This window comes from Henckelia pumila, chromosome 3 (genome assembly GCF_033568475.1).
Source record: "Henckelia pumila isolate YLH828 chromosome 3, ASM3356847v2, whole genome shotgun sequence".
Taxonomy (NCBI): Eukaryota; Viridiplantae; Streptophyta; class Magnoliopsida; order Lamiales; family Gesneriaceae; genus Henckelia; species Henckelia pumila.
In genome coordinates this window covers 137,727,347-137,799,435 of record NC_133122.1, presented here as the reverse complement: position 1 = coordinate 137,799,435, position 72,089 = coordinate 137,727,347, and the positions used below count along the sequence as shown (strand labels likewise).

At 38.9% G+C, this 72,089-nt stretch overlaps 1 protein-coding gene and 1 long non-coding RNA gene across 2 annotated transcripts; both read left to right on the top strand.

Moving 5' to 3' along the window:
• The first annotated feature begins 18,563 nt into the window (after positions 1 to 18,563).
• On the top strand, positions 18,564 to 32,647 carry LOC140889592 (uncharacterized). Its single transcript, XM_073297307.1, has 4 exons — positions 18,564 to 18,792; positions 19,234 to 19,294; positions 19,487 to 20,818; positions 31,975 to 32,647. The coding sequence occupies exons 1-4, from the start codon at positions 18,564 to 18,566 to the stop codon at positions 32,645 to 32,647; spliced, it is 2,295 nt and encodes a 764-aa protein (XP_073153408.1).
• Positions 32,648 to 41,902: 9,255 nt separating this feature from the next.
• On the top strand, positions 41,903 to 43,030 carry LOC140893317 (uncharacterized). Its single transcript, XR_012153100.1, has 3 exons — positions 41,903 to 42,539; positions 42,651 to 42,702; positions 42,845 to 43,030. It is a non-coding gene; the product is annotated as an uncharacterized lncRNA (long non-coding RNA).
• Positions 43,031 to 72,089: the final 29,059 nt, after the last annotated feature.

Here is a 72,089-nt window from a genome sequence, read left to right as displayed (position 1 = left end):
CTACATGCTCTTACTGCTGTAAAATAGGTCATGCTAGACATAAATATAGATCTTTAAAATATCAATATGATAAAAAGAGCTATATGAAATGGAGGCCTAAGAGTACTTAACAACTCATAAGTCGGCATTATGAGATCATGATCTAAGGGAGTTCATCATAGACCGATTTAAACTGCCTTGACTTGCGACTTGTCTTCCTGATGAACACTGCTCTGTCCAAGGAAATAGGTTTTTAAAGAGGCCATAGCCCTACCTACTACTGGGAGCACTCTTGGAAAATGGCGATGATGTTGCTATGAGAGACTGAACTCTTAAAAGTCCATTTTGTATCTTTTTTTCTAACACTGTGGACCCAAAAGAACTAAAGGGTACCAAAATCAATTCTTGCAGGGAAATAGGAAAACTGTTCTCCCTAGCATATGGTATCTAGACAGTGGATGTTCTAAATATATTACGGGAAACAAAGAGCTACTCCAATCGGTCAAATCAAAGGAGAAAGGAATTGTCACCTTTGGAGACAATATCAAAGGAGTAATCGAAGGAATCGGCTCAATAGGTATATCTAAATCCTGCTTGATTGATGATGTACTCCTTGTGAAAGGACTTAAGCATAATCTACTAAGCATAATTCAATTGGGCGATAGAGGTTATGAAGTCAAATTCACTCCCCAACACTGCACTATATCACTCACGACTAACAAATCCATAAATTTCAAAGGATATAGAAGTGAAAATGTTTACAAGGTTTCTTTAAATAATTTATCTTTGACAAATATTAAAAGCCTTGTATCCTTGAATGTTGATGACATCATTCTTTGGCATAGACGACTAGGTCATGTTGGTCCTAGTACCATAGAAAAACTTTTTAAACTTGATTTAGTTGTTGGTATGCCAAAACTCAATTTAAAATTAGATTATGTTTGTGATGCGTGTCAGCTTGGTAAACACACAAAAGAATCTTTTAAAAGCAAAAATTTTGTATCAACTTCTATGCCCCTTGAACTTCTCCACCTAGATCTATGTGTTCCCTCAAGAAACGCTAGCCTAGGAGGGAAGCTTTATGCATTTGTCATTGTGGATGATTTTTCACGTTTCACGTGGACACTATTTTTAGCCCACAAAAATGATGTCTTTTATTATTTTAAAACTTTTGTCAAACGTGTTGAGAATGAGAAAAATCTTTCAATAAAACAGATCTGTAGTGACCACGGAACTGAATTTCAAAATGAGAGTTTTACAAATTTTTGTGAAGAGAAAGGCATCAGTCACAATTTTTCTTGTCCTAGGACTCCTCAACAAAATGGGGTCGTTGAGAGGAAAAATAGAACACTTATGGAGATTGCGAGGACCATGATATGTGAGCATTCTCTACCAAAATATTTTTGGGCTGAAGCAATGAACACTGCCTGTTACATCATCAATCGTGTATCAATAAGGTCAATTCTCAAGAAAACTCCATATGAATTATGGAGAGGGAGAAAGCCTAACATTTCATACTTTCGAGCTTTCGGTTCAAAATGCTTCATTCATAATAATGGTAAGGATAATCTCGGTAAGTTTGATGTCAAGTCCGACAAGGGCATCTTCCTCGGATATTCTACCTCAAGTAAGGCTTTTAGAGTATTTAATAAACGTACTTTACTTGTTGAAAAATCTATGCATGTTATATTTGATGAATCTATGTCTGTAGTTTCTCGTACTACTAACGATGATATAGAATTACTCGAATAAGAGATGGCTTCCTCAACCCTAAATGATATAGATGTTTCAGTTGAGGAAACACCACTTCCGAAGGATTGGACGCTTCACAAAGATCATCCTATGGATCTCATCATCGGTAGTCCCTCGAGGGAGTAACCACTCGCTCTTCTCTTAATAATATTTGCACTCATCTTGCTTTTGTTTCTCATGTTGAACCTAAATGTATTGATGATGCTTTATTAGATTATTCTTGGATAATTGCTATGCAAGATGATTTAAATGAATTCAAGCGCAATGATGTTTGGTGTCTTGTTCCTAGGCCGCATGATAGATCTATTATTGGTACTAAATGGGTGTTTAGGAATAAACTTGATGAGCATGGTACTATCACTAGAAATAAAGCTAGTCTTGTAGCGAAAGGATATAGTCAAGAAGAAGGCATTGATTATGATGAGACATATGCTCCTGTTGCCCGACTTGAATCTATTCGCATATTGCTTGTTTTTTCCTGATCTAGAAATTTTAAGTTATTTCAAATGGATGTTAAGAGTGCTTTTCTGAATGGTGAATTAAAAGAGGAAGTTTACATTGAACAACCTGATGGCTTTGTTGATTCTTTATTGTCTGATCATGTGTATAGATTAAACAAAGCCTTGTACGGTTTGAAACAAGCTCCTAGAGCTTGGTATGAAAAATTATCTATTTTTCTTCTCTCAAATGGTTTTTTGAGAGGAAAGATTGACATTACTTTATTTTCCAAAAATGTCAAAAATGATTTATTGATTGTGCAAATTTATGTTGATGACATAATTTTTGGTTCTACTAACGAAACTCTCTGTCAAGATTTCTCCAAGCTTATGCTGGAACACTTTGAGATGAGCATGATGGGGGAACTTAACTATTTCCTAGGATTGCAAATCAAACAGTGCAAAGATGGGTTCTTTGTGAACCAAAGCAAGTATATCAAGGAGATTCTAAAGAAGTTTGGGATGGAGAACACAAAATCATCATCCACACCGATGAGCACATCAATCAGACTCGACAAGGATGAAAATGGTAAATCTGTAGATCAATCTTCCTTTCGCAGTATGATTGGCTCCTTACTTTATGCTACTGCTAGTAGACCGGACATTATGTTTAGTGTTTTTTTGTGTGCACGATTTCAATCATGTCCAAAGGAATCACATTTGTTCGCCTTAAAACGCATTTTCAAATACTCCAATCTCGGCTTGTGGTATTCCAAAAATTCTTTCTTTGATTTAAAAGCATATTGTGATGCCGACTTTGGTGGATATAAGGTGGACATGAAAAGCACTAGTGGAACCTGTTTCTTTTTAGGAAACTGTTTAGTTTCTTGGTTTTCCAAAAATCAAAATTGCGTTGCGTTGTCAACGACCGAAGCCGAATATGTGGCTGCTGGTAGTTGTTGTGCGCAAATTCTTTGGATGAAGCATCAATTGCTCGACTATGGTGTATTTTTTTCAAAAAATCCCTATTTTATGTGATAACACTAGCGTCATATGTCTTACAAAGAATCCGATTTAACATTCGCACACCAAACATATTGACATTCGTCATCATTTTATTTGTGACCGCATCGAACAAAATGAAGTTGAACTTCAATATGTTGACACGACAAATCAAATTGCCCATATTTTTACAAAACCACTAGATGAAAATACTTTTATTCGTTTGTGTGGTGAACTTGGCATGATTGAGATGTAATCGCTTGTAGACATAAAATAAATTTAATGTCACATTAAGGGGGAGCTTAATATTAAATTCGAGCAATTTAATTTTGGATAATATAAATCAATTGTGTTTATTCAAAATTAAAAAGCTCACATTTTATGTGAATTATTTGATTTAATACTTAAATTGCAAAATTTATTTTTAAGGTCATTCTCGAAGTTTCTGACTTCGACCAGTTCAGACCACCCGAACTGCCTCGCGCCTTTTCAGTATAAGACTTTCAAAATTCCCTCCGAAATGGCCGGTTCGGACCCTCCGAACATATCTTCGGGTCGTCTGAACCCTTAGTGGTAAAACTTCAAATTTTGACCGTCTTACCTTCGGGTCGTTCGAAATTATTCGGATGACACGAACTCAAATTGAACTGTTTGGATGCTCCGAACGCACTTTAGGCCGTCCGAACCCAATTACAGCCTGTCAAATAAGATAAAACTTATCACCTCGGTAATCATCTTCGGGCCGTCCGAACCCTCTGCTATAAATACCCCCTCGGGCCATCCGATTTCTTCACACCAAAATCACTTCTTTTTTCTTCCTTAGTCCAAAATCTAGCCTACAAAATTCCTTACAAATGCCGTCGTGATCAAGCCAGCTCTAGTCGTCCAATCCTTATCTATGATCCTAACCTACCTGCTGTTTCACGTCCTATCCCGGACGATTACCCCTCTCGACCGATTTTATCCGGTCGTATTTTCGATGTCACCTACCTTGCGACATATCATCTGCTGATGTTGCCTCTCATTGCTGCCCAGCATTGGGAATATTTTTTTCAGCCTTCCATTCCAGATTCTATTGTCCACGGTCGGCATGTTCGCTTTTCTGTCTCCAACTTTGCTGAGTGGTTTGATCTTCCTACAGAGGGACCCAGCAACTATTTCGGTCAGGGATGGCCCATTGACGATCCCACTTTTGATCGAGATGAGGTCCTTTCTATTATTCTTGGTCGTCTAGCTACTCTTGCCGACGATCGTTTGCTTTTGAATCAACTCCGTGCCGACTACCAAATCATTCAGAAATTGATCACCAATTCTATCATTCCGCGCAGTGGAGATTCCTCCACCTACAAATATCTTGACCTCTATGTTCTCTATCACATCGTTTACTCCCGTCCTTTCAACCTTCCTCGCTTCATCATGCAGGCTATGCATAATGCGGCTAAAGCCACGAGGAAGGTTACTCTACCTTTTTCTTGTCTCATCAACCGCATTTTAACTCACTTTTACATCTCTTTTGTTGTCTTAACTCCTTTTTACATCTCTGATTTTCATACTTTCAACCATTCTACGATTGCCAAGATGGAACTATCTTGGAATCCTGTCATTTCTCGTTGGGTTGATGACCCAACTCGTGCCTTTAAAAAATATCTTCCGGATAAAACATTTTTCACTTTCTTATTCGAGTCTTTCACCCACCTCTCAGGCTAAGGGCTTTCCCAATGGGCCGCATGTAGAAGAAGGACCTTCTTCTTTTGGCTTTCAGCCTTTTCCAGCCAATCTTGGCGAGCTTCCATTTGAGATTCCCGAGATTCCTGCTACCCCCGCTCACCAGTCTGATCATCTTTTCGAGAATCTTCAGCGCATTGAAGGGAATCTAGCCAGCCACTTTGCATCTTCTATTGCCTCTATGGATGCGCTGACTATGAGAGTTTCCTCATTGGAGACTCTCTTTGATGATTTTTTCTCCCGCTATCCTCCGCCGCAACACAATGATGACTCTTAGATTTTATTTTGCATTTTAAGTTGTATTTGTTTATGCTTTCTATGTAAAATTCAAGATTAGTTTAAATGAAATTATTGTGTATTTTAATTTTCTCGTCTTTTATTAATTGCTTTTTGATTATCGCAAAAAGGGAAAGAATTAATTTAGTTAAATAAATAAATATTAAATTGAGGGGGAGTTTTAATAATTAATGCTTAAAAAATATTTGATTAAATTGTTTAAATATATTATTATTGCTCTATTGTTTATATTTTATTTCTCTTATTTAACCAAGTTTTGTGATCATCAAAAAGGGGGAGATTGTTACGCCTTAAACGCATACAAATCTCGTGTAATAAGATTAATATTTTTAATGCATTAACAAATCTCAAATTAATATGTTTTGATGATTACAAAACTCGGTTAATTGTTACTAACATTTTAAAGTGAGAAATTTGCAGATAATAATACTTTTGAGTATGAACAATATTGGAAGCAAGAACCGATAATCAAATATTGGAGATAAAAAATTTAAAGGTTCGAATTTGCCCAGGTTCGGACAGTCCGAAGGGGGTTCGGACGACCCGAAGATTTATTCTGAATTTAAATAAAGATCGGAGGACAAGCTTGGAGGTAACGAAGACCACTTAGGACGATCCGAAGTCAGTTCGAACGGCCCGAAGAATTTCCTAGAATATAAAATGTTCGGAGGCACTCTCGGAGGCCACGAAATGCTCACTTCGGACGCCCCGAAGTCATGTTCGGAGGACCCGAACTACTTTACGGCCACTGAAGATTTTTTCAGAAGAAATTTTCCGGAATGAATTTAATGCAGCCGTTCGAACGACCCGAAGATGAGTTCGGACCCCCCGAACAGTTCACCAGCCACAAAAATTTGAAATTCAATCAGACAATGTTCGGACAATCCGAAGTACAGTTCGGAGGCTCCGAACCATCCCAGATTGGCAACTATAAATACATGCCATTTGAAGCCATTTCGATATCCAATTCACTCTCATCTCTTGCAAACATCTTCTCTCATTCAAAGTGTTCTATAAAAGAGTTATTCGATATATTCACTCAAAATCGAGAGTTGTTTGTAAAAATCATTTGTGAGTTGGTTGTGCGATCTTTGTAAACACTTGAGTGTGAAGCCAAGTATGTTGTTGTGTTGAGTCAATACTTGGAGCCCTTAAGGCCAAGTGTTCGAGTTGTATCGGCGCGGTGATTGTGTTGAGTTGTAAGGCTATCATTGGAGCCATCAAGGCCAAGACGTTGAAGTGCTAGTGGATCCTTGGTTAATCGATCTTAACCAAGAAGGGGAGACGCAGACGATTTATCGTCGAACTTCCATAAACATCTCTTATCTCTTTTACTGCTTTATTTACATTACGCATTTATTTACCGCATTTATTTATTATTGCTTTAAGTCTTCTGCTTGCGTATTTGCATAATCTCTTTAAATTGCTAAAGTTGTCAATAGAACCTAAATCCTCCACATTAGGTTCTAACAAAGCTTCTACATGTAGCCGGATGCAGGGGATAGGAAACTCTGAAGTGCAGATCGGATCTTTTGATCGTAGATGATGGACACGTTGCATGCATGCAACGATCGGAGCTTCCGATCAGGCGATCGGAGCTTCCGATCGTCGTCTACAAATAGGGTTCTTAATTCTTCATTTTGAAATGCCAAAAATCCTCCCCTCTCCCGTAATGGATTTATTTTAAGGGCTTCGGGACTCTTTCTTTAAGAGTTGGAGTAGGAAGTGGTATATTTTTATAGTACGGACAGTGTCCGTAGTAGCGGCCAAGTGGCGGATCTTTGGCGAGGTGTCAACAGTTTGTAGCTAGGCTATGCCCAGGCTCTTGGACATGCGACATCAGCAAGCTGACGACGGACAAAGGTATGGCTTTGGTTCCCTATAGTAAATAGAGAGTAGTCTATAGTTTAATTAAGGCTTTTAGAGCATGGTAGGTGATGTTTGGCATGCTAGATAATACATGGTATTTATGTATTGTAGTGCTGCATGGTAGGCTTGGACCTAGAGGGGAGCTTCTAGGATCTGCCTTAGTAAGGTACGGAAGTATTATTCGAGATATCCAGACTGAGTATGCATGTATTATGTGTTTGCATGTATTATGTGATTGCATAATTTATATGATACATCATGTAATGACTGTATGTTGCATACACGAGAATATTGAGCCTTTATCCTAGAGGTATCTTGTAGTAGGACGCACACCCTACGAGTTTTTGGATGGTTGGATACGTAAGTCTTGTGTCAGGTCACCATTATGGTTGGACACTTGTACTAGTATCATGTCACCATTATCCACTGGGTATATGAGTCACCTCCTGATGCGACGGCGCAGCGTGCTATATACCATGGGCCCGGTCTATGAGCTAATTTCTTGACATGAGTGTCTTGGTACCCAGTTCATTTGCATACATGCACATATAAAAGTGTATACTCACACTCTCGTACTGAGAATGTTAGGCTCACTTCCGGTTATTTTGTGTTGTCTGGATACCCCATTCAATGGGGCAGATGCAGGTAGTTCTCCTGAGGTCAGGGAGGTTAGGTAGTGACCAATTCTGGATAGCAAGGTTGAAAACTAGGATTTAATTTCTGGTATTTAACTTATTTTAAGTTCCGAATTTACTATGATTAAGATTCTTTAATGTTTAAACTTTAAATTGCATGCTTAAGCTTCTGATTAGTAGGTGATCACGGTGCGGATCACTACAACAATAACCCTGTTTATGTCCTTAGTAGAGAGGTTATCCAACTGCTGCTGAAGAAGGAGTTGAAGATGGTGACACTCCTTGCAGCCCTCGAAGATTTAGAGGATGGCGAGCTTACTGAGCGGGTGAATTTCTGGAAATTAGCAGTGGAGTGTGAAATCGACATTGTACTTAATCATTATTAAATAAAGTTTTGTATCCTATTGATAGATGTGTTCTTATCATCGTCCTTCTTTATATAATTTCTTGGCAAATTGTACAACAAAATAAAAAATTAAGTAAGTTCCCCCTTAAAATGTGCTCATACTGAAATTTTGATTTTGCTAAAAATGCATAAAAAAATAATAATAAACAAGTGTAGAATACTTTTGAGTTTAAGTTTATCACCCGAAAGTGGGTAAACTGATACACAAATGATCAGTCTAGGGATTAAACATTAGTTCGATTTACCCTATGCTACACTATCTAAAATTAAGTATGTGACAGTTTTTCTTTTTAACTCATGTCAACTCAATAAGGCCTAGAATATTTCTAATGTAAGAAAACTAATTCTCCGGAAGTGGTTTGGTAAAAATATCTGCCGCTTGTTGTTCTGTGGAGATTTGATCCAGTCTGATGTTATTTTTGAGTGCATGATCTCGGATGAAATTATGTCTGACGTCGATATGTTTAGTCCTAGAATGAAGAATGGGATTGTAGGAAATCGCAATTGTGCTGGTGTTGTCACAGAATATGGGCGATTCCTTTACTTCAATCTCATAATCTCTCAAATGTTGTTGCATCTAGAGCAGTTGAGCACAACAAATTCCTACAGCTAGATACTCTGCTTCTGTTGTAGAGGTTGCTATATTTTTGCTGCACCAAGAGGTCAGTCTATCTCCCAAAAATTGACATGATCCGCTTGTGATTTTTCTGTCTTGTTTGCACCCTACATAATCTGCATCTAAATATCCAACCAAATTGAAAGAATTATCCTTAGTGTACCACAACCCAACATTCTGAGTTCCTTTAAGATACTTCAGTATCCACTTGGCAGCTATGTAGTGCGATTTCTTTGAATTTTATTGAAACCTAGCACAAAGACAAACTACAAATACATATCAGGTCTATTGGAAGTTAGGTAAAGAAGTGACCCTATTAGACCTCGATACATTGTTGCCTCAGCTGACATTCCCTCTTCATCTTTATCAATTTTAATTGATGAGCTCATGGGATTAGTGGCAGCTGTGCAGTTTTCCATTCCGAACTTTTTGATAAGTTCTTTGGTGTATTTGTTTTGACTTATAAATATTTCATTCTCCAATTGTTGAACTTGTAAGCCGAGAAATAAGTTCAGTTCACTCATCATGCTCATTTCAAACTTTTCCTGCATTAACTTTGAAAATATCTTGCATAATTTGGGGTTAGTTGACTAAAAAATGATATCATCAACGTAAATTTGAACAAGGAGTGTGTGATCATCTTTTGTGAATTTGAATAAGGTTTTATCAACTGTGTCTATAGTAAATTCATGTTCAATGAGGAATTTGGTTAAGGTATCATACCAAGCTCTAGGAGCCTGTTTTAGTCCATATAGAGCTTTATTAAGATGATAGACATGGTCTGTAAATTGATGATTTACAAATCCAGGCGGTTGTTCAACAAAGACTTCTTCTTGAAGTTTTCTATTTAGGAAGGCACACTTGAAATCCATTTGATATACCTCGAAATCTTTGAAAGATGCATAGGCAAGAAACATTCTTATAGCTTCCAGTCTAGCTACTGAAACATATGTTTCATCGTAATCAATTCCTTCCTCTTTCATATATCCTTGAGCAACCAATCTTGCTTTGTTCCTGATAACGGTTCCATCTTCGTTTAGCTTGTTTCTGAATACCCATCGAGTCTCTATAACTGATTGATGAGATGGTCTTGGAACAAGATCCCAGACTGAATTTCTGGTAAACTGATTTAGTTCTTCTTGCATTGCCTCTATCCAAAAACTTTCAGTTAATGCATCATCAATTATATTTGGCTCTATTTGTGATATAAAAGCTACATGAAGAAACTCTTTAATCATTTTCCCTCTTGTTCTTAATGGTGCGATTGGATTTCCTATCACCAGATTTGGTGGATGTTTCTTTGACCATTTCCAATGTTTCTCTTTGAATTTGTTCATTTATGAGGCTTTGAAAGCTCATTATGAAGGTCTGCTCGGAGTTGGTTCTCTTCTGGACAAAAAGGGGAGTAGATGTTGAAGATGATACTGCAGGAACTGATGATGCTGCTGATGATGAAGGAGATTCCTCAAGCAATCAGTTCTAGTTTATGAACTTCGTTTTTGAATTATTCTTTTAAGTTTGCCCCATTTTGGTCTTAAACAAAGTTTCAAAGTTTTTTTTTCTCTCTGATGTGGGTTTCAAATCATTGTTTTATTTTTTGAGTTTGTTGATTTTCAGTGTTGTGAAAAGATGTTGTCAACATTTTTAACAACACCTCTGCTTAGACTTTGGGGGATAATAGATTCTTTTATTTAGGAGAAGTTTTGATTAAGGGGGAGTTTTTTTTAGTGAACTTAATGTGTTGTCCAGAAAGGCAAAAAAGAGGAGAAAAGAAATATTTATTTCCTTGTAAAGATCATCTCTAATTTAAAAATATTAATAAATATATTTTGCCTTCTTGGACTTCAAGTACCTATAGAATTATTTCATTCGTTGATAAGATATGTTATATTGTATTATCTTTATCATATCTTAATCAATTGTTACCTTATCTTTGCAGATACAATCTTTGATCAAATAAAATATAGATCAGTCTCTCTTTTCATAAGATTTACACGCCTACAAGGAAACAAGGACAAAGATGAATCTTTGGATTATTTATGAAGGAGGCATGTACATAAGAGATATAAACGACCAAGAGAGATTTCTGATAACTTTCTGTACATGCAACTTGAGAGAATTATGGAGATTTTTTGAAGCACATGTTGGTCGTGTTTACTTGATTTCCTTGAAGATTTAGAGAACACTTGAAGATCAAAGATCATAGAGTGTTCTGCTCTCGTGTGCTTTTTGGCGTCAAGGATTCATCTTCTTTGTTTGATTTTCTTATTCTATTTCGTATAGAATTTTTAGGAGATGTTTAATTTATATTTTCTCGCATATTTTGAAAAAATTAATTTTGACAGTAATTCACTAGTTTTAGGGTTTGTAAAACTCTTTGAATTATTTTCTAGTGAAAGTTTTGCCCTGAGGCGTTGCAAGAGTATTTTATACTCTTACTTAAATATTTGAGTGTGTTTATTTGGTTGATAGTTTATTTTATTCACGTTTTTTATAAATTCCGTTGCATGTTATTGAAGATGTTGTCAACACCTAGTGACAACATCTAAATCTGATTTTATGTGCAACCAATTATTCCTTTTACAGGTTTTTAGTGTCAGTTGTATTCCGCCGACTGTTGCGTATTTTAGTATCACATAAGCATTTCGAAGAAAAATTACTAAATTTAAAAAATTCGAAACATACAGGATTAAATTGAAATATGAAAATATAGAGAACCGAAATCGCAAAATGATAATTAAAAAGAATAAAAATTTCAATTTTCCTTGTTTTTAAATTATAAAAAAAAATTAATTCATTTTTAAAAGAGTCGTTTGTGACTGTTTTAATTTACAAAAAAATGAGTTTTTTAAAAAAGCTAATTAATTAATGCATGTTTTAATTTTTTTTAATAAAATTTAAAATATTTAGAAAGAACCATTTGGATATTTTAATTTAATAAAAATTTAAAAATTTATAATCTCTAAAAGTTAATTTAATAGAATAATAAAAACTCACTGTAAACGTTATTATTTTTTGTTGATTCATTCATTCATCTATCGCAACACATTTTTACTCATTAAAAAATAATATTATTATTTATTCGAGAAATCAGGATTAAATCCTCAAACCTCTTTTCAATTAAGGGTCAGTCCAGACATTTGCGTGAGTCAGTCCCCAATAAATTTATATTCTTAGTTTTAACTTCCTTTTGATTTAATAATATCATATTACCTTAAGTATTATTTAAATCCACAGCAATGCCCTAATGTATATATAATAGCACCATGTGCATGTTTCCTCCATTTCAACGGATATAGTAGTCAGTAGAAGCATCTTTCTTAGCTCCATATTTTTTAGCTGCATTTTAACGGAGAAGAAGAGAATTTAGGCCCGAGAAATATGGATCAATTTTTTTTTAGAAATTTTTGTGAAGTCGTTTCACAGGTCAATTTTATGAAACGGATTACCGACTTAATCCATGTTTAAAAATATTAATTTTTTTTTACCGTAAATATGGATTGAATCGACCGTGTCACAAGAGACTTTCGTATTATATATGTTAAAATATTATTCAACATCGGTAGGATAGAGTTCCTTGAAGCCCTTGATATAGACAAGGGCAACTCTCACTTCTTGAGCTAACTTTTGAGGTGAGTTAGGTCCAAGTTAATTTTTAACATGGTATCAGAGCCAGACCCTGTGTTTGTTGGACCGCCCATACATCGATAGGATAAAGTTCATGAGAACACTTAATATAAACAAGGACAATCATTACCTCTTGAGCTAGTTTTTGAGGTAAGTTAAGTCCAAATTAATTTCTAACAATATCTATTTTTTAAATGATCGTTTCATCCAAGGGAATGTTATCCTTCTGAATTTGTGGTCCTCGTGCAACTCTCCTATAACCAAATATTGTTGCTCAACACTAATTTATATTTTTTAGAAAAGGGAAAAGCATAAAGGGTTCATTAATATTTAATACACACATCACACAAACCAGTAACTCAAAAGGCTTAACAATGGGAGACATAAATTACAAAAGTTCTCGCTTCTAATAAATGAAAAAAAATCAGCGAGGGCTGTTTATTGCGTGGATCAAAGGGGAAGTCTCCGTATGCTGCATTGTGTAAGGCCCAGTGGTAGCTGGAGGACTTATAGTCACAGTGTACAAGTCTATTGTTTCTTCCGCGTTCATCAATCCCACAATTTCTTCCTCAACCTCTGGCTGCAGAATCCATGGATGATTGGAAAACTTTCGTAAACTTTTGAGTTCCATAACCACTTCTTTCATCGTCGGCCTCTCCTCGCTGTGTAGCTTAGGGATGATGTTGTGATTCACGGCACACAATCACTCTTTGTTTACAAGAATCACACTCGATATTCGATCACACATGCAAGAATAATAAACACCATGAGAAGAACACAATCAACACCAAGAGTTTATAGTGGTTCGGATAAATCCTACATCCACTTCTTGACCTTCATAGAGATCTTTCATTATAACCAAGAACAAGTTTACAGAGTTACAGAGAATGTATTTTACAACTCAATTCCAAAGTGTAGAGAGCAACAATACAGCCGAGTCTATATATCTATCTCAAAATAGTCTATCACCCTATATATCTTGAGCCAACCGAAGTTGCTACATTATTCCAGCTGGTACACTGCTTATCCGTCGGTTATAAGCAGTTACCAACAAACCAATGAGTCTTGATCACCTGCAGCAACTCCCTAGACATTCTGGTGTATCCTCTTGGTTAATGCATATCCATACATTGGTGAGCCAACATCTACAAATCTCCACCTTGGTTCACCGATGATCTCTTAGGTCCATCAAAGCCCTTTACTTTGTGAAAGCATCCAAATTCCCAATGTTAACCAAGTCTAAACAGTACTTAAACTTGACACCAGGAAGTGCTTTTGTCAGCATGTCTGCGGGGTTGTCCAAAGTTGAGATCTTTTCCATCCTCACTTTCCCCTGCTCCACCACATTTCTAATAAAATGCATCCTTATATCAATGTGTTTAGTCCTCTCGTGGTGCATCGGGTTTTTGGTTAGATGCAAAGCACTTTGGCTGTCACTAAATACAGTAGCTTCCATACTTTTATTTAGCAGTTCACTTAGGATCCTTGCAGCCAAATGGCTTCTTTTACTGCCTCAGTTGCAGCAACATACTCCGATTTTGTGGTTGATAGAGCAACAATAGGTTGTAGTGTTGCTTTCCAACTGATTGTCTTTCCACCATAAGTGATGATGTATCCAGTGGTTGATCTCCTTTTATCAAGATCACCAGCAAAGTTTACATCCACGAACCCCACCAGTGTATCACCAATTTCTCTATCAGTTCCAAACACCAATCCTAATGATGCTACTCCTTTCATATACCTTAGAATCCACTTCACAGCATTCCAATGTTCAGCTCCTGGCTTTGCCATAAATCTACTAACCAAGCTGGTAGCATGAGCTAAATCAGGACGTGTACACACCATGGCATACATAAGGCTGCCAGTTGCACTAGAGTATGGGACCTTGTTCATGTATCCCTGCTCTTCATCATTCTTTGGGCATTGTTCAGTAGACAATCTAAAATGAGGAGCCAGTGGAGTCCTTACTGGTTTGGAATCCTCCATTCTAAACTTCTTAATAACTTTTCTAATGTAAACTTGCTGTGAGATATACATTATTCCTTTGTGTCTGTCCCTGAGTATGTTCATTCCCAGAACTCTTTTAGCAGGGCCAAGATCCTTCATGTCAAATTCTCTTTGCAACAGACCCTTAAGCTCCATGATTTTATTCTTTTCTTTACAAGCAATAAGCATGTCATCTACATATAATAACAAGTAGATCATGCAGTTTTCTGATATTCTTTTGAAGTAAACACATGTGTCAAAGCTGCTCCTGTTGAATTCCTTCTCTAACATGAAGCTGCCAAATCTTTTATACCACTGCCTCGGAGATTGCTTGAGACCATAAAGAGATTTCTTAAGTTGACACACCATGTGTTCTTTCCCAGCAATGACAAATCCTTCCGGTTGGGTCATGAATATTGTTTCCTCAAGATGGCCATGTAAAAAAGCTGTTTTTACATCCATTTGCTCAAGTTCTAAGTCTTGATTAGTTGCTATGGACAACAATATTCTTATAAAGGTATGTTTCACAACTGGGGAGAATATTTCATTAAAATCCACTCCTTCCTTTTGTGTAAACCCCTTTGCTACCAACCTTGCCTTGTACCTTGCTTTTTCTACTCCTGGAATACCTTCCTTTTTCTTGTAAATCCACTTGCACCCCACTGTCCTTTTACCTTTAGGAAGCTCCACCAGATCCCATGTTTCATTCTTATACAATGAATCCAACTCATCATGCATAGCAGATTGCCAATAATCCCTTTCCTTACATGATATTGCTTCTTTATAGGACTGTGGTTCTTCATCATTTAACATTTCTGCTGCACTTAAAGCATAGGAAATTAAATCTGCATAACCAAACCTGTTTGGTGGTTTTATTTCCCTTCTAGCCCTGTCTCGAGCCAATTTATAACTTTCCAAGTTATCTGATGTGTCAGTGGTTTGCTCACTAGGCTCCACCTCAACTTGAACTTCATCACTCTGTTCAGCTTTAGTTTCATTTACATCTGAAGTCTCCACAGTTTGTAAGATATTGTCCTCATTGAATGTAACATCCCTGCTGATGATGCATTTTCCAGCACCATTCTCTTGGATCCAAATCCTGTAACCTCTGGTTCCTTCAGGATAACCTAAGAAGATTCCCTTCTTAGCTCTTGGTTCCAACTTTCCACTCGAAACATGCATGTATGCAGTGCATCCAAATATCCTTAGGTGTTCATATGTAGCCAATTCTCCTGACCATGCTTCCATAGGAGTTCTAAAGTTGAGTGCTGTTGAGGGGGATCTATTAACTAGATAGCATGCAGTGTTTACAGCTTCTCCCCAGAAAGATGCAGGAAGTTTAGCACATGATAGCATGCATCTTACTCTCTCCAGTAAGGTTCGATTCATTCGCTCTACAAGACCATTCTGTTGAGGAGTATTGATAAGTGCATTTTATGCGCTTATATTGTTAGTATTGTGCTTGACTCTTGTGTTTTATTGGTCGATTTTATGCGCTTTTTTGTTGTTTTTGTTATATGAAGGAAACAAGGCGTGGGAATCGAGTTGATGGATATATGTGCAAAAGAGGGAAGAAAATATCAAGAATTGAAGGCTTAAAGATTTGAAGAAAAGGAGATATTCGAGAGCAAGGAGCGCCCGCCCTGCTGAGTGGCGCACCCGCGCCATTGCTGAGAAGAAAAGAGGAGAAAGTGCGTAGATAGTGAGCGCCCGCGCAGGAACAATGAGCGCGCACGCCATTCTGAGGAATGAAAGAGCGTAGAGGTTGAGAGCGCGCGCCACTATATGGAGCGCCCGCCCCATCGGTCGCACAGACTTATTTTTGGAAGAATTTTATGTTTTGGAAACTCTTGTTTTAATTCCTAGGCTTATCTTTGGACGATTTGTTACCAAGATAGAGTTTTATTATTGAGAATTGGGGGAAGAACGCAGGGAGAGGGGGAGAGACGGATTTTATTATATCTTGCAAAGCTTAGGTTTTTTCTAAGAATTCTAGAATTCCACCTTTTCTTATAATTTTTACTTTGTTCTTCATGAATTGTGTTTGCTAGTTTTTAATACTTGGTTAAGGAAGACGAAGCCCTTGATTAATTTACTCGTGAGATTTTTGTTTTACAGAGTTTGATTATTGTTGAGTATCAAGTATTATTCTGATTTATTTCATGATTGTATGTTTGATTATTAGATTGATCACCTGATAATTCTTATATATAATCTACTGCTAAATTAGAGTTTGAATCCGTAATTGTTCGAATTATCTGATTTGCGAAGCAACTACAATTAATAATCGTCCGCTTGTGAGGTTAGAAATTGTAGGGATAATAATTGACTAGGCTAAATTCATCCGCTTGTGTATGAGTTGTCTAGATTTATCAGTTTTACTAGTTTGCATGCTATCGTGAGTTTAAATCTAATCGCTTGTATTGGGTTGATTCAATGATAAGGGTTATCTTAGAACGCTTGTGTCTAGTTAACTAAGATTAAGGTAAAACAGGAATTTAATTTCCAATGATGAATATTCAACGTGATTAAAGATTTTTAGATAATCGATGATCGATCGAATGAAATCAAGGGTGTAGTTGACCGAAACCAAGTCTAGTCTCCTATTGAATTTCTTCAATATTTATTTAATTTTTGCATGCCAGTGAATTTTAGTTGCTTAAATTTCTTAGTAGTTAATCCAAACTTGAAAACCCCCTTTTTCTTTTAAAGAACACTTTTAAATTTCCCTTTCCTCGTGGGAACGATCCCTACTCACACTACTACATTAATTTGTTTATCTGATTGAGTCGGGTAATTTGGGCGTACGCGATAAGCGCTACCAAATTTTGGCTCCGTTTCCGGGGACGGTGTTAATTTATTGTGTTCTTTTTCTTAATTGCTTTCTTTTTGTTTTATTTTGTTATTCTCATTCTGTTCTATTTTTTTCTTTGTTTCTAGCTTTTTCTTTAGTTCATGCTTTCAGGTGATTTTACTGAGGAAGACTTTCTCTACGATCCGAAAATGAACCTTGCACAATCAAAGGAGAGAACGTCGAAGACAACAACAAGAAACCTTTGTTCGAGCTGCTTTTCCTGAAGAAGAAGAGATGGCTGATAATTCGAACCTGAGCCTCAGACAATTGGGCACTCCAGATTTGAATCAACAACCCTTATGCATTACTTTTCCCCCATTAGAAAATAATGCTACATTCGAATTAAAATGTGGATTAATTCACTTGTTGCCTTCTTTCCATGGTCTTGCAAGTGAAGATCCTCATAAGCATCTGATGGAGTTCCATGTAGTGTGCACTAGCATGAAGCCACATGGAGTAACCGAGGAGCAGATCCAGCTTTGAGCCTTTCCTTTCTCTTTGAAGAGTGCTGCTAAGGATTGGCTATACTACTTACCCTCTGGATCGATCACAACCTGGACCGACATGAAAAGAATTTTTCTTGAAAATACTTCCCAGCATCGAGAGCAGCAAACATCAGGAAAGAGATCTATGGGATCAAACAGATGACGGGGGAATCACTTCACGAATATTGGGAGCGGTTCAAAAAGCTATGCGCTAGTTGCCCGCAACATCAGATAAGTGAAAACCTCTTAATTCAATATTGCTATGAAGTTTTGCTACCTCATGACAGGAGTATGCTAGATGCTGCTAGTGGAGGAGTTTTTGTGGATAAAACTCAGGTGCAAGCAAGGAACTTAATAGAGAATATGGTTGCCAATTCTCAGCAATTTGGCACCAACAGAACTGATCATGCGCCGAGGAGAAACAATGAGGTAAATGTCTCTTCCCTTGAACAGCAATTAATAGAATTAACCACTCTTGTGCGTCAAATGGCTGTAGGGAATGGACAGACTGCGAAGGCATGTGGCATCTGCGTTGCAATAGGACACACCACTGATATGTGTCCTACACTTCAAGAGGACTCAGTTGAACAGGTAAACGCTACTGGCGGATTTCCTGGACCACCAAAACGGAAGTATGATCCGTATTCCACACATACAATCCTGGTTGGAAGGATCATCCTAATTTTAGATACGGGAATCAACAAGCAAATCAACATGGACCTCAAGCTCAACCGCCAAATCAAGCTTTTAGGCCACCCTTTCCACAGCAGCAGCAGAGACCTCAGATACCAACACCAGATGAGTTTCTCGAAAATATAGTTAAGGAACTTGCAACTAATACTGCATCTTTTCAATAGGACACCCGAGCAAGTATCCAAAACTTAACTACTCAAATGGGACAGCTCGCTACAGCAATCAACAAGCTGGAAGCACAAAATTCCAACAGTCTGCCATCTCAAACTGTGGTGAACCCAAGAGAGAACGCCAGTGCAATAACTTTAAGAACTGGGAAGGAGTTGAAAATGAAGGAGAAGGAAGTTGAGGTTGAGCCCAAAGAGAAGCTACACGAAGAAGAGCAAAAGGTAAGTGAGGAAAAATCATCCAAGGATGATTCGCCAAGAGGTAAGTTTCCTCCTCTATCTGAATATAAGCCTGTTGCCCCTTTCCCCTTAGCTCTTAAGGACTCTAGGAAAGGTGAGGGAATTAAGGAGTTATATGAAACTTTTCGTAGATGTGAGGTTAACATTCCATTGCTAGATGCCATTAAGCAGGTACCTCGATACGCAAAGTTTTTGAAGGAGTTGTGCACAGCTAAGAGGAAACAGACTTTGAAGGGTTGTCAAAAAGTGGAGTTAGGTGAGAATGTATCTGCAGTGATCCAAAGAAAATTACCCGCCAAATGCAAGGATCCAGGTATGTTCTCCATCCCATGCACTATAGGAAATATTAGACTTGAAAAGGCCATGTTAGATCTAGGAGCATCAATCAATGTCATGACATACTCTATTTATGCATCCTTGAAACTTGGCCCACTGAATAAGACTGGAATTGTCATACAATTAGCTGATAGGTCTAATGCATATCCTAGAGGCGTGGTGGAAGATGTGCTGGTACAAGTGAATGAGTTAGATTTTCCTGCAGACTTTTATGTGCTAGACATGGAAAACGGTGATCATAATAGTCCTATTTTGTTAGGCAGACCGTTTTTGAAAACATCCATAACTAAAATTGATGTTCACAGTGGCACACTCACTATGGAATTTGATGGCGAGGTTGTGAAATTTAATATCTATGATGCTATGAAATTTCCTGATAGTGATGATTGTGTATTTTCTGTTGACATTGTGGATTTCTTGGCCCAAGATGTTTTTGAGCATGCAGGAAAAGATGAGCTAGAGGTGGCTATTACAGCACCCACTATGAAGACGAAAGAAGGAATTAGATGCAACCGCGAAGTGGAAGAAATTGAGGATATTCTGAACAGTGCTCCTGAGCTACCACAGTCAGGTGATGTATCTTATTTGTCTTTACCGATCTCTAACACTCGGCGCCTTCCATATGTTTTGCAGGCACCAGTGGTTGAGCTAAAAATGCTTCCAACCCACCTTAAGTATGTGTTCCTTGGAGAAGGAGAAATGCTACCTGTCATCATCTCCAGCAGCTTGGAAGCCGAGCAAGAAGAACAACTGGTCAAGGTTCTAAAAGAGAATAAAACTGCTATTGGGTGGACCATAGCAGATATCAAGGGAATTAGCCCTTCCATATGCATGCATCGAATTCTGATGGAAGATGGTGCAAGTCCCTCACGGCAACCACAAAGGAAGTTGAATCCACCTATGATGGAGGTGGTAAAAGCTGAAATTCTGAAGCTACTTGAAGTTGGGGTCATCTACCCAATTTCTGATAGTCAGTGGGTCAGTCCGGTACAGGTGGTACCCAAGAAAACTGGAATTACAATGGTGAAAAATAAGGACGACGAATTGGTTCCCACCTGCATTCAAAATGGGTGGAGGGTTTGTATTGATTATAGGAAGCTTAATGCAGGAACCCGAAAGGACCACTTCCCTCTCCCCTTTATTGATCAAATGATTGAGAGGTTAGCATGTCATCCTTATTATTGTTTTCTTGATGGTTATTCTGGTTATTTTCAGATTGCAATTGCACCGGAAGATCAGGAAAAAACAACATTCACATGCCCATTCGGAACTTTTGCATACCGCCGCATGCCCTTTGGACTATGCAATGCACCGGCTACTTTCCAACGGTGTATGGTTAGTATATTTTTTGATTTTGTAGAGCACATATTAGAAGTCTTCATGGATGATTTTACTGTCTATGGTGACTCATTTGAAGATTGTCTGTCTGATCTTGATCTAGTTCTTAAGAGGTGTGTCGAAACCAACCTGGTTCTTAATTCTGAAAAATGTCATTTTATGGTTGGGAAAGGTATAGTGTTGGGTCATGTCGTCTCATCTAAGGGGATAGAGGTAGATAAAGCAAAAATTGATAATATTCAGTCTCTACCTTACCCCGTAAGTGTGCGGGAGGTGCGCTCTTTTCTTGGCCATGCAGGTTTTTACAGGAGATATATTCAGGATTTTGCCAAGATTGCATCTCCTATGTGCAAACTGCTGCAAAAGGATGTGTCGTTTGAATTCAATGAGTCATGCAAAACTGCTTTTGATAAACTCAAGGACTCATTGACTTCAACGCCAATCATCCAACCACCGGATTGGACCAAGCCATTTGAAATCATGTGTGACGCCAGTGATTATGCCGTAGGAGCGGTATTGGGACAAAAAGTTGGGAAAGCATCGCACGCTATTTACTATGCTTCGCGCATTCTGAACGATGCCCAACGAAACTACTCCACTACTGAAAAAGAGCTTTTAGCAGTAGTTTTTGCTTTAGAAAAATTTCGTTCATATTTACTTGGTGCTAAAGTTATTGTCTATTCTGATCATGCAGCTCTTCGTTTTCTGATGGCGAAGAAGGAGGCAAAGCCAAGGCTAATAAGATGGATACTACTGCTGAGCAAATTTGATGTGGAGATTAAGGACAAGAGAGGAACTGAAAATCGTGTGGCTGACCACTTGAGTCGGCTAGTTCATGTTGAAGAAGAGCTGAAGTTGCGAGAAGAATTTCCTGATGAGCAGTTATTTTCAGTCAGCACGGAATTACCATGGTACGCAAATATTGTGAATTATTTAGTTACTAATGAATTTCCGTCTGAATTCTCTAAGGCACAAAAAGATAAGGTGCGAAGTGATGCTAAATATTATGTGTGGGATGATCCATACTTGTGGAAGCACTGCGCTGATCAAGTCATACGACGATGTGTATCTGCAAGCGAGGTAATCCCAATTCTCACATTTTGTCACTCATATGCTTGTGGTGGCCATTTTGGAGCAAAAAGAACAGCTAGGAAGATATTGGACTGTGGATTTTTCTGGCCATCCATATTTCGAGACGCTTACATGTTTTGTAAGTCATGTGCTCAATGCCAAAAGACAGGTAATATATCCCAGCGTAAGGAGATGCCTCAACAACCCATTTTAATATGTGAAATCTTTGATGTATGGGGTATCGACTTCATGGGTCCTTTTCCTAGTTCGTACGGATTTATTTATATATTACTTGCTGTGGATTATGTCTCGAAATGGGTGGAAGCCAAAGCCACCCGTACTGACGATTCGAAAGTGGTTGCAGATTTCATTCAACACAATATTTTTTCTAGGTTTGGAATCCCAAGAGCCCTCATTAGTGATAGAGGAACGCACTTCTGCAACCAGACTGTGGCTATTTTATTGAAAAGATATTGAAACGACCCTAACTCTATAATTATTAAATAAATAAATATGCGGAAAATTTTTTTTTTATACTTACTAAATAAAATATATACATATATGCCCATACATATATGCACAGAATAAAAAAGATTTAAAAATAAATAAATAAATAAACAATTAAATACTTAAATAAAAATGCATTCTTTAAAATAAAATAAATATCTGAGTCAAACATTTAATTAAAAATGCTGCATAAATAAAATGATTAAAATTTGCATGCACTGACAATATTCAATAAAATATTCAAAACTCACAACCACTGAAAAATAATATAAAATGTGTAACGTGCTGACATAATCAAAAACATGCATGTGACTCAGACATCTATCACGGTCACGGGGTCACTGCATGCCCGCTCATACATCCTCGCCTCCGGTGGGTACAACCTCATCCTCAACGTACTCACCTACACCATACCAGTGTAGTGAGCCTAGAGGCCCAACATGCTAACATAACAAGGGTTTAAAATAATTTAAAACAATTAAATACTAATACATACATATACATGAATGAGCATGCTTGAAAATTTCATAACATAACATAACATAACTTACATAACATAATACATAAACATTGTTGAGCAATTTATTTTCTAACATCGCATGGTTGTATCCGTAGTGTAACCTTAAATCATACATTAAATACTGATCAGAGTGAAAACCAACGTACGTGGCGGTGACGAATCACCTCTTAAATTGGCAGTAAACTGCCCTTCAATAGTTCACATATGGGGACGAATCCCCCTTAAATTGTCACACTACTTCAACTTCCAACATAAAATATTTTATTATTGCTCAACCTTAAACATTTAATTATGCATAAAATTATTTCATGAATGCATGTACTTAATTAAAATGTGTGTCCTTCATATATATTTAATTTAAATTTCTTACTAACATATAAATATTAAAATAACTTCAATGCATAAAAATAATTAAATATATAATCAGGACACATGCAATTTTCTCATGGATGATCCTGGACTGCTGGCCCTAACACTCAAGCCCATTTACTTAAATCTGGCCCATTACCACTGAAACTGGCCCAATAACATACTTAAGCCCAATAAAAATTATTCTAAGCCCAATTAAATAATTAAAGCCCATTAAAGCATTCTAGGCCCAATAACAACTTAAACTGGCCCAATGGGCCCAAAAGCCCAAAGACTGGCCCAATAACTTTTATGGGCTCAAAAGCCCATAAAATTAATGGACTAACTTAATTAAAATTTTAAAAGCCCAAATAAAATTATTTGGGAGTCCAAATAATTTTATTTCAAATTAATAGACCCAAAAACCCATTAATTCATAAAATATTTTAAAAATAAAAAGACTCGAGCCCGGCCCACCAAACCCAGACCCGAACCCACTTAACCCGACCCACTACCCTACTGACCTGACCCGGACCACTGACCCGACCTGGACCACACCTAAAACCCTAACCCGATCCCCCTTACCTCTTCTCGGCTGCGGCCGTGAGCAGCAGCCACTCCATGGCTGCTGCCGGCCTGCTCCGGCCGTGTAGTAGCCCGTACCCTAATTGAGTAATTAAAAGAATTAATCATAATTACTTGGGTAGAGTTCGGAAGCTCCGAAGGTGAGTTCGGAAGCTCCAATCGGGATCGGAAGCTCCGAACAGGATCGGAAGCTCCGATCGATATTACGTCAGGCATGACGTGTGGTTGGATCGGAAGCTCCGATCAGGACCGGAAGCTCCGATCACCCCTATCCGGAGTCATCAAGTGATATTTTGACACGTGGCAGATCAGGATCTTCGGAAGCTCCGATGGCAGGATCGGACGTTCCGATCGAGGATCGGACGTTCCGATCGAGGTTCGGACGTTCCGATCAAGGATCGGAAGTTCCGATCGTTGTCTATAAATAGAAGGCCGAGACTTCACTTTCATTTGCCAATTCCGAGTTCTCCTTTCCTTTCTAGTCCTTTTGGAAGCTGTTCTAGTCTTCTTAGGCTTGGTCCGGAGGTCGGAGAGGCGTTCGGTAGTCGTAGCGGAGTTGTGCCCTAGTTCTGGGGGCATCGACATCAAAGGGCTAACGACGGACGAAGGTATAGCTTTTGCTTCCTATAAATATTTAGGAGTATGCAATAGCTTAGTTAAGGCTTTTAGAGCACTTTAATGATAGTAGTATCATTTGGCAGTGTAGAGCAGACTATAGGCGTGGACCTAGAGTTGGTAGAGCTTTCACTGTTTTGAGGTACGAAAGTACTGTTCGAGATATCCTGACTGAGTATGCATGTATTATGTGACTGCACGATTTATATGTCATGATATTATGCTGCATTCATTTGCATCTTGCTGTATCTCCTTCGAGATGTCTGTTAGTAGGGTTGTACCCTATCCTGTTAGTGGATTGGACTTCCATCGATTTGGGTCCGGCGTATCCACGGTTATCTCGGTATGGGAGCCACCTCCTGAAGCGACGGCACAGCGTGCTACATACCAGGGCCCGGTCTGTCTCTGTTATCTGATCCTTGACCTCGAGTCTATAGGGAGTTCACTTTGCATGCATGTATACTCATACTCTCGCACTGAGCATTTTTATGCTCACGTCTCGTACTCTGTATTTTCTGGACACCCTATTCCATGGGGCAGGTTTGCGATTGGACGAGGAGGGTGGATCCAGGAGGGGCTAGTCAGCGGTTGGCCGGCTGGAGCTTCGCTTAGGTTTTATTACTGTTGTTTGGGTCTATACAGCTATTCGATTTGGTTGTATATTATTGGATAATTACAGATTCCTTTACTTGGGATTGTATAATGTTTTGGTTTCCGCAGTTTTATTCTGATATCTGTTTAATTAAGTTAATTGCATGCATAAGTTCTGTTTAGTAGGTGATCCGGGTAAGGGCCACTACATTTATGGTATCAGAGCATGCAAAAGATTTCTTGGGATTTAGTCTCATCTTGAGGTATTTTTGTAGATGTCAAATCGTGACGATCAGAGTTCTCATGGTAGTGTTGGTGGGCGTTGGGGTGATGCCGACCGGGAGCCTCGTCGAGAACGGCGTCATCGTCACCATGACGACGAGCGTTTCACTGTGCGTCGATTCTTAGCTATGGGTCCTAAGCCCTTAGTTGGAGGTGAGTCTCCGGAGGATGCGGAGAACTGGTTAGACCGGATGGAGACGACTTTTCAGACTTTCCAATGCATCGATGAGCAGAAGGTGGAGACCCTTGGCTATCTTCTGGATGGGCGTGCGCGCAGGTGGTGGAGATTTACTTCTACACCTTTTGTTGCGGCGAGAGGAGTGGCCACCTGGGCCGAGTTCCGCACAGCTTTCCAAAAGCGGTATTTTCCTCCTGCACTCCGACAGTCGAAAGCAGGCGAGCTACTGAGTCTGCGACAGGGAGCCATGTCTATCGATGAGTATCAGCAAAGGTTCTTTGATCTGCTATCCTATTGCCCCGAGATTGCTGATAGCTCAGAGATGAAGTATAATCTGTTTCTTCAGGGCCTTAACCCTGAGATCCATGACCGTGTGGCGGTTGGCGACGACATGTCCTACGAGGGTTTGGTGAGCCGTTGTCATCAGGCAGAGGACAGCATTCGGTGGAACAGGTCTTTCTCTCAGTCGAGACCTGCTAGTTCTTTGGGTCCCCGTGCCCAAACTTTCAAGAAGTCTGGATCTTCTTCTTACTCTGGTTCTGGAGGTGTCGTCCGTTATGGTAAGAAGGACAAGTGTGATCACTGTGGGAAGAACCATCCATCCGACAAGTGCCGAAGAGCTTCTGGAGCTTGTTTCCGTTGTGGAGAGACTGGTCATATCCGGAGAGATTGTCCAATGTCTGGGGGAGGTGGTTCTGGTTCTGGTTCAGGATCGAGTTCTCAGGCTACCGTACAGCAGAGGTCGCAGGGACAGTCTGCTGGGAGTTCTCATTTGAGGCCACGAGCTTCTGGCCAGGTGTTTGCCCTGAGACATGATCAGGCTGTGGAGGAGAATGAGAAAGTCATCGCAGGTACATTTCTTCTTTATGGTATACCTGCTCTTGTACTTATTGACACTGGTGCATCTCATTCCTTCATTTCTGCACGTTTTGTTAAGAGGCATAAGTTACCATGCATTGCACTAGACGTAGTGATGTCTGTTTCTACTCCGACGGGCCAATCTGCTTTGGCTAAGCGTCTAGTGATGGGTTGCCCTTTAGCGTTCGAAGGGAACGTTCTGTTGGCAAATCTCATGGTCCTGGCGATGGACGACTTTGATTTCATTCTGGGAATAGATGTGCTGACTATCTATCGAGCTTCAGTGGACTGCTATCAGAGATTAGCACGCTTTCATCCGGAAGGGAGTGAGAGTTGGTTTTTCTATGGTGAGGGAGCGCGACCCCCGATGCCTTTGGTATCAGCTTTGAGAGCCTGTCGAGCTCTAGAGTCTGGCGGGGAAGGCTACCTTATCTATGCAGTTGATTTGTCCGCTGAGAGTATTGGGATAGAGAGCATTCCTATTGTGGATGAATTTCCAGATGTGTTTCCTGATGAGATTCCGGGTTTTCCTCCTGCTAGGGAAGTCGAGTTTGGCATAGAGTTGATGCCGGGTACTTCGCCTATTTCTAGAGCACCGTATCGTCTGGCTCCGTCAGATATGCGTGAGTTAAAGAATCAGCTACAGGATCTTTTGGACAAGGGGTACATTCGTCCTAGTGTATCTCCTTGGGGAGCTCCTGTTCTCTTCGTGAAGAAGAAGGATGGGTCGATGCGGCTGTGCATTGACTATCGGCAGCTAAATCGAGTGACTGTGAAGAACAAGTATCCGTTGCCTCGTGTTGATGACTTGTTTGACCAGCTGCAGGGCACATCAATTTACTCCAAGATCGACTTGAGATCTGGGTATCATCAGTTGAGAGTCCGTGATCAGGACGTAGCCAAGACTGCATTCCGTACTCGCTATGGGCATTACGAGTTCCTAGTGATGCCATTTGGTTTGACTAATGCGCCGGCTATATTCATGGATCTGATGAACCGTGTCTTCAGGGAGTATTTGGACAAGTTTGTCGTGGTCTTCATTGACGACATCCTGGTTTATTCGCATAATACGGAAGAGCATGTTTCTCACTTGCGGTTAGTACTGCAGACTCTTCGAGATGAGCAATTGTACGCCAAGCTGAGCAAGTGTGAGTTCTGGATGGATAGAGTGGTTTTTCTTGGCCATATCATATCCAGGGAGGGGATTTCTGTTGATCCAAGCAAGATTGAAGCGGTACTTAATTGGTCGCGTCCGACGACAGTTGCTGAGATACGTAGTTTTCTGGGTCTAGCAGGGTATTATCGTCGCTTCATTCTGAACTTCTCTCAGTTAGCTCGACCGTTGACGCATCTTACCCGCAAGGGTGTGGATTTTGAGTGGTCCTCCGAGTGTGAGGAGAATTTCCGTGAGCTTCGACGGCGGTTGACTTCTGCGCCGGTGTTGGCATTACCGTCAGGATCTGGAGGGTATGTAGTTTACACGGATGCTTCTCTTCAGGGGTTAGGTTGTGTCCTGACTCAGAATGGGCATGTGATCGCATACGCTTCTAGACAGCTGAAGCTTCACGAGGACAACTACCCAGTCCATGATTTGGAGTTAGCAGCCATTGTGTTCGCTTTGAAGATCTGGCGTCATTATCTGTATGGCGAGAAATTTGAGATCTTCACCGACCATAAGAGTCTCAAGTATTTGTTCACTCAGGCAGAATTGAACATGAGACAGAGACGTTGGATGGACTTGCTTAAGGACTATGATTGCGAGATTAAGTACCATCCGGGAGCTGCTAATCTCACCGCTGATGCTTTGAGTCGCAAGGTGCGACTATCCGCACTTCAGACTTGTTCGATGTCTAGTGCGATCAGTGACTGTTGTACTTCAGGTTTTACCTTCAAGCATAAGAAAGGTATGCAGAGTATCCAGATGTTTGCGATATTATCTGAGCCAGCCTTGTATTCGCGGATCCGAGATACTCAGATGTCTGATTCGAAGACCCAGCGTTTAGCTCGTCTAGCTAACGAGGGTAGCTCGTCTGGATTTCATTATCAGTCAGATGGCTTTTTGTGTTTGTCTGGTAGGCTTGTGATTCCACAGGATGAAGAGTTGCGAGAGGAGATTTTATCTCAGGCACATCGCACTAAGTTGAGTATTCATCCTGGGAGCAACAAGATGTACAAGGATCTACGTACTCGTTTCTGGTGGAAGGGAATGAAACGCAGTGTTTATCAGTTTGTTTCGAGATGTTTGGTGTGTCAACAGGTCAAGGCAGAGCACCGACGACCTGGAGGATTGCTTCACAGTCTGCCTATTCCTGAATGGAAATGGGAGTTTATCACTATGGACTTTGTGACCCATTTGCCGGTATCCCCGAGGAACTGTGATGCTATCTGGGTTGTGGTGGACCGACTCACCAAGTCAGCGCATTTCATTGCCTATAGCCGAGAGTACTCTGTGGATCGCATGGCACAGATGTACATTCAGGAGATCGTCCGACTTCATGGAGTGCCTGTGAGCATTGTCAGTGATCGGGACCCCAGGTTTACTTCTAGATTCTGGGGGAGTGTTCAGCGTGCGATGGGTACTACTCTCAGTTTGATTACAGCCTATCATCCGGAGACTGATGGTCAGTCAGAGCGCACTATCCGTACGTTAAAAGATATGCTTAGAGCGTGCGTCATGGATTTTGGTTCAGCCTGGCAGGATCATTTGCCGTTGATCGAGTTCGCTTACAACAACAGCTATCATACTAGTATTGGGATGGCACCTTTTGAGGCGTTGTATGGGCGACGTTGTCGTACTCCACTCTTCTGGGAAGAAGTGGGGGAGAGACAGGCTGAAGGACCGGAGTTTATCCAGCAGACGATAGACATTGTTGATCAGATCAAGAAACGGATTAAGACTGCACAGGATCGTCAGGCCAGCTATGCTAATATCAAGCGTAGGCCCTTGCAGTTCGAGGTCGGGGAGAAAGTGTTTCTGAGAGTGTCACCTTTCCGCAAGATTCTCAGATTTGGCCTTAAGGGCAAGTTGTCTCCCAGATTTATCGGTCCGTTTGAGATCTTGGAGAGTATTGGCGATTTGGCTTATCGACTAGCATTGCCACCGCATCTATCCAGCATTCACGACGTGTTCCACGTATCTCTGTTGCGACGGTATGTGGCAGATGAATCTCATATTCTGCAGCGATCTGAGGTTCAGGTAGACAAGGATTTGACTTATGTTGAGAAACCTCTTCGTATCCTGGATTATAAGGATAAGGTTTTACGGAACAAAGTCATTCCTTTGGTTTTAGTTCAGTGGCAGCGCCGAGGCACTGAGGAAGCTACTTGGGAGCTTAAGGACAGGATGCGTAAAGACCATCCTGAGTTGTATTGATTTCATTCTTTAAGTTGTATTCAGTTGCAAACTCTGTAAACGTTTGATTTTGAATAAAAGAATGTTTCTGATTTCTGTATTTGCGTTCGGTACTTAAGATCTGATTTCGAGGACGAAATATCTTAAGTGGGGGAGAATGTAGTAGCCCGTACCCTAATTGAGTAATTAAAAGAATTAATCATAATTACTTGGGTAGAGTTCGAAAGCTCCGAAGGTGAGTTCGGAAGCTCCGATCGGGATCGAAAGCTCCGAACAGGATCGGAAGCTCCGAACAGGATCGGAAGCTCCGATCGATATTACGTCAGGCATGACGTGTGGTTGGATCGGAAGCTCCGATCACCCCTATCCGGAGTCATCAAGTGATATTTTGACACGTGGCAGATCAGGATCTTCGAAAGCTCCGATGGCAGGATCGGACGTTCCGATCGAGGTTCGGACGTTCCGATCAAGGATCGGAAGTTCCGATCGTTGTCTATAAATAGAAGGCCGAGACTTCACTTTCATTTGCCAATTCCGAGTTCTCCTTTCCTTTCTAGTCCTTTTGGAAGCTGTTCTAGTCTTCTTAGGCTTGGTCCGGAGGTCGGAGAGGCGTTCGGTAGTCGTAGCGGAGTTGTGCCCTAGTTCTGGGGGCATCGACATCAAAGGGCTAACGACGGACGAAGGTATAGCTTTTGCTTCCTATAAATATTTAGGAGTATGCAATAGCTTAGTTAAGGCTTTTAGAGCACTTTAATGATAGTAGTATCATTTGGCAGTGTAGAGCAGACTATAGGCGTGGACCTAGAGTTGGTAGAGCTTTCACTGTTTTGAGGTACGAAAGTACTGTTCGAGATATCCTGACTGAGTATGCATGTATTATGTGACTGCACGATTTATATGTCATGATATTATGCTGCATTCATTTGCATCTTGCTGTATCTCCTTCGAGATGTCTGTTAGTAGGGTTGTACCCTATCTTGTTAGTGGATTGGACTTCCATCGATTTGGGTCCGGCGTATCCACGGTTATCTCGGTATGGGAGCCACCTCCTGAAGCGACGGCACAGCGTGCTACATACCAGGGCCCGGTCTGTCTCTGTTATCTGATCCTTGACCTCGAGTCTATAGGGAGTTCACTTTGCATGCATGTATACTCATACTCTCGCACTGAGCATTTTTATGCTCACGTCTCGTACTCTGTATTTTCTGTACACCCTATTCCATGGGGCAGGTTTGCGATTGGAGAGGAGGGTGGATCCAAGAGGGGCTAGTTAGCGGTTGGCCGGCTGGAGCTTCGCTTAGATTTTATTACTGTTGTTTGGGTCTATACAGCTATTCGATTTGGTTGTATATTATTGGATAATTACAGATTCCTTTACTTGGGATTGTATTATGTTTTGGTTTCCGCAGTTTTATTCTGATATCTGTTTAATTAAGTTAATTGCATGCATAAGTTCTGTTTAGTAGGTGATCCGGGTAAGGGCCACTACAGGCCGCCCCTGGCCCGAGCGCCGCCGCCCAGACGTAGCCCACGTCTGGGCGGACCTGACCTGACCCAGCCCCAGCCCCCATGCAGCCTGCTCGTCGAACCCGAAGCCTTTAACCCCGAAACCCTAGACTGCAACTCCTTGGGACCCGATCGACTCTAGATGGTTTCCTGGCTCGTTTGGCTCGAGCCATTCGAGCCACTCGAGCCAGTCACACCTAGGACACCCTAGGGACCCTAGCCAGCAGATAGAACGCACCCATGGCCTAAAAACTTGAACATGAACCATGAAAAACAAGTAACCTTGGAAAAATCCGAACACTCGAACCATTTTCTAAAAAAGATTGAAGGTTTTGATGCATACACAATCCACACAATATAATATCTGATAGGTGCAAAAAGATTGGAAGAAATTCATGTCTTTCACCGAAAATGAAGAGAAAAACGGGCGTGAGACGATTCCGGGACGACGGGACGACGACGACTTGCTTTGGACCTTCAAAAACGTGGCTATGGTGTTCTTCCTTAGGGCTGCTCGATGAAGAAGATGATGGAGAAGGGAGGGAGGCGGCTACTAGGGTGAAGGATCGGTTAAGGGTTTGGGGTAGATTAGGTTAAAGTTTTTATTTTTAATTAAAATAGGTTTTAGGATAATTAAAAGTTTTAAATATAAAACCTAAAATTTTAAAACTCTAAAAAAAAACTAAAATCTGATAATTTAAGTTAATCATAAACAAAATCCCGAAATTATAAATTTAGGAAATTTTAAAAATACTGAAAAGTCAATATTTTGGCTTATTTTGAATAAAAATGGACTCCTAAAATTATATAAAATTAAATACTAAAAATTTTGAGATAATAAAACTCAAAATAATATTTTAGGGCTCTAAAAAGGCTCATGAAATTAATTGGCTAGAAAGTTGTCATCTCGTCTGTCCACGGTCCCGTCTACGCGATAAAATAATTAAAATACTAAAAATCATAAAAATCACTAATTATGGGTTAAATGCTTAAAAATAAATTAAATCATGCACAAATAATTCACATAATTATTTAACCCATAAATCTAAAATTTAAATAATTAAATATCCTAATTATGCATGCGGATTTACGTATTTAAAAATACCGGGTGTTACAGATATCATGTGACGCACAAACTCTCCACTGCGTATCACCCGCAATCGAATGGCCAAGCTGAGGTCTCAAATCAAGAAATCAAATCCGTTTTGGAGAAGACAGTAAATCCTACTAGGAAAGACTGGAGTTTGCGCTTGGATGATGCACTGTGGGCATACAGAACCGCGTTCAAGACACCGATTGGGATGTCCCCATATCGGTTGATTTTTGGGAAACCATGCCATCTGCTTGTCGAATTGGAGAATCGAGCCTACTGGGCTATTAAAAATTTCAACATGCAGACGGATGAGAGTGGAGCGCACAGGAAGCTGCAGTTACAAGAACTAGAAGAGATACGTAATGATGCATATGCGAGCTCAAAGATTTATAAGGAAAAGACAAAGGCTTTCCACGACAAGATGATTTCTAAAAAGGTCTTTGAAGCCGGTCAAAAAGTTTTGTTATATCACTCACGACTTCGATTATTCCCAGGTAAGTTGCGTTCTAGATGGATTGGCCCGTTTGTTATCACTAATGTTTTTCCTCATGGTGCAGTAGAGATAAAGAGCTTGGAAACGTCGAAAATATTCAAGGTGAATGGCCAACGCCTGAAGCATTACTTTGAAGGGGTCCAAGCAAATGAGGAAGAGGATGCTCATGATCTCACACTCGATGATCCGCCACAGATTGATTAACTCATAGCATCCAGTCGGGCTGACAACTATAAACCAAGCGCTTTTTGGGAGGCAACCCAATTTTTTATTTTTCTCGTCTTTACACCTCTGTTTCATTCATTTCTTTTGTCATTTTATCTTAGTTTTTACTTTATTAATTTTGCGTAACTTGAGAGTTGATATGGTTTTACTTTTCCTCGCAGAAAATTGGACAATTCGAAGCCATAGAGCACGCGCCCCACTCTATTGCGCGGCCGCGCCACCTCTATATCAGAAAATTTATATTTTTGCGTAGGCCAAGAGCGCGCGCCCCACTCTATCGCGCGCCCGCGCAGCTTTAAAGTCAGGAAATTTCATTTTTGCGAAGCTAATGAGCGCGCGCCCCACAACATTGAGCGCCCACGCAATCCCTGGGCACCAAGTCTTATAAAGTCGAAGCACATGAGCGCGCGCCCCACTTTCAGGAGCGCCCGCGCGATCTAACATCTCGAGAGATAAATTGTGCGAAGCCTATGCGCGCGCGCTCCATCACCACCAAGCGCCCGCACGACGGGATATATAAAACACTTTTTCGAGTTTGTTGTCTCACTTTCTCCCCCAACTCTTGCAAACTTCCCTAAATCCCTAATCTCACGAGATCGATTTCATTCACCAAATCTCTTCTTTGGAGCGATTTGTCTAATACAATCTCCCAAATCCTTTCCCCAATTTCTCTCAACCCGTCGAAGAAGCGTGGATTTTGGTCAGATTGCTCATATTGTTAGTGGGAATTGTTTGGAGCTTTTCAAGTCGGACATCGAGTTCGTTCTTATATTGGGTAAGTGTTGGTTTTCATTTTCGGGTTTGAAGCTTTCCTTCAAGCCGATATTCATATTGTGAAGTTGTGAAGTTTGAATTTTGTTGAAGTTTGGGGGCATATTATTTGTTAATTGGTTGTTTGGTGATTGTGGTGGAGTCGTACCGTGGGTATATTGTTGAAGTTAGAGGGAAGAAGGGTGTGGTATTGTGGTTTTTGTGAATTTTCAGGAGTGCACACCAAGTGTTTGTTCTATGGCGCCCACGAAGAAAACTAAGTTTGGGGCCTCTTCTTCTTCTACTCCCGCCCCTTCCGCAGATAGTAAGCGTTTCTGGAATGCCCAGGCGGCTGCAATTTATCAAGAATGGCTTGGGAAGAATATCCTCGCCGAACGAGGATTCGACGCATCTATTGGTTTTGACCCTAGTACTTATATGACGAGTGTTGGTCGGGAAATTGTTGCCCGAAAATGGCAGGAGTTTGCAAAGCAACCTCAAGACGCAGTTGTTCCTTTGGTTAGAGAGTTCTACGCCAACCTCAAGGTGAAACATGTTCAGTTGAAGGTACTCGTGCGTGGGAAAATGGTTCCATTCGACTCCCACACCATCAATACTCTCTTTAAGATTCCTCCGGTGTATCACGACGAATATCAAGAATTCAAAAACAGTGACACTGATTACGACGCTGTTATTCGTCGCATCTGTTGACCGGGGGCTGAGTGGCGCTATGGGCGAGATGGTATGCCATCCAAGTTAAAGAAGACTGGGCTGCAATATGAGGTCAATCTGTGGTATAATTTTATTTGTGCTCATCTGAAGCCGACCGACCATGAGCACGAGGTTACACGGGATCGAGCTTTATTGCTCTATTGCATTGTGGAGGGGAATTCCATTGATTTGGGACTCATTTGTCAAGAGACTATTCTGCACGTAGTAGGCGGCAAGATGAGTGGTGGTCTTGCATTGCCTGTCATTATTTCTGATCTTTGTGAGGAGGTCGGGGTGGACTGGAGACCCATGGAGGAGATTTTGAAGCCCATCACCGCCATTGCATTTGACTGTAACACCCGCTTGATACCTCCAGCGGTGCAGCAAGCGAGAGACGAGAGAGCTGCAGGACGTCGAGCACAGGCACCCCAGCATCAGTCGGATCCTTCTATGACTGATCCATTGGCTAGACTCGAGGAGGAGGTGCGCCTATCACGACAGGAGCAGCAGAAGCAGAGAGAGGATATTCGCACTATGCAGCAGACGTCTGGAATCTTTATGAACTACATGATGGACCTCTCTGTAGCTGTTCTCCCACACTACTTTCCTGATGGTGCCAGCTTCCTGCCCCCACGACCACAGTGGTCTCCGATGTTTGGCCCGACTGACCCTCCTGCTGATCCACATCCTGATGGTGATGGTGGTGACCACTAACGGTCATCACCCGAGGTACATGTCCTGGTTCTGTTATTTTATACTGTCATATCATTGAGGACAATGTATGTACCTAAGTTTGGGGGGAGTTCCGTAGGATGTTAGGTGTTGCTTTGTTTTGCTTTGTTTAATTGAGCGTCAGTTGTGTTTGTGTGTCCATGTCTAGTTTGTTAATTTATTGATTATTGGTTTTTGTGTGAGTTGTATGGGTTGCATCACTTTTGAGATCAATGGTAAGATAACCAATGTTTAGTTGTTTTAATGGGGAAATTGAATCCTTGAATGTCTGCCTCCTGACAAACAAATTTTTTTTTGAAACTTCGACCAAGTGAACTTGAAACTCTTATATACTCTGTGAATTTCGTTTGACCCTGAATTTGAAACAGACAGAAATAGAAAGTATTGAGGCGTCGTTTGGATCAATTGGGCCTTTACTTATTTATTCATGCATTATCCATAGTTGCCCTTTGAGCTATCACATATACATGAGCACAAGAGGTGCATTTGCTGAGTTTTTGTTGTGCAAAATCACCGTTTACTGTTGGTGATTTCTTTTTTTTTGTGCACTGGTTGAATTCATATGAGTTAATTGTGGAGAGAGATTAATCTAGAACTAGCTTGAACATCCCTCGGGGCGCAATACGGGTATACTGTGACTTAGGAATGAGATAGGCAATTTTTCTAATTCGATTGAGCCTTTCAAGCCACCCTTAATACATTATGTCCCTATTACCCCTTTTGAGCTAATTGAAAATGAATGGCATGCGTGAAAACGTGTGATAAAACCCAATTCGGCATTATTTCAAGGTCCTACAATTACTACCTGCAGCTTAAACATTATTTCCTACCTTTAAGGAGTAATTGCATGTTTGATTTTTATACTCTTGATTTGAATACTTAAATGGATAGTGTGTTGAGAATTTCAATGAAAAATCGACAGAAGTGTAGTAGTAGAGAAAAAAAAAAGAGAAAGAAAGAAATACGTTGGGTGGAGAAATCTAAAAAAAAAAAAAAAAAAGAGAAAACTGTGAAAAAGAAAAAAAAAAAGCGGGACGAAAATGCAAAGAAAAAAAATGGAGTTGAAAAGAATGAAAAAGTTTGCCGTGTGAATGAAGAGGAGTGGATTTAAGAGATAAAATCATATTTTACTCCCTTTTTGAATTTTTTCCTTCGTTTGTAGCCATAAGCCCAGTTGTACATTATAAGCTGAATAAGACCTATGGACAAAGTCACAGTCGCCTAATATACTAGTGGAGAGAGATTGTGAGAGTTTAGCCTATGGATTGTCGATTGACATTTTTGATGAATATGCATTTTGATCAAAACACGCACACACTTTATTCTTTCTTGAGCTAATTTGATTGTGAGCGTTTTTGATTGAATGTCTTTTGTGTTGATCCCGAGTTACCTTGAAAGTCCTCATGATCTATAGATGTTTGTGTTGAGTTTGGGGGAGAGTGTTGTGAACGTGAGTTGCGGAGTCTAAAAGCCTATAAGGTTGATCTATGTTTCTTGCTTAAATAATTTTTCAATGTTAGGAGGATGTGATGTGATTGGATTTAAAAATTTTAGATTTCATTGCTGAGGTTATTGATACACGATAATTCTTGATGATTCTGGGGTGTTGTGTAAGTTTCTTTTTTAGAAATTTGGTTTTGTTCGGGACGAACAAGAGTTTAAGTTTGGGGAAATTTGATAAGTGCATTTTATGCGCTTATATTGTTAGTATTGTGCTTGACTCTTGTGTTTTATTGGTCGATTTTATGCGCTTTTCTGTTGTTTTTGTTATATGAAGGAAACAAGGCGTGGGAATCGAGTTGATGGATATAAGTGCAAAAGAGGGAAAAAAAGATCAAGAATTGAAGGCTTAAAGATTTGAAGAAAAGGAGAAATTCGAGAGCAAGGAGCGCCCGCCCTGCTGAGTGGCGCGCCCGCACCATTGCTGAGAAGAAAAGAGGAGAAAGTGCGTAGATACTGAGCGCCCGCGCAGGAACAATGAGCGCGCGCGCCATTCTGAGGAATGAAAGAGCGTAGAGGTTGAGAGCGCGCGCCACTATATGGAGCGCGCGCCCCATCGGTCGCACAGACTTATTTTTGGAAGAATTTTATGTTTTGGAAACTCTTGTTTTAATTCCTAGGCTTATCTTTGGATGATTTGTTACCAAGATAGAGTTTTATTATTGAGAATTGGGGGAAGAACGCAGGGAGAGGGGGAGAGACGGATTTTATAATCTCTTGCAAAGCTTAGGTTTTTTCTAAGAATTCTAGAATTCCACCTTTTCTTATAATTTTTACTTTGTTCTTCATGAATTGTGTTGGCTAGTTTTTAATACTTGGTTAAGGAAAACGAAGCCCTTGATTAATTTACTCGTGAGATTTTTGTTTTACAAAGTTTGATTATTGTTGAGTATCAAGTATTATTCTGATTTATTTCATGATTGTATGTTTGATTATTAGATTGATCACCTGATAATTCTTATATATAATCTACTGCTAAATTAGAGTTTGAATACGTAATTGTTCGAATTATCTGATTTGCGAAGCAACTACAATTAATAATCGTCCGCTTGTGAGGTTAGAAATTGTAGGGATAATAATTGACTAGGCTAAATTCATCCGCTTGTGTATGAGTTGTCTAGATTTATCAGTTTTACTAGTTTGCATGTTATCGTGAGTTTAAATCTAATCGCTTGTATTGGGTTGATTCATTGATAAGGGTTATCTTAGAACGCTTGTGTCTAGTTAACTAAGATTAAGGTAAAACAGGAATTTAATTTCCAATGATGAATATTCAACGTGATTAAAGATTTTTAGATAATCGATGATCGATCGAATGAAATCAAGGGTGTAGTTGACCGAAACCAAGTCTAGTCTCCTATTGAATTTCTCCAATCTTTATTTAATTTTTGCATGCCAGTGAATTTTAGTTGCTTAAATTTCTTAGTAGTTAATCCAAACTTGAAAACCCTCTTTTTCTTTTAAAGAACACTTTTAAATTTCCCTTTCCTCGTGGAAACGATCCCTACTCACACTACTACATTAATTTGTTTATCTGATTGAGTCGGGTAATTTGGGCGTACGCGATAAGCGCTACCAAGTATGCCTCACCGTGAGTTGCCTAGCAATACCATTCTTCTTGCACAGATCAGTAAACTTATGATCCAATAATTCCAGTCCATTATCAGTTCTTAAGACGCTTGATTCTCCTGCTGGTTTGATTCTCAACCAAGGATTTCCATTCTATGAATTTACTTAGGGCCTCATTCTTGTGTTTCATAAAGTATAGCCACACCCTTCGAGAGTAATCGTCTATGAATATTATGAAATATCTAGATCCACCATGTGTGGCAGTTCTTGATGGCCCCCAAACATCTGAAGGGATATAATCAAGTGTGCCCTTAGTTTTATGGATTGCTTTATTAAACTTGAGTCTTGTTTGTTTTCCCAGTACACAGAGCTCGCAAAACTCAAGTTTACTGATTTGATCATTTCCAAAAATTCCTTGCTTACATAGCTCACTCAATCCTCTTTCACTTATATGTCCTAGCCTCAAGTGCCAGAGTCTAGTTCTGTCATCAGTAGGTGAAACTGAGAGAGCATTAGAATTTTGGTGAGTTGTGCCTTGCAAAGTGTATAATCCATTATGCCTTAATCCTTTCATGAACACCAAAGCCCCTTTCGATATAGTGAGCAGTCCATCTTTGGCTTTGAAAGTGTATCCTTGTTGATCAAGCATCCCTAAAGAGATTAAATTTCTCTTTAGTCCTGGAACAAACCTTACATTAGTAAGGACTTTCACTGTACCATCTACAAGTTTGAGCTTGATTGACCCTACACCTTCTACTTTACAAGCCACATTGTTTCCCATGAGAACCTGTCCACCATCTCCTTTAATGAGGTCACAAAACCAGTGTTTATTTGGGCTCATATGGAAAGAACATCCTGAATCTAGAATCCATTCTTTCTCAGATTTCTCTGTTGTAACTGAAAGAACATCTGCACTTTCATAACCATCTGTTGCAATTGCAACATCTCCAGATTCTACTTCTTTGTCCTTGTTCTTTCTCTTGAGTTCTGGACATTCCCTCTTGAAGTGTCCCTCTTTGTGACAAAGAAAACACTTCCTTTTGGTTCTTGACTTAGACCTGAACCGAGGCCTATCCTTGTTTTTGTAATCTCTCTTTTCAGTGCGGCCCCTTACAAATAGGCCCTCTGTTGAATTTCCATTCACCAACTCTGATTTCTTATTGAGTTCTTTCGACATTAGCGCAGCATGTACCTCTTCAAGTGTTAGAGCCTCTCTTCCATATATCATTGTATCCCTTAATTGTTCATAAGAGTCTGGAAGAGATCGTAACAAGAGAAGTGCCTGATCTTCATCCTCGATTTTGATATCAATGTTCTCCAGATCTAAGATGATCATGTTAAAGTCATCTACATGATCTTCGATTTCCTTTCCCATTGGCATCTTGAAGGTATATAGTCTCTGTTTCAAGAAGAGACGATTTGCCAAGGACTTTTTCATGTACAAACTCTCCAGCTTGATCCAAATCGCAGCAACACTTGTCTCCTTCGAAACTTCCCTCAGAACTCTATCTCCAAGACTCAAGATAAGTGCACTGTGGGCTTTTGCCAAAATGGTTTTCTTCTCTGGTTCTTTTAGAGAATCTGCCATCCTTTCTTCCCCAAGAAGTGCCTCATCCGTGCCTTGTTGAACCAGTAGGGCTCTCATTTTCAAGCGCCACAATCCGAAATTGTTTTTCCCGGTGAATTTCTCTATATCAAACTTTGTTGAACCCATTGATGATCGTAACCAATGGCTTTGATACCAGTTTGTTGTGATTCACGGCACACAATCACTCTTTGTTTACAAGAATCACACTCGATATTTGATCACACATGCAAGAATAATAAACACCATGAGAAGAACACAATCAACACCAAGAGTTTATAGTGGTTCGGATAAATCCTACATCCACTTCTTGACCTTCATAGAGATCTTTCACTATAACCAAGAACAAGTTTACAGAGTTATAGAGAATGCATTTTACAACTCAATTCCAAAGTGTAGAGAGAAACAATACAGCCGAGTCTATATATCTATCTCAAAATAGTCTATCACCCTATATATCTTGAGCCAACCGAAGTTGCTACATTATTCCAGCTGGTACACTGCTTATCCGTCAGTTATAAGCAGTTACCAACAAACCAATGAGTCTTGATCACCTGCAGCAACTCCCTGGACATTCTGGTGTATCCTCTTGGTTAATGCATATCCACACATTGGTGAGCCAACATCTACAGCCGATCTTTTAATTTAAAGCGCAGAAAGAAACAACACCCAATTATATTTAAGTCAAAAGAAACCTAATTAAAACAAAAAAAATAATACTATAAACATCTTGAGTGAAATAAGAAGAAATAATGGAGGAGCTTATGCTGGGGCAGAGTCCAATCTCTCTCAGATGCTCTCTTTTTAAAGTGGCTCCAACAAGCCTCTCCCAGCTGTCACACACACTTGAAATTACGATCAATTCCGACATATGCTATGTCGTGTTTTCGGATTCCTACTTCAATTTGTGATGAGATAGAAAGAGAATGCTCTAATTATTGGTGAGGCTTTGAGGGGGGTAAAACCAGAATGCACTGGAAGGCTTGGAGGGAGTTATGTAAACCAAAATGCATGGGGGGTATGGTGTTTCGTAAATTGGTTCCTTTTAACAAATCTCTTTTGGCTAAGCAAATTTGGAGAATTATAGAGGAGCCACAATCCCTGGTTGCACGGGTTCTTAAAAGGTAAATATTTTAGACGTCGGAATATTTTGTCTGCTTCATTGGGTAATAATCCTTCTTATATATTGAGGTCGTTATTATAAAGTCGTGATCTCATTGAAAAAGGAGTTAGGTGGCGCATTGGTAGAGGTGATAATGTTGGGATATACAAGGACACAAGGGCGGATTTACTGTAGGGCGAAGGAAGGCCACGGCCCCCCCAAAAATTTTTGAAAAATTTAGTAGTATATATATAGTATAATTTTTCTATTTTAGGTATATATAATTTTGGCCCACATTAGTCAACATTAATGCATTCGGTCTATTGGTTCCGCCTCCCTAGTCTATAGGAAAGAACCGTTTACGATTCCTCGTGACCCCCTTGAATTCAACCTTTTTTTATTATTATTCTTTTATTACTATTTTTACTCATTTTACTTAAAATTATTTTATAATTTTTATTTGTAAAATTAATATTTATTTAAAACCCTATTATAATTTTTTTTTTGTTTTTTTGAAAAATTAAAATATTTTTATTGTAAAAATCACGTGAATTTTTTTTTAAATTTTTTTAAAGTTCTTATTTTACTTGTCTTCAATGTAAATTATTTTGCTCTATTTTTAATACGTTTAAAGTGATTTTAAAATTTGAGATTTTGGAGTTTTTGGTAGTCAATAATTTCATAATTTTTTAAATCATGAATAATAAATTTTCGGCTTTTCTTAACATCAAAATTGGCTCAGTACGTGATTGATAATTTTTCATTTAGTCACGTGATTTTTATATATTAATTTTTCGTTCTTTTTTATTTTGTATTATAATTATTTTTTATTTTTTTATTGACTTTTTGATTGATGATCTTATTTTCCTTGCAAGTTGCAATATTTTTTCTGAATGAAAATGTAATCATTGACATACAAAAAAAAAAATTCATGTCCACTCATGTCTCCAAAATCATATATATATATATTATAAAATTTATGCATTGTAATACTTTATGCATACTTATTTGAATTAATGTTTTAGCATGTTATTTTTAGGATCGAATTGTGTTTTAAATGCGTTATTATTTTGAGATTGCATATTTTATAATTTCAAGTTGCATGTAAGAAGAAGTTCAGACGTTCCTGTATACATTAGTATCATTTTGTTCAACGAGATTTTAAACAAGTTTGGAGTAATGTGATTTTTGACTCTTCGATTGAGCTTAATTCTATGTGTGATATTTTATACCTACGATCACAACGCATCAAAGCCCCATCTTCGGCTATTATCTATCACCTTAGGCCAGCCAAAGTTGAAAGTGCTAGACGACATCGAGTTCAAACAAGCAATTTTCTTCAACATACTACCAAAGAACTTTATTTTCATCATTGTATAATCTAGTTACATTTGAACTTATTTTCCAGGTGAACATCTTTCAAAGTTCTGTTCTAGGTTGATAAACCTCTAAATCATGGAAACCCAATGGCGAAAGACAAACCCTTTGACAGGTACAAAATTGTACATATGTATGCGTCTGAACGGAACATCATTTTTGTACTTGATTCAAAGGAATTATTTGTTGTTTGGTTCTGTGTATTAGAATTTTGAACTGTGGTTTTGGAAAAACAGATGTTAGTTGGAATTGTTATAAGAGTTACGCTTGATTTTGTGATATTTGGATTTCTAGGTAGAAATTGTGATCGCTGATATTTTTGTGGTATGCATCTTAAAGTAAGGATGAATAGATATATACAATGCTTAACAAGGCTAAACAGAAGGAAAAGAGGGGTCGGAGTATTTATTCTGTTTTCTATGTTACTTTTGGTGAATGGAGATGGAGATTTTGGGTTCCTTAACTTCTATCGGCAAGAAGGGTTTTTTCAAATGAACTTTGTCTATATGAGTTTCGTCCAATATCTATACATACAAACCGTTTTGGTACGTTGGTGACACATCAAATTATTTTTCCACTTTTGCCCCTCATAATATTGTATGTCGTGTAACCTTCATGGAGATTCAAAATTTGGTAACTTTATGAATAATGTCCAGGCGGACCACAACTACTCGAACCTCTTAAAATCTGCTCTAATCACTTTATCACGTTCGTCTCCTCCCTTTCATTATGCTAAGCAGTTATCTCATATTCATTTCCCATCATTTTTTCCACTTCTAGGTTTCTTTCTTTAACCCTTCCCATCAATTTCTTTTAAACTATATGCTGAGAATGGTTTTGATGATTATAGGGTAGCCGTACATGGTGATTGGTGAAAAGGAAAAGACAAGAACATGTATGCTATAGTGCAGAATTTTTGGAGTGGGTGACGACCCAAATTGGTTAGACTGTTGATTTGTTATGCTGCTTTCAGGGTGTAATCTTCACATGATTTGGCAGGGTGAGATGCTAATTTTTTTTTCCAGAGTATACTGTTACAAATTTTTTTTCAAATTGATGTTCGAATATTATATTTAGCCTTATAAAGATTGTAATTATTAGTAAAAAAAGTGCTTTTGACATGTTTGATAAAATATTCATAAGAAGACTTTAATTGTTTTTTAAAAAAATTTGTTAGCAGATGTCATTGTACGAATTTTCATTCCTATCTTTTTGTGGATTACATACTAATTTTTAATATTTTTTGGCCTCATTATCGAATTTTATTAATTTTGATATGGATGCATCTTTTTAATTTGGCATTGAAGTTGATGTGGATAGATTTGTATTGAAATTGGTATGATGGCCTATTTTTAAATTTAAGTGTGCATTTCATGTGAATATATCATTGACAATAATATCTACCATTTGCAATTTAATTATGACACCCTTATGTAGCACCAAATTTGCCAAATAATAAATCTTTGTTGTTCATGATTGATTTGTTGTGCATTATACCGAAGCGAACATCACGATAATAGAAATTACGGAATAAAATAATCAATAAGGACACCAAAGATTTACGTGGTTCACCCAATATAAGCTACGTCCACGGAGCTGCTGCAAATCATTATTATCGGAGAAATATTACAAGTGTATACAAAACACTATATCTCTCAACACCTAAGCCTTGAGTATTACCGAGAAAATATTTCTCTAACTCACACAAGAGATCACCTAAAAAAAAAACAACTCTTTTTTTTTACTCTTTATTTTCTTCTCTACTGTCAATACAAAAGAGAAGAATGGGATACAATAACTGAAATAAGGGAGCTCTATTTATAGTAGATCCTTCATTCTTCTTTCTTCAAACTTCCGATGTGGGATTCTTTAATGGGCCTCACCTTTAACAATTCTCCCACTTGAAGACTTATTTCAATCATGGCTTCACACAGTCAATGCAGCAACTCATCCCTCCTTGCTTATTCTTGCAATCCAACTGAAGTCGAACACAACTCCAGTTTGTCAGTGGTCACCGCCTTTGTGAACATATCAGCTGGATTTTTACTTCCAGGAATCTTCTCAAGCATCAAGATTCCATATTCCAAAACTGATCTGATAAAATGGTACCGAACCTGTATATGCTTCGTCCTAGCATGATAAATAGGATTCTTTGTCAAATGAATAGCACTCTGACTGTCACAGTGTAATGTGCTATCCTCAAGCTTCTGACCCAACTCTTCAAAGAATGATCTCAACCAAATCATCTCTTTGCTCGCTTCCGTGACTGCAACATACTCAGCTTCAGTAGTTGAAAGTGCAACAATCTTTTGCAACTTGGACACCCAACTTACTGCCATACCACCCAATGTGAACACATATCCAGTAGTACTCTTTCTGCCATCTAAGTCACCACCCATGTCGGCATCGACATATCCTTGTAAGTCCTGATTAGTCCTCCTGAAGCATAGAGATAAACCAGTAGTACCTTTCAAGTATCTGAGAATCCACTTCACTGCTTCCCAGTGTTGTTTTCTCGGATTGCTCATAAACCTGCTCACAACTCCCACTGCATGTGCTATGTCTGGTCTGGTGCACACCATTGCATACATGAGGCTTCCGACAGCAGAGGCATAAGGAATCTTATTCATATAAGCATACTCCTTGTAGTGACCCTGCTTGGAATCACCTACTAACTGGCAACTAATAGCATGCATTAATCTTAATACAGAAAAATACTTAACAGAGTAAAAATGTGCGGAAACAAAACCATAATTTACATATCAGCTTAGTAACATAATCCAGGCTTAAATCTGTAGTGATACAACCAAATCGAAATCTTAAACAGTAAACATTATACAGCTATATCAGATCCTGCTGTATAATAAAATCCTCAAGGCTCCTGCTCCCTAGTCCTGCCTTGAACTACCAGCTCCGTCCATCCTGCGACCTGCTCCATGGAATAGGGTGTCCAAGATAACAACTAGGACGTGAGCGCTAATGCCCAGTACATAGACATGAGTAAACATATGTATATAATACATGCAATATGATTACTGGTACAGGGTCATCTGAAAATCATGCTCAGAACCGGCGCCACATGAGTGCTGCCACCGCACGGATCAACCTCTAGGTGCAACCACACTCGTCTAGTACACCAGAGTAGACAGACATAAATGCCCCCGCCGTCGCGGTACTCTCAGTGACAGACTATCGAGTATAGAGCTGAGCGGCTCTATAGTCAGGTATAACAAGGTATAGGCTCAACGTGTATATGCACATGACATATGAATATAAAAAGCAGTAAATCATATATCATGCCATATAATAATGCCAAATAAATGCAACATATAAACATATATACTCGCTGGCAATCTCAGTCAATGTGTACGTACCTCTAGGCTAGTTCAAGTATAATAGGATCCTAGGTTCCAAGCCTATATTCAAAAGTTTACCGTATCACTACATAAATTCTATAAGCCTTAACTAAGCTAATAAGTACTCCCAAAACTTAAATAGATTCCCGGACCATACCTTCGTCCGTAGTTAGCCCTTTGAAGTCGCTAGTCCCGGATGACTATAACCACACCTTGGTTATTCCAGATCCTCTATTATAACCGATAGGGCCCTCAAGTGTATATCTCACACTATATAACTGTAGAAGGAAACTCGGGAATTCGTATTTCAAAATAAAATCGAACGAGTCCTATTTATAGGCAAAATTCCCGGCCAGGATCGGAAATTCCTATTTCAGGATCGGAGCTTCCGATCCAGCTCATTGCGTGCATGCAGGACACGCCAGGATCGGAACTTCCGATCGGGCGATCGGAGCTTCCGATCTGCTCTACGTTCAACACTGGTCAAAACTCGCGGCTGAGTCATCGAACATAGCTGGCAGCTGGAGGTCGGAACTTCCGTTCCAGGATCGGAGCTTCCGATCTCTGTGCTTCCGATGAGCTTCCCATGTGGCTAGGATCGGAACTTCCGATCTGGGTTCGGAGCTTCCGATCCGGCCCAAAGTCAAAAGCCCATATTCTCTTCCGAAGTCCAATAATACTCCGAAATTGATTAATTACCAACCCTTAATCATGTTTAACATATTATTATCTTAAAATGGAATCAGGGTTACTACATTCTCCCCACCTTTAGATATTTCGTCTGCGAAATAACATCTAAAGACAAAATCAAGATAATAATATGAAACATCAAACCATGTTTTATTACAACAACTGTAATTACATCTTACATGGTAAATCAAAAGTACAAAGTAAACAACTCAGGATATTTTGCTTGCATACGACTTTCAGTTTCCCAAGTTGCTTCTTCAACGCCTCGGCGCTGCCACTGTACCATCACAAGTGGTATAGTCTTGTTCCGAAGAACTTTCTCCTTCCTGTCTAGGATACAGATTGGTCGTTCAACAAAAGACAGATCTGGCTCTAGCTGAATATCAGTAGACTGAATCACATGAGATTCATCAGCTATATACTGTCAAAGTAACGACACATGAAAAACATTATGTATACTGGAAAGATTTGGCGGTAAAGCCAAACGATATGCAACATCTCCGATCTTCTCCAGTATCTGGAAAGGCCCAATAAAACAAGGAGACAACTTGCCTTTCTCGCCGAATCTCATCACCTTCCTGAAAGGTGATACTCGAAGGAACACATATTCACCAGGCTCAAACTGAAGTGTCCTGCGGCGAATATTAGCATAACTGGCTTGTCTATCTTGAGCAACTTTGATCCTATGCTTGATCAAATCTACCTTGTCTACAATCTGCTGCACCAATTCAGGACCCTCGACTTGTCGTTCCCCGACTTCATCCCAGAATAACGGAGTACGACACCGTCAACCGTACAATGCCTCGAAAGGTGCCATATCAATACTACGATGATAACTATTATTGTAGGCAAATTCGATCAAAGGTAACTGATCCTGCCAAGATAAGCCAAAATCCATGACAGAAGAACGTAGCATATCCTCCAGCGTACGAATCGTCCGCTCTGACTGCCCGTCAGTCTCCCGATGATATGCAGTGCTCAAACTCAGAGTGGTACCCAACGCCTCCTGAAAACTACCCCAAAAACATGAGGTAAATCGCGGGTCTCTATCACTGACTATGCTCACTGGAATCCCATGTAATCGCACTATCTCCTGGATGTATAAACGTACCATGCGATCATAAGAATACTCCCGGTTATAAGGAATAAAGTGTGCTGATTTTGTCAAACGGTCAACAACGACCCAGATATCATCACACTGACGTGATGTCATAGGTAAGTGGGTGACAAAATCCATAGTTATGTGCTCCCACTTTCATTCGGAAATCTCAAGATTCTGCAGTAATCCACCTGGTCATCGATGTTCAGCCTTGACCTGTTGACAAACCAAACATCTTGAAACAAATTGATACACACTTCGCTTCATCCCTTTCCACCAGAATCTAGTTCGCAAGTCCTTATACATTTTCATGCTACCAGGATGAACTGATAATCGATTCCTGTGAGCTTGAGAAAGAATATCGTTCCTGAGCTCCGCAACATTAGGTACAACCACTCGATTAGATAGGCACAATAAACCATCTGCCTGAAAATGGAATCCAGATGTATTAACTCCAATGGCCAGACGTGTCAAACGCTGAGTCTTAACATCAGATATCTGAGCATCTCTTATCCGAGAATACAATGTTGGCTCAGATAGAATAGTATACAACCGAATCTCATTCCTCCCTTTCTTGTGCTTGAGCGTAAAACTCAATGAACAGCACTCTTGAATCATATGAGATATTTCATTAGTCTGAAGTGCAGAAAGTCTCACCTGCCGACTTAAGGCATCAGCAGTAAGATTAACAGAACCTGGATGATATTTGATTTCACAATCATAATCCTTCAGAAGATCCATCCAGCGTCTTTGTCACATATTCAACTCCGCCTGAGTGAATAAATACTTCAAACTATTGTGATCCGTGAATATCTCAAATTTCTCGCCATAAAGATAATGCCTCCAAATCTTGAGCGCAAATACAATGGCGGCCAACTCGAGATCATGCACTGGATAGTTAGTGTAAGGCCCGGGATTATTTAATTTTAATCCGAGAATATTTAATTTGGGAATATTTAGAGTTTAGAATTAAATTCTAATATTCTTAAATTGGAAAGGATTGAAATTGAATTAAATCGCTTTTCCGGGAACTGAATTGCAAATAGTCAAAAGTTCAGGGACTAAACTGCAAATATGATATATATCTCAATTTACACTTGAATTAAGCTGAATACACGTGCATATCAGATTTTGGAAAGGAAAAGAAACAGAGGAATCGTCCAAACCTTCAAAAACTCCATTTTCGTCCCGTTCAAGCTTCGATAACTTGCGTTCCGGTTATCAGAAATTCCAGATAAATATATATCTGCGATCACAGCTCCGAGACCTTCGATTTGGTACATGTTTTATTCACATATCTCAGATTTTATTTTTATGTGAAAGATGGAAAATTATGATTTTATCATATATGCGTATATCAGCTGTACCGATCGTGTATTCGCAGACGGTTTGGAAAAAGACTGTCGTTCGGATTTTATATGAATTTGGGAAGAATAATTCGAACACTACCATGTTTGTTTGATACTGATTTTTATGGTAATGAGATGATATGTTAGAGATTATAAGTTATCTGGATTGTTGGATTGATTTGGATATTGTTTGGATTGCCGGTTTTAGCCGTTATGCCGTCGATTTGCAAAATGTCAAGACTTTGATATTGTTGATTGAACGAAGCATGGTTTGAATGGCATCTGATCTTGTTAGTTATTCGATATGTAATTTATCAGTTTTCTATCGAAGTTGCCGAACTCGAGATCTCCGAGTCAAACCGAGAAGGATTTGAAGCAAGGTTTGCTAGCATTTGCACTTGAGATTGAGTTGAGAAGTGGAGCAACCTTTTGATATGAATTTTCATTGATGTACTTGCAGATTTGAAGTACTTTCAGACGTGACATAGAAAGGTATAAATGGCAGCGAATCCAGATGGGATAGAATGCTTGAAATAGCTTTCATTTCAAGTATTCTCATGTCAATCACATACTTGCTTATTTATGTTTCTTATGTGATTACTTGTTTGTATTGCTTTGCTTGCTTATATGCTTAGTTGTTCAAGATGTGTTTTATAGCTTTTAATGCATACAACTTATGTTACATTCATCTTGAACTCCAGCCTAAAAGCACAGAGGGTTAAAAGCCTAGAGTGCATTGACGTTTGGTGGATTATAGTTGAGTGGCATGGATTGCATCCTTCGCTTTCAGAGCCAGAAGACTCTCTATAATCGTACCAAAGTCAGAGGACTAAAATACTTGATGCCTCCTCGAATGGGAGTGTCGGTGGTTTGATAGTTATTTTATTCCTCGGGATCCCAAAGAACTAAGTTTTATTGATATCAGCTTGATAGCCTTCCTTTGCCATTTGCATTGCATTCACGTTTATTATCTCGTGATTTATGTTGTTTATACTGGGATTTTATTCTCACCGGAGTTATCCGGCTATTGCTTTGTTTTGTATGTATGCATGGCAATAGGTGGGGCAGGAGCTAGTCAGAAGAGACAAGGATAGCTCAAGCTAGATGTGTAGCAAGTGAGGACACGGGTTTAGCAGCAAGTCTTGTCGTTTGTGTTGTTGAACAATGCTAGAAAGATACAAGAACTTTGTATATTATGGCTTGAACACGTGCTAGTTGATGTATATCATGTTTAGAAGTTTATAACAGCTTATAAGATGGCATGTAGTGGTTGTTGTAGCATATATTAAATTTGTACAAGGCTTGACAGCAGAATTTGACAGCAGAAGTTGCTGAAACCTGTGCTCGCTCGATCGGTAGAAATGCACCGATCGAGCGAGGCCATATTTTGGCAAAACAGAGGAATCGAGCAATGTGCTCGCTCGATCGGTAAAAATATACCGATCGAGCGAGGCATGGAATTCTGAAACAGAGAGCTTGAGCACTTGTGCTCGCTCGATCGGCAAAGTTTTACCGATCGAGCGAGACCTCCTATCTTTTAAAAAAAAAAAAATTTAGCTCTTGTTTCTTTAATTCTTTTAAGTACTTGTTTAATTGTTAACTAAAATAAATTGTCCTAAGATAAGATTAGCAACCCGGGTCCCCACAATAGGTGGTATCAGAGCATAAGTTTCTGGATTTAGATAGAAGTTGATGAGCGGGGTAGTTTGAGTCTGTCTGATTGTTTAATATTGCATGAGAGTACATGTTATATCTGATTATGTGCATTATCTGCTAGCATGCTTTATATATAGCAATAATTATGTGATTGCATGATTATGTGCTTTTATTTCTACTGCATGCTATATATATGCAATTGTATTCCAGAATATCCTCAGTCAGAACCTGAATTCTCATGAGAATGCATGAGAATGCTTATCAGAGAAGGATGGAATAAATTTCTGCATATTATATTGTTTATGCACTAATCTGTTTGACAATCAGATATGCCTCCCCGTAAAGCACCGGTCATTAGACAGCCATTAGTGGTTCCTCCAGCTGAACCAGTACAAGTACCACCGCCAATTGTTGAAACTCAGACTGCACAGGGTAGTACATCTACTGACCCGTTGGATCCTACTGCTACTCCAATGGAGACTTTGTTAAAGCGATTTCAGTCATTCAAACCGCCAAAACTGAAAGGAACAGAAAACTCAGTTGATTGTGAAAATTGGCTTGAAGATATAGAACAACTATTTGAATCACTTGACTATACAGATGATCGTCGTATCCGACTGGTAATACATCAACTTCATGAAGTTGCCAAAAGTTGGTGGATTACTACCAAACGGGCATTGGAACAACGAGGTACGATATCAACTGGACTGTATTTAAAACTGAGTTCTATCAACGTTTCTTTCCAGTCTCCTACAGGAAGGATAAGGGTGCTGAATTTGCCAATCTAAGGCAAGGTAATTTGAATATCGAGGAATATGTGGCCAAATTTTCAAGTCTTTTGAAGTTTGCACCACATATAGCAGCTACTGATGAAGCAATGGCGGATCAGTTTATCAATGGCCTTAATCCAGATGTGTTTACCTTGGTGAACAGTGGACGACCAAATACTTTTGCTGATGCCTTGAAAAAAGCTAAGGGAGCCGAAGCAGGTATTTTGCGACAAAGAGGAACACCGTTCATTCCACAGCCATTTCCCCAGCCTGTATCAGCTTTCAGTCCACAGAATCCGCCACAGTTTCAGCAAACATCTCCCAGATTTGAGGGAGGAAGCAGTGGCAGAAAGGATTCTAGATTCAAGCCAAAGGGAAAGCAATTTAAGAAGCCAGGTAGTAGTTCTTCAAGTTCTAGTGGACAGAGACAGTTTGGGGCAGGTCAGAGAACTGGTGAATCAGGAGCATTCTGTTTTAAGTGTGGTGGAAAACATTCAAGTGATCAGTGCAAGGGTGTGACAGGTAATTGCAATATTTGTCGTCAACCTGGTCACTATGCCAAGGTATGTCCTCAAAGAGCTATAGGTGAAAGTTCTTCTCGACCAATACCTCAGGCCGAAAGGCAATCAGTGCATTCATTTCAGCCTCAGCAACCTCAGCAACAGACCAGAGGAGGAGGAAGCCAGACTGTGACTCAACCTCCTAGACAACAGGCTCGAGTTTTTGCACTTACTGAGGAACAGGCACAGGCGGCACCTGACGATGTCATAGCAGGTAACTGCTTTATTTATGGTTATCCTACCTATGTTTTGATAGATACAGGTGCATCTCATACATTCATCTCTGAAAAATTTGTTATGATGCATTCTTTATCTTCTGAGCCATTGCCTACTGTTGTTTCTATTTCATCACCGTTGGGTGAAGGTATTATATCTGTTCGAATGATTCGAAATTGTGCGTTGCAATATGACGGGAATGTGATTAATATAGATTGTATAGTACTTGGATTATCAGATTTTGATTGTATTGTTGGTATCGACATGTTAACCAAGTACAGAGCAACTGTAGATTGTTTCCAGAAAGTGGTTCGATTTAGACCAGAAATGGCATCTGAATGGAAATTCTACGGTAAGGGTTCTCGAGCCAAGATTCCTTTGATATCTGTGTTATCTATGACCCGTTTATTGCAGAGAGGGGCGAAAGGATTTCTGATTTATGCAGTCGATGTATTGAAATCCAGTCCAGCAGTAACAGATATTCCAGTTGTGCATGAATTTGCTGATATATTTTCTGATGAAATTCCTGGGTTACCTCCAGTACGAGATATAGATTTCAGCATTGATTTAATACCAGGTACACAACCAATATCCAAAGCTCCTTACAGAATGGCACCTATTGAATTGAAGGAGTTGAAGGATCAATTGGAAGATTTGTTAGCCAAGGGGTACATTAAACCGAGTGTTTCACCTTGGGGCGCTCCGGTACTGTTTGTACGAAAGAAAGATGGTTCCATGCGCTTATGCATTGATTATCGGCAACTGAATAAGGTAACCATCAAGAATAAATATCCACTGCCTAGAATAGATTATTTGTTTGATCAGCTACAGGGTTCAGCTATCTATTCGAAGATTGATTTGCGATCTGGATATCATCAACTGAGAGTACGAGATGAAGATATTCCTAAAACTGCTTTTAGAACAAGGTATGGACATTATGAATTTATCGTCATGCCTTTTGGTTTAACCAATGCTCCTGCATTATTTATGGGATTGATGAATCGGGTATTTCAGAAATATTTGGATGACTTTGTCATTATTTTTATCGATGATATCTTGATCTATTCCAAGAATGTACATGAGCATGCTGAACATCTCCGACTCATTTTATAGACTTTGAGAAATGAGAAATTATATGCTAAGTTATCGAAATGTGAATTTTGGTTGCAGAAAGTTGTGTTTCTTGGGCATATTATTTCAGGTGATGGGATTTCAATGGATTCAAGCAAGGTCGAGGCTGTATTGAATTGGCCTAGACCTACATCAGTGCCAGACATACGGAGTTTTATGGGCTTGGCAGGTTATTATAGACGTTTTATCAGAGATTTTTCCAGCATTGCGAAGCCTATTACGCAACTGACTTAGAAGAATAAGCCGTATGTCTGGACTGAAGCCTGTGAAACTAGTTTCTTGGAGTTGAAGAAAAGGCTTACAAGTGCACCTGTCTTGACGATTCCATCAGGTACAGGTGATTTTGTTGTATATTGTGATGCTTCTCACAAGGGTCTGGGTTGTGTGCTTATGCAGAGAGGTCATGTTATCGCTTATGCTTCGAGACAGTTAAAGCCACACGAGACTCGATATCCTATCCATGATCTGGAGCTTGCCGCTATTGTCTTTGCATTGAAGATATGGCGACATTATCTTTATGGTGAGAAGTTTGAAATCTTTTCAGATCACAAAAGTTTGAAATATCTATTTTCGCAATCAGAATTGAATATGAGACAGCGTAGATGGCTTGATTTATTGAAAGATTTCGATTGCGAGATTAAATATTATCCAGGAAAATCTAATGCAGCTGCGGACGCCTTAAGTAGAAAGGTATGTTTTTTATCCTTGTCTACGATAGGTGTATCTCAAATGGTGGAAGATTGTTGTCTTTCTGGATTAATATTTGCAACAGATATGCACCCTATCTGTGTTTGTGCTATACGAGCTGAGCCAGAACTTTTGATACGAATCAAAGAAGCACAGAAAGAGGATCAGAATATTCAGAATTCAATTGCTATGGTCAGATCTGGACATCAATCTGAATATCAGGTCAGTGCTGATAATGTGTTATATGCGAATAACAGACTTGTTGTTCCAGATGTTTCAGCTTTGAAACAACAAATCTTGAAAGAGGCTCACAGTAGTCGATTCAGTATTCATCCTGGTGGCAGAAAAATGTATAATGATTTGAAAATGCAGTATTGGTGGAAACAAATGAAGTCAGATGTGACTGAATTTGTAGCCAGATGTTTGAATTGCCAACAGGTAAAAGCAAAAAGAAAGAAACCAGGTGGTCTATTGCAGAGTCTATCAGTTCCAGAATGGAAATGGGATCACATTTCCATGGATTTCGTTACACAGCTACCACGTTCATCCAGAGGGTGCGATGCCATTTGGATGATTATTGATCGTTTGACGAAATCAGCATGTTTTATTCCGTACAGAATGACGTACAGACATGATCAGATGGCAGAAATCTACGTCAGAGAAGTGGTAAGATTACATGGTGTGCCTAAATTTATTGTTTCAGATCGAGACCCTAGATTTACATCACACTTTTGGCATAGCTTGCAACAAGCTCTTGGTACTCAATTGCATCTGAGTACAGCTTATCATCCTCAAACAGACGGACAGTCAGAGCGGACTATCCAGACACTTGAGGATATGTTGAGAGCTGTAGTACTAGATTTTGGTACTAGTTGGCAAGATTCATTACCACTTGCAGAATTTTCTTATAATAACAGCTATCAGACGAGCATTGAGATGACTCCTTTTGAAGCATTGTACGGAAATAAATGCAGATCACCGTTGTACTGGGATGATATCTCAGATGTTCCTGATGTTGGGCCTGATATGATCCGAGAAATGACAGAGAAAGTAAAGCTTATTCAGAAAAGAATGAAAACAGCTCAGGATAGACAAGCAAAGTATGCAAATATCAGACGACGACCTCTATCTTTTGATCAGGGAGACAGAGCTTTCTTGAAGATTTCTCCGTTTAGAGGTATGGTCAGATTTGGAAAGAGAGGAAAGTTATCTCCACGTTTTATCGGTCCATATGAGATTATCGAGAAGATAGGCGATCTTGCTTATTGACTTGCTCTTCCTCCATCTTTGTCTGGTATTCATGACGTATTCCATGTCTCTATGCTGCGGAAGTATCAGCCTGATCCTTCCCATATTCTTCAGTCTGATGAAGCTGAACTTGACGAGACTCTTAGTTATTTTGAGCAGCCTATTCAGATTCTTGATCGCAAAGACAAACAGCTCAGAAACAAAATAATTCAGCTAGTAAAAGTTCAGTGGAGTCGACATAGCATCGAAGAAGCGACTTGGGAGACTGAGTCAGACATGAGACAGAGATTTCCAGAGTTGTTTCATTGATGTGAGTTCTTATTTTGTTTTATGCTATTTCATTATCTTATGTGTATACAGATTGTCTATACAGCTTGCTTGTGATTTCGAGGACGAACTCATGTCTTAGTGGGGGAGAAATGTAAGGCCCGGGATTATTTAATTTTAATCCGAAAATATTTAATTTGTGAATATTTAGAGTTTAGAATTAAATTATAATATTCTTAAATTGGAAAGGATTGAAATTGAATTAAATCGCTTTTCCGGGGACTGAATTGCAAATAGTCAAAAGTTCAGGGACTAAACTGCAAATATGATATATATATCTCAATTTCCACTTGAATTAAGCTGAATACACGTGCATATCATATTTTGGAAAGGAAAAGAAACAGAGGAATCGTCCAAACCTTCAAGAACTCCATTTTCGTCCCGTTCAAGCTTCGATAACTTGCGTTCTGGTTATCAGAAATTCCAGATAAATATATATCTGCGATCACAGCTCCGAGACCTTCGATTTGGTACATGTTTTATTCACATATCTCAGATTTTATTTTTATGTGAAAGATGGAAAATTATGATTTTATCATATATGCGTATATCAGCTGTACCGATCGTGTATTCGCAGACGGTTCGGAAAAAGACTGTCGTTCGGATTTTATATGAATTTGGGAAGAATAATTCGAACACTACCATGTTTGATTGATACTGATTTTTATGGTAATGAGATGATATGTTAGAGATTATAAGTTATCTGGATTGTTGGATTGATTTGGATATTGTTTGGATTGCCGGTTTTAGCCGTTATGCCGTCGATTTGCAAAATGTCAAGACTTTGATATTGTTGATTGAACGAAGCATGGTTTGAATGGCATCTGATCTTGTTAGTTATTCGATATGTAATTTATCAGATTTCTATCGAAGTTGTCGAACTCGAGATCTCCGAGTCAAACCGAGAAGGATTTGAAGCAAGGTTTGCTAGCATTTGCACTTGAGATTGAGTTGAGAAGTGGAGCAACCTTTTGATATGAATTTTCATTAATGTACTTGCAGATTTGAAGTACTTTCAGACGTGACATAGAAAGGTATAAATGACAGCGAATCCAGATGGGATAGAACGCTTGAAATAGCTTTCATTTCAAGTATTCCCATGTCAATCACATACTTGCTTATTTATGTTTCTTATGTGATTACTTGTTTGTATTTCTTTGCTTGCTTATATGCTTAGTTGTTCAAGATGTGTTTTATAGCTTTTAATGCATACAACTTATGTTACATTCATCTTGAACTCCAGCCTAAAAGTACAGAGGATTAAAAGCCTAGAGTGCATTGACGTTTGGTGGATTATAGTTGAGTGGCATGGATTGCAGCCTTCGCTTTCAGAGCCAGAAGACTCTCTATAATCGTACCAAAGTCAGAGGACTAAAATACTTGATGCCGCCTCGAATGGGAGTGTCGGTGGTTTGATAGTTATTTTATTCCTCGGGATCCCAAAGAACTAAGTTTTATTGATATCAGCTTGATAGCCTTCCTTTTCCATTTGCATTGCATTCACGTTTATTATCTCGTGCTTTATGTTGTTTATACTGGGATTTTATTCTCACCGGAGTTATCCGGCTATTGCTTTGTTTTGTATGTGTGCATGGCAATAGGTGGGGCAGGAGCTAGTCAGAAGAGACAAGGATAGCTCAAGCTAGATGTGTAGCAAGTGAGGACACGGGTTTAGCAGCAAGTCTTGTCGTTTGTGTTGTTGAACAATGCTAGAAAGATACAAGAACTTAGTATATTATGGCTTGAACACGTGCTAGTTGATGTATATCATGTTTAGAAGTTTATAACAGCTTATAAGATGGCATGTAGAGGTTGTTGTAGCATATATTAAATTTGTACAAGGCTTGACAGCAGAATTTGACAGCAGAAGTTTCTGAAACCTGTGCTCGCTCGATCGGTAGAAATGCACCGATCGAGCGAGGCCATATTTTGGCAAAACAGAGGAATCGAGCAATGTGCTCGCTCGATCGGTAAAAATATACCGATCGAGCGAGGCATGGAATTCTGAAACAGAGAGCTTGAGCACTTGTGCTCGCTCGATCGGCAAAGTTTTACCGATCGAGCGAGACCTCCTATCTTTTAAAAAAAAAAAAAATTTAGCTCTTGTTTCTTTAATTTTTTTAAGTACTTGTTTAATTGTTAACTACAATAAATTGCCCTAAGATAAGATTAGCAACCCGGGTCCCCACAGTTAGTCTCATGCGTCTTCTACTGTCGAGAAGCATAGGCAATAACATGTCCATGCTGTGTCAAAACACATCCTAACCCCTGACCTGAGGCATCAGTATAGACAACATAACCTCTTGATCCAGAAGGTAGAGCTAGCACAGGTGCAATAGTAAGACGTCTACGCAGCTCGTGAAATGACTCCTCACAATCCGAGGACCATATGAAGGCAACATCTTTTCGTGTAAGCTATGTCAAAGGCCTTTCCAACTGTGCAAAATTCTCGATGAACCGACGGTAATATCCAGCTAGACCCAAGAACTACGAATCTCAGCAACCGTCGTCGGACGAGACCAGTTTAGCACTGCCTCAATTTTACTAGGTTCAACAGATATCCCTTCATTAGAAATCACATGACCGAGAAACACTACCCGATCAAGCCAAAATTCACACTTGCTCAATTTCGCATACAACTGCTTATCTCGTAACGTCTGTAAAACAATCCTTAGATGTTGTGCATGCTCATCCTTGTCATGAGAATAGACAAGAATATCATCAATGAAGACGATGACAAATCTATCCAGATACTCTCGAAATATCGGATTCATCAGATTCATAAAGACTGCCGGTGCATTCGTTAAACCAAATGGCATAACCAAAAATTCATAATTCCCGTATCTGGTCCTGAAAGCAGTCGTAGATATATCTGAGCCTCGTACTCGCATCTGATGGTATCCAGATCTCAGATCTATCTTCGAGTAAACAAAAGTACCCTGTAATTGATCGAACAGATCATCAATCCGCAGTAAAGGATACTTATTCTTGATGGTGCCACGATTCAACTGCCTGTAATCAATACATAATCGCATCGATCCATCTTTCTTCTTGACAAACAAAACAGGTGCTCCCCACGGAGAAACACTCGGACGAATATATCCCTTATCAAGCAGATCCTGTAACTGCTGTTTCAATTCTCTCATCTCTGACGGTGCCAGACGATAAAGTGCTCGGGATATAGGCGTAGTTCCTGGTACTAAATCAATACCAAATTCAACCTCTCGCACCGGAGGAAAACCAGGAATCTCATCAGGGAATACATCAGGAAACTCGCTGACAACCGGTAACTGATCAATACCCGTACTACTCGTGGACATATCAACTGCATAGATGAGGTAGCCCTCCCCACCTGACTCCAAGACATGACATGCCTTCAGAGCCGAAACAAGTGGCATCGGAGGTCGCGCACCCTCACCATAAAAATACCAGCTATCACCCTCATCCGGATGAAACTATACCAGACGCTGATAACAATACACAGTAGCGTGATACAAAGTCAGCATATCTATTCCCATGATACAGTCAAAATCTGCCATCGCTAATATCATCAAATTAGCCGATAACACATTACCCTCAAACTCCAGAAGGCAACCATCACTAGACGCTTAGTTACTATCTCTTGCTCCAACGGAGTAGATACAACTAAATCCATATCTAATGATACATAAGGTAATATATGTCTCTTAACAAAGCGACTAGAAATAAAGGAATGCGATGATCCAGTATCAATTAATACAAGTGCAGGAATACCACATAATAGAAAGGTACCTACCAACATGCGATCACTTCCCTCTGTAGCCTGCTCCTGAGACAGAGCAAACACCTGCCCTTGAGTCTGGGGACGATAACCAGAAGAACTCTGTGGTGCTGGCTGCTGACGTGGAACAATAGAAGCCTGAGATCCAACCTGTGATCCCGATCCACTAGCAGAACCCATGCGCTGAGGATGATCTCTCCGCAGATGTCCCTGCTGACCGCAAATATAACAAGCACCAGTAGCTCTTCGACATGAAGCTGCAGGATGCTTCCCTCCACAATGGCTACAAAATTCCTCCTTCTTCTTCTTCCCAAAACGGAACATACCTCGTGAACCACGAGATCCAGATGAAGTAGTAGGAGTAGAAGAAAACGTAGGTCCAGATTGCACAACAGATTGAGCTTGAGGCTCAAAAGATCCACTAGGCTGTCCTGGCATCATCAACTTTGCCCGCCTGTTGCTAGTTTCCACAAGACGGCAACGGTTCACCAAAGTCTCAAAAGATACCGGGTCATAAAAAACGACAACCTGAGAGTAGATATCTTGGTTCAAACCTTGTAGAAAGATATCATACTTCGATGCATTACTCTCATTGATATGAGGACTGAAAGGTAGCAGATCAAGAAATCGTTGCTGATATTGATCAATAGTCATTGATCCTTGCCTCAGAGTAAGCAACTCCATAGATCGTGCTTGGCGAACAGCCGGAGGAAAATACAATTTCTGGAACTCCCGACAGAAATCCCCCCAAGTCACCTGTCCTCTTTCAGTACGTGCCTGAGCAGCTTTGGCATCCCACCAAAAACGTGCTCGATCCTCTAGAACAAATTCTAGAAGTTCCAATTTCTGATCCTCAGTACAATCGAAAGCACGAAAAGTACTCTCGAGTTTAGACATCCAACTCCTCGCCTATTCAGGATTCTCAACTCCCACCAAAGGTTTCGGTCCTACTTGCATGAACTTATTGATAGAGTAGCGAAGTCTACCCTCATGATGACGATGATGATCATCATGATGATGATGGCGATGATGATGATGACCACCTCCCTGGCCAACACTACCGTGACTCTCGTCAGCCATATCCTGAAAATAATTGCACATTAAAATCCCAAATGCGCAAGAAATACCCAAAACTAAACTAAATCCCAAGTACTAATCCCAAAATCTAAGCATGCTCTGATACCAAAAATGTAGTGACCCTGCTTGGAATCACCTACTAACTGGCAACTAATAGCATGCATTAATCTTAATACAAAAAAATACTTAACAGAGTAAAAATGTGCGGAAACAAAACCATAATTTACATATCAGCTTAGTAACATAATCCAGGCTTAAATCTGTAGTGATACAACCAAATCAAAATCTTAAACAGTAAACATTATACAGCTATATCAGATCCTGCTGTATAATAAAATCCTCAAGGCTCCTGCTCCCTAGTCCTGCCTTGAACTACCAGCTCCGTCCATCCTGCGACCTGCCCCATGGAATAGGGTGTCCAAGATAACAACTAGGACGTGAGCGCTAATGCCCAGTACATAGACATGAGTAAACATATGTATATAATGCATGAAATATGATGACCGGTACAGGGTCATCTGAAAATCATGCTCAGAACCGGCGCTACATGAGTGCTGCCACCGCACGGATCAACCTCTGGGTGCAACCACACTCGTCTAGTACACCAGAGTAGACAGACATAAATGCCCCCGCCGTCGCGGTACTCTCAGTGACAGACTATCAAGTATAGAGCTGAGCGGCTCTATAGTCAGGTATAACAAGGTATAGGCTCAACGTGTATATGCACATGACATATGAATATAAAAAGCAGTAAATCATATATCATACCATTTAATAATGCCAAATAAATGCAACATATAAATATGTATACTCGCTGGAAATCTCAGTCAATGTGTACGTACCTCTAGGCTAGTTCAAGTATAATAGGATCCTAGGTTCCAAGCCTATATTCAAAAGTTCACCGTATCACTACATAAATTCTATAAGCCTTAACTAAGCTAATAAGTACTCCCAAAACTTAAATAGATTCCCGGACCATACCTTCGTCCGTAGTTAGCCCTTTGAAGTCGCTAGTCCCGGATGACTATAACCACACCTTGGTTATTCTAGAACCTCTATTATAACTGATAGGGCCCTCAAGTGTATATCTCACACTATATAACTGTAGAAGGAAACTCGGGAATTCGTATTTCAAAATGAAATCGAACGAGTCCTATTTATAGGCAAAATTCCCGGCCAGGATCGGAACTTCCTATTTCAGGATCGGAGCTTCCGATCCAGCTCATTGCGTGCATGTAGGACACGCCAGGATCGGAACTTCCGATCGGGCGATCGGAGCTTCCGATCTGCTCTACGTTCAACACTTGTCAAAACTCGGGCCTAGACATCGAACATAGCTGGCAGCTGGAGATCGGAACTTCCGTTCCAGGATCGAAGCTTCCGATCTCTGTGCTTCCGATGAGCTTCCGATGTGGCTAGGATCGGAACTTCCGATCTGGGTTCGGAGCTTCCGATCCGGCCCAAAGTCAAAAGCCCATATTCTCTTCCGAAGTCCAATAACACTCCGAAATTGATTAATTACCAACCCTTAATCATGTTTAACATATTATATCTTAAAATGGAATCTGGGTTACTACACTCCTGCTCCGTCGATGGTGATTGGACTTTGGTTAGTTTGAAATGACTAGCCAAAGGAGTACTCACTAGTTTAGCTTCATCCATGTTGAATCTGCTAAGCACCTTTTTCACGTACTCTGCCTGAGATAACTTCAAGACTCCGTTCACCCGATCTCTTGAGATCCTCATTCCAAGGATTTGCTTTGCAGCACCCAAATCCTTCATTGCAAATTCTTTTGATAATTCTCTCTTGAGTTTATCAATCTCCACCAGACACGATCCTGCTATCAACATGTCATCCACATATAGCAGTAGAATGATATAAAACCATTAATCTTCTTCATATAACAACAGTGATCTGCCTGACACCTCAGGAAATCGTTGTTATTCATGAATTCATCAAACTTCTTGTACCACTGTCTTGGAGCTTGTTTGAGACCGTACAAGCTCTTCTGAAGTTTGAATACCATTTTCTCCTTCCCTCGTACTTCAAATCCCTGTGGCTGCTTCATATAAATTTTTTCACCCAAGTCACCATGAAGAAACGCCGTCTTTACATCCAACTGCTCCAGATGTAAGTCTTTCCTTAGCCACTAGTCCAAGTATAGTTCTGATAGTGGCTAACTTCACCACTGGAGAGAAAATCTCGGTATAATCAACGCCTTCCCGCTGTTGAAAACCTTTCACAACAAGTCTCGCCTTGTACCGCTTTCTACCGTCAACTTCTTCTTTGATCCGATACACCCACTTGTTGTGTAATGTCATTTTGTCTTTCGGAAGTTCTGTTAACTCCCAAGTCTGATTGGATGACAGTGAATCCATCTCGTCTTTCATGGATAACTCTCACTTGATTGAATCATCATTTTGCATTGCTTCATCAAAGGTCTCTGGTTCACCTTTATCTGTCAGCAAAATATAATGAAGTGCAAGAGAGTATTTCTGAGGTGGTCTGATTGTTCTTGACGATCTCCTGAGTTCAATCACCGGAGTTTGTGGATCAACTTCTTGTGCAGTTTCTTCTTCCTGATTACTATCCTCCGACTCATTCATAGGAATATATATCAATGGCACTTCATTTGACTTCTGGACTTCAGGACATTCATCTCCTGCTGCAATGTTTGACTTGTTCTTGTACAAAACTTGCTCATTGAAAATGACATCTCTGCTCCGAATGATCTTTCGATTTTGGTCATCCCAAAACCGATAACCAAAATCATTATCTCCATAACCAATAAAGAAACATTTCTTTGATTTCGAATCAAGTTTCGTTCTACTGGCTGAACCGATGTGAACATATGAGAGACAACCAAACACTTTCAAGAACGAAAGGTTTACTCCTTTGCCACTCCAGACCTCCTCTAGTATTCTGCAATCAAGTGGTACCAAAGGTCCTCTGTTGATCAGATACGTTGCAATGTTAACGGCATCAGCCCAGAATGATTTCGGCAGTCCAGCGTGCAATCTCATGCTCCTGGCACGTTCATTCAAGGTTCTGTTCATTCTTTCAGCCACACCATTCTCTTGAGGTGTACCAGGAATGGTTTTCTCCATCTTGATCCCGTTTTGTGCACAATACTTCTTGAACTCAAAATCTTCATATTCTCCACCATTGTCAGACCGTAAGCACTGCACCTTCAAGTTGGTCTCATTCTCCACCATGACTTTTCACCTCTTAAAGGTCTCATAAACATCAGATTTATTTTTCAAAAAATAAACCAAAACTTTCCTACTCGAATCATCAATAAATGTGACATAATATCGTGAGCCGCCAAGGAATGTCACAGGAGATGGTCCCCATACACCAGTATGAATCAACTCCAACTTTGCTGCTTTTGGTTCTCTACCACCTTTCGAAAAGCTCACCCTTTTCTGTTTTCCAAGAACACAACTTTCACACAATTTGTGTTCGACAGTTTTTAACTCCGGTAGCTTTCCTTTTGATATCAGCATCTTCATTCCCTTCTCACTCATATGTCCAAGTCTACAATGCCATAGACTTGAGTTGGCTCCAGCATCCACAGCTGCTAACATTTCTCTGCAACTGGAAGTCATATAAAGAGTTCCAGTTTTTGTTCCTCGAGCAATAATCATGGCTCCTTTGCTAACTTTCCAAGAGCCATCACCAAAGGTCACTTTATGGCCTTCGTCATCGAGCTGTCCCACTGAGATTAGATTCCAGGTCAACTTTGGTACATGCCTCACTTTTTTGAGCTTCCAGATAGATCCGTTTGACATTTTCAAACTGACATCACCCATACCAGCTATTTCCAAAGGTTTTCCATCAGCCAGGAAAACTTTTCCGTAATTACCAACAGTGTAATTACTGAATAGCTCACGATCACTAGTGGTATGAAACGAAGCTCCAGAATCCATAACCCAAGAATTAACCGGGCTTTTCATGGATAGTACTAAGGCATCATGTACATTCTCAGTAACAACATTTGCATTATTCTTGGCTGATTTGCAGTCCTTTTTCATATGACCAGTTTCACCACAGCTCCAGCACTTCAATTTCTTTTCAAAAGTATTTTTGTCTTTTCCAGTTCTTGATTTGGATCTGTCACGCCATCGATTAGAACCTTTTTCGCTGCTTCTGCCTCTGCCTCTATTCTCGAGATTAAGAGCAGATCTCGATGATGTCGCTTCTCCCGAATCCATCCTGCGAACTTCTTCACCAAGAATTCGATCTCTGTCATCATTGAATTGTAATTTTCCTTTGCCAGCAGAATTACTAACCGCTGCCCGTATCGGCTCCCAAACATTTGGTAAAGACGCCAAAAGAATAAGTGCACGGATCTCATCATCAAACTTGATTTCCACCGATGTTAGCTGGCAAAAAATCGTGTTGAATTCATTGATGTGTGCCGCCACCGAAGCACCTTCCTCCATCTTCAAGTTGAATAACTTTTTCATGAGGAACACTTTATTATTTGCTGATGGCTTCTCGTACATGTTCGACAAAATGGACATCATCTCCTCTGTGGTTTTTGCCTCCGCCACGTTGTGTGCCACATTCTTTGTTAGGGTCAATCGTATTACACCTAACACCTGTCGGTCAAGAAGCTCCCACTCATCATCCTCCATCTTTTCTGGCTTCTCCCCGGATAGAGGTTGATGTAGCTTCTTGCTGTACAAATAATCTTTAATTTGTAACCGCCAGAACGTGAAATCTGTACCGTCGAACTTATTGATTCCAGGTCCCGATCCGTCATTTCCGGCCATCGCTTCTCCTGCCTTAATAAAATTTCAAAAAATCTTTTCTCCAAGGCTCTCGAACACCGTAACAGCTCTGATACCAGTTCTTGTGGATTATACCGAAGCGAACATGACGATAATAGAAATTGCGGAATAAAATAATCAATAAGGACACCAAAGATTTACGTGGTTCACCCAATATAGGCTACGTCCACGGAGCTGCTGCAAATCTTTATTACCGGAGAAATATTACAAGTGTATACAAAACACTATATCTCTCCACACCCAAGCCTCGAGTATTACCGAGAAAATATTTCTCTAACTCACACAATAGATCACCGAAAAAAAGAACAACTCTTTTTTTCTACTCTTTATTTTCTTCTCTACTGTCAATACAAAAGAGAAGAATGAGATACAATAACTGAAATAAGGGAGCTCTATTTATAGTAGATCCTTCATTCTTCTTTCTTCAAACTTCCGATGTGGGATTCTTTAATGGGCCTCACCCTTAACATGATTGATTACAAGAGTGTTCGATACTTTCATAGCTACCTTGATATGCAAATGTTTCAGGATGGATACGATTTTGATATTCAGTTAGTAAGAAAATTTGGTAAATTAGCTGATCGAATCCCTAAACAGCTACATTGAATTTTTCATTTCTTCATGTTATAATAACTGGTTCTTGCTATGTGTATCCTTAGCTTTAGACCTGAGATGCAATGTTTCATAAAAATCAATTCAAATTAAATATATATTTTTTATATTGGGTGGATTCTTTAGGGATTAAAGTAGAGTTTTGGGTCCCAAAATCTATCATAACCTCAATTATTTAGGAATTTAGTTTTGTACGTGTGATATGGATATGTTTAAACTTTTGCTAACCTCTGCATGACAAACTGACTGTGAAGAAATGTGTGTTAGATTTTGGGTCCATTTCTTTATTAAAATTAGCTTTCTTATTACTTTTATTTGGGAACTTTTCTTCTTTTAATTTAAAATATATGTCCTGATCCCATAATGTCTTATCTTTGTAGTTATATTTAATCATTCATAATCCTGCCTATCTATTAATTAATGCGTGCATATTATTTTACACTATGTGTAAGCCTGCAGTGTCGCCTAATTTACCAGCTCTTTTTTGTTTGTTATTTACTTATTTATGGTATGTCAATTGTCAGTTTCTTTACTTCTTTGAACATTTTGTTACCAATTTTTAATATTTGATGGCTAGGGATTGAACAAAGCTTCCATTGACCGTGTAATTTAGGTTTTAACAATTCACTTTTCATTAATCCATGTGTCCTCTCCCTCACTCTCATAGTTGCTATTTTTTAATTATTTTTGTTGTTGTTAAATTTTAGATTACTAATTTGGTTGATTTCGAAATCGACATAAGCAAATGCTATTCGAATTTGGAATTTTGGATTATTGAGGTTCAGCCGTTCAGGTTCAACAGTGAAAATATTGTTGTCTGTGGGATTAAATTTGGAATATAGTTATGTGGATTTGTTTTTATGTATTTGTTGGGATATTTTCTATAATAAATTTTAAATATACATGTGGAATTGTTATTTTTATTGGTTTGCTTTTTAAAGTCTAGCTTGTGGAAGTGATAAGAGAAACAAATTTGTATATTGGAACGGGGATGAATGTTGTCGAGTAGCAGCACCGCGGGGAGTTAAATATAGTGGTCTTGAGGGAACTTGGGTTACTGGAGTTTGAAGATTTGATTCATTTGAATAAACATTATATGCTTTTAGAATAAGTTGAGAATTATTTTTCCCATCAGAATATTTCGGAAAAATTTGGGAAAGGTCCCAAACTAGAGTTTCATTTTTTATTTTATTTTAATACCGAAGTCTAGTTTTGAAAGTTTTACTATGCATTTCATTTGTGAAAACAAAAAACATGGAGAAGGTAGCTTGCTTGTCGATATGTAAACTCAGATGAGGTAATATTTATTTTATTTGGTTTTAAGGAATTTGAGATTGTTTATTTTGAAGATAGATGGCCTATTATATTATTTAGAAATGTGTTACATTTTGAGATAGTTAAATTAAATATAATGCCGAGATGTTAACCTTTTGTTGCTTGAATTTCGTATAAAAATGATTCTCACCTTCTCTTTAAAATTTTCAAATTTTCCAAAAATCTATATTTATTTTGGTAGAAGACCCATGGCCCCACAGCTGCCTTCAACTTCCCACCCAAATCGAATTGTCCCCACTTTATCAAGGATTCAAAATATTGTACCTTTCAAATCTCCACCAATAATGCATGCTCTCTTTTCTAGGCTGCGCTGCTTGAGATAGTTAAATTAAATATAATCCCGAGATGTTAACCTTTTGTTGTTTGAATTTCGTATAAAAAATGATACTCACCTTCTCTTTAAAATTTTCAAATTTTCCAAAAAATCTATATTTATTTTGGTAGAAGACCTGTGGCCCCACAGCTGCCTTCAACTTCCCACCCAAATCGAATTGTCCCCACTTTATCAAGAATTCAAAATATTGTACCTTTTCAAATCCCCACCAATAATGCATGCTCTCTTTTCTAGACTTCGCTGCTCTCCGACTTGCTCAAGATGTCCTTCCTGCGTCCCTAAGGTTTCTTCGGTATTGGTTTCATGTGGATTTTGTGTATCATCTGAATTTCGTTTTTTATTATTTGCAAAATGATTGACTGATTGCTTGATCAATCTTCTGTTTCAATATCTGTTTTTTCTTTATTTATTCTGTTTTTACGTCGCAAGTTGAAAGAGGAGTAGTTCGATCCTGTATATGATTTCTTTTTGTTTATTTCAGGTTATTACAGTGGGTTTGGTTGCTTGCATAATGGCTCTGTAAAATTTCTTCTAGTGTGTGTTTTTAAACTCTCCCGCAAAGCACCTTTTCCCTTTCTATATCCAAGCAAACTTTGAAAATTCAATTAGTGAGAAGAAATCAATGTTTTCAATCATGTGCAATTGGATTTATTTTATCAATTTTTTCTTCATCCAGTCGATCTGCAATTTGTCGTTGATTTGGATAGATATGAAATTTATTGGTTGTTTCACTCATTTTGTTTTCATTTTGCACAGTTACTTTATACTACTTTAGTAAAGAATATGGCGTAAATTATATTTTCCCATTACAATTAACATCGCATTGAGAATGGAGAAAAAAGACTTGTTTATTTTGAAGATAGATGGCCTATTATATTATTTGGGAATGTGTTACTTTTTGAGATAGTTAAATTAAATATAATTCCGAGATGTTAACCTTTTGTTGTTTGAATTTCGTATAAAAAATGATACTCACCTTCTCTTTAAAATTTTCAAATTTTCCAAAAATCTATATTTATTTTGGTAAAAGACCCGTGGCCCCACAGCTGCCTTCAACTTCCCACCCAAATCGAATTGTCCCCACTTTATCAAAGATTCAAAACAAATCTCCACCAATAATGCATGCTCTCTTTTCTAGGTTGTGCTGCTCTCCGACTTGCTCAAGATGTCCTTCCTGTGTCCCTATGCTTTCTTCGGTATTGGTTTCATGTGAATTTTGTGTATCATCTGAATTTTGTTTTTTATTATTTGCAAATTGCTTGATCAATCTTCTGTTTCAATATCTGTTTTTTCTTTATTTATTCTGTTTTTACGTCGCAAGTTGAAAGAGGAGTAGTTCGATCCTGTATTTGATTTCTTTCTGTTTATTTCAGGTTATTACAGTGGGTTTGGTTGCTTGCATAATGGCTCTGTAAAATTTCTTCTAGTGTGTGTTTTTAAACTCTCCTGCAAAGCACCTTTTCCTTTTCTATATCCAACCAAACTTTGAGAAATTCAATTACTTGAGAATAAATCAATGTTTTCAATCATGTGCAATTGGATTTATTTTATCAATCTTTTTCTTCATCCAGTCGATGTGCAATTTGTCGTTGACTTGGATAGATATTAAATTTATCGGTTGTTTCACTCATTTTGTTTTCATTTTGCACCGCTACTTTATACTACTTTAGTAAAGAATATGGCGTAAATTATATTTTCCCATTATAATTAACATCGCATTGAGAATGGAGAAAAAAGGCTTGTTTATTTTGAAGATAAATGGCCTATTATATTATTTAGGAATGTGTTACTTTTTGAGATAGTTAAATTAAATATAATGTCGAGATGTTAACCTTTTGTTGTTTGAATTTCTTATAAAAAATGATACTCACCTCTCTTTAAAATTTTCAAATTTTTCAAAAATCTATATTTATTTTGGTAGAAGACTCATGGCCCCACAGCTGCCTTCAACTTCCCACCCAAATCGAATTGTCCCCACTTTAACAAGGATTCAAAATATTGTACATTTTCAAATCTCCACCAATAATGCATGCTCTCTTTTCTAGGTTGCGCTGCTCTCCGACTTGCTCAAGATGTCCTTCCTTTGTCCCTATGGTTTCTTCGGTATTGGTTTCATGTGGATTTTGTTTATCATCTGAATTTTGTTTTTTATTATTTGCAAAATGCGTGACTCATTGCTTGATCAATCTTCTGTTTCAATTTCTGTTTTTTCTTTATTTATTCTATTTTTACGTCGCAAGTTGAAAGAGGAGTAGTTCGATCCTGTATATGATTTCTTTCTGTTTATTTCAGGTTATTACAGTGGGTTTGGTTGCTTGCATAATGGCTCTGTAAAATTTCTTCTAGTGTGTGTTTGCACCTTTTCCCTTTCTATATCCCACCAAACTTTGAGAAATTCAATTACTAGAGAATAAGTCAATGTTTTCAATCATGTGCAATTGGATTTATTCTACAGTAACTAATATGTGATCTGTGTGATTCTTGCTCCTTTTGTTTGTAGTATTGAATTTGTTTAACGAAATCTGGAAAAAGGTATCTGCCCTTAACATTAATAACAAAAGGTTCCTCTAAATTTGTTCGTAACCGACAATGCTTTTCAATCGATCCAATTATAATTTCCTTCAATTTTCGATTGATCTTTTAAAACCAGTCTGAGTTTCGATTGGTGATTATTTTCGAAAACTGCTTTCAATTATGAGATAATGAATTAACTACAGGCATTTCTACCATGGGATAGGATATGTTGAAATTCAAGACGACCTCGAGTTCATACGAGCAATTTTCTTCTACATGCTACTACTTTTTCATCTTCCAAAGAAATTTGTATGATTTGAAAGGGGATGGATGTGTCGAGTAGCAACAACACTGGGAGTGGAATATGGAGATCTTGTGGGAACTTGGGTTACTGGAGTTTGAAGATTTGATTCATTTGAATAAAATTTATATGTTTTTAGATCAAATTGAGAATTATTGTTCTCATGTGAATATTTCGGAAAAATTTGGGAAAGATCCCAAACTAGAGTTTTATCTTTTATTTAATTTTAATACCTGAGTCTAGTTTTGAAAATTTTACCATGCATTTCATTTGAAGATAAAAAAAACATGGAGAAGGTAGCTTGCTTGTCGATATGTAAACTCGGCTGAGGTAATATTTATTTAATTTGGTTTTAAGGAATTTGAGATGGTATATTTTGGCGATAGATGGCCTATTATATTATTTAGGAATTTGTTACTTTTTGAGATAATTAAATTAAATTATATATAATTGTTTGAATTTGTATAAATATGATACTCACCTTCTCTATAAATATTTCAAATCTTCTAAAAATCTATATTTATTTTGGTAGAAGACTCGGGGCCCCACACCTGCCTTCAACTTCCCACCCAATCGAATCGTCCCCACTTTATAAAAATATTGTACCTTTTCAAATCTCCACCACTAATGGATGCTCTCCTTTCTAGGCTGCGCTGCACTCCGACCTACTCAAGATCTCATTTCTGTGTCCCTAAGGTTGCCCTCGGTATTGGTTTCATCTAAATTTTGTGTTTTATTATTTGCAAAATGCTTCTTTATTCTATTTTTATGGCGCAAGTTGAAAGAGGAGCAGTTTGATCCCGTATATGACTTCCTTCTGTTTATTTTCAGGTTATTATGGTAGGTTTGGTAGCTCGCATAATGGCTCTGTAAAATCTCTTCTGGTGTGTGTTTTTAAACTCTCTTGCAAAGCACCTTTCCCCTTTCTAGATTCCCCCAAACATTGAGAAATCCAATTACATGAGAATAAATCAAGGGTTTTAATCATGTGAAATTAGATTTATTTTATCTAGTGCAATTTCATATATGTGATTATGTAAAATGTCAATTAACTCCAAATGTTTTTGATTACTTGTGAGATTGACATGTGTAGGAAAGAGTGAAAAACAATGTAGTTGTGATTAAGATACTTCATGACACAAAATATTTACATGTCATGATTTTGACACGCATTGCGAGCACCTCGGCCAAAGCCACATTTCATCCGTATTTCGCTTCAAAGGCTATTTGGGAACATTCTGAACTATTTTACCTCAACATATGGTATCAGATAAAACTCACATCTCTCACAAAGAGTATAATACCTCTCACTGATTCATATAATTCGTATGGTTTGGCCGAGGTGCTCGAAATGCGCGTCAAAATCATGACATATAAATAATTAGTGTCAATGAAGTATCTTAATCACAACTACATTGTTTTTCACTTTTTCATACACAAGTCAATCTCACTAGTAATCAAAAACATTGGGAGTTAATTGACATTTAACATAATCACATATGAAATTGCAGTTGATAATAATAAAAATAACAAATTCGCCTAACACTTTTTAAACTCACAAAATGCTAAGTTTTGAATGGTGTGTGCTATGTTTGCAAAAGTGCACGCATTCCCGATACTTAAATTCAGCTCTAACTCCAGTGTTTTTCGTACATAGAAAGTAAAACAAAGAAAAAAATAATGCACAAAACACTTTTGAAGGACAATGAGATCGAAACATGCCAGTATGAGCAGATGGCTTGAAAATAAACCATCGTATACCAAGCATTTTAAATATAAATAAAACACCAGGCAAAAAATTACCAAAAAGAATTTGACTAAGCACTTTAAAAACTAATAAAACACCAGGCAATCAAAGATTTTAAATAATTTGATTGACAAAAGTAGTCGTCTCCCATGCCAAATTGATAAACTGATGAACGATACTTCAAAGGACATACAAACCCCATTCCATAGGTAGGGTTTTAACCAAGAAGGTGACAAATGAAAGGGAAATAAACAGAAGTACGCAAGAAGTGCATGAAAAGTTTTATTTTAAAAAGAAAAAAAGTAAAAGTAAACTTCCCCGGTTGGTTATGAATCCATATCCTTGGTTCCCACTAGCACCATATGCATTGTCACGAGTGGGTAATCTCCTAAACAAACATGGACAAGAATTAAAATGGAAAAAACATTAACCATTTGAAAACATAAGAGAACAGAGGAATATTTCAAAGCAAAGGATAAGAAATGATGGGTTGTCTTTAATAGGAGCTAAGTTTTGCATCCGGGCAGCC

What these genes read in the sequence shown, in the direction of transcription:
- LOC140889592 (XM_073297307.1), top strand. Translation starts at nt 18,564, where the DNA reads ATGGGACAGCTCGCTACAGCAATCAACAAGCTGGAAGCACAAAATTCC. An exon ending in CAAGGATGATTCGCCAAGAG is followed by an intron (nt 18,793 to 19,233) that starts GTAAGTTTCCTC and finishes TCATACAATTAG; the next exon opens with CTGATAGGTCTAATGCATAT. An exon ending in GTGCTGGTACAAGTGAATGA is followed by an intron (nt 19,295 to 19,486) that starts GTTAGATTTTCC and finishes ATTTCCTGATAG; the next exon opens with TGATGATTGTGTATTTTCTG.